The 60,948-nt window shown below is 36.8% G+C and overlaps 2 protein-coding genes and 1 long non-coding RNA gene across 3 annotated transcripts; 1 reads left to right on the top strand and 2 right to left on the bottom strand.

Moving 5' to 3' along the window:
- Positions 1-13,992: 13,992 nt before the first annotated feature.
- Positions 13,993-24,359, bottom strand: LOC147761559 (uncharacterized). The gene is made up of 7 exons (XM_087013504.1): positions 23,448-24,359; positions 22,799-23,027; positions 22,468-22,662; positions 21,911-22,186; positions 21,576-21,677; positions 20,617-21,145; positions 13,993-15,939 (listed from the first exon to the last, which is right to left on the bottom strand). Exons 1-6 carry the CDS (start codon positions 24,096-24,098, stop codon positions 20,976-20,978), a joined length of 1,623 nt encoding a protein of 540 aa, XP_086869630.1. The 5' UTR covers positions 24,099-24,359; the 3' UTR covers positions 13,993-15,939; positions 20,617-20,975.
- On the top strand, positions 15,935-19,573 carry LOC106180981 (uncharacterized). Its single transcript, XR_015334568.1, has 3 exons — positions 15,935-16,089; positions 18,458-18,527; positions 19,099-19,573. It is a non-coding gene; the product is annotated as an uncharacterized LOC106180981 (long non-coding RNA).
- Positions 24,360-39,323: 14,964 nt separating the features above from the next.
- On the bottom strand, positions 39,324-51,714 carry LOC106157368 (polycomb complex protein BMI-1-B-like). The gene is made up of 10 exons (XM_087013878.1): positions 51,595-51,714; positions 44,948-45,060; positions 44,104-44,200; positions 43,683-43,738; positions 42,838-42,885; positions 42,258-42,360; positions 41,148-41,295; positions 40,788-40,886; positions 40,290-40,370; positions 39,324-40,015 (listed from the first exon to the last, which is right to left on the bottom strand). Exons 2-10 carry the CDS (start codon positions 45,057-45,059, stop codon positions 39,500-39,502), a joined length of 1,260 nt encoding a protein of 419 aa, XP_086870004.1. The 5' UTR covers position 45,060; positions 51,595-51,714; the 3' UTR covers positions 39,324-39,499.
- Positions 51,715-60,948: the final 9,234 nt, after the last annotated feature.

Genomic DNA, 60,948 nt, shown 5'->3' with positions numbered 1-60,948 from the left:
CGGCAGATTAGCTATTTGCGAGAATCTGAATCTCAATTGTGACACAAAACCACACACACATACATACACACACACACACACACTTGAAATTTAAAACAAATTTAAAGGTAACAAATTCAACTGTAGATGGACTCAATATTAACAATTTGACCCCTTAAAGATATTATCTTAAGATTCCTCGCTGCTCAGTGTGTTTCTGTGGGATGCCATCCTCCCGCCTACAACTTTTACAAGCCAGCCAGCTTTGGCGTCGATTTGTGTTACGATATGGAGTATATCGGCTGTCCGTTGATCGTTGCCTTTAGTGCTCAATTCTTGTGCATCACACGAGGCGTCGTCTACAGGAGAAAAATAATTTATTTTTATATAAACTCGAAAAAAGTTTTATAATTTATAATAGCATATGACATTTTATATAAAACTCACCCATATTAAACGCACCCTTACATCATTTTTAAATCAAAGTGCACAGTTGTAAACCCCTTAAGAAACGGCGTTATGTGCTTGTTTTCCATTGGTAGTTCTCCATGCACTTATCAGTGCCTAAATTTTAAAAAAATGTGGATAACAGTAATCTTCCTTCCTTCTTGGCTGCCACTGGCTTACGCGTATATACGCGTGTCATCCCAGGCACATTAAGCACAACATACCATACAATCTAGCTCGAAGACTATGCACAATTGTCTCAAATGAAACCACATTAAAACAAAGGCTCAAAGAGCTGGAAGGATTCCTATTAAGGAGACAATACCCAAGACAACTGATACAAACTGGGATTAAAAAGGCAAAACAGATACTGAAGAACGACCTGAGGACCACCAAAGACAAAATTAAAATTAAAAAGGAAGCCATACCGTACATATCAACATATAATCCAAAAAATCCGGAAATACATAAGGTCATAACTGGAAACTTACCTTTGGTAAAACAAGATGACAAAATGAATGAGATACTAACCGAAATGCAGATTATAAAGAGTAAGAGACAAAGTCCATCACTAAAGCAAATTTTAACAAAAGCAAAATTTGAAAACAATTCCAGGACATATGTGGAAACCTCAACAATACGAGTACAGAAATGTGAGGTACCCAGGTGTGGCACCTGTCCACTAATTAAAGAGGGGAGCCATATAACATTTAAAAATGGACTTACATTCAGAATCAAACACCCATTCACCTGCACCAGCTCAAATTTAATCTATGTATTAACTTGCAGTGGATGCGGTGAGAACTATATAGGACAAACTGGAGACACTCTCCGACATAGAATGACCGTTCACAGACAACAAATAAGACAACCTAAATATCAGTGCACGTCTGTGAGTGGGCACATTAGGGAATGCTCTATGAACAAAAACAAGGATTTTACGGTATTCCCATTTTATAAATTCACCAGGGAAACAACCCAAACAGAAAGGGAAATAAAAGAAAATCTATTCATTAATAAGTATAAACCTACATTGAATAGATAAAAGCATTGGTAAAAGTAACAATTAAACACTCATTGTTAAAGACGTCACATTTAAGCCTTTATGACATCACCTAGTAACAAATAAACAAAACCCCCTGAAGAAAGAAAGAAACCGGTCGGGGCAAGAAAGTTGCTGTTCTTCTTTTTCTTTTATTATATATAATATTACTCGTACAGGAAAAACGTTTTCATTTTTAATATATATATATATTTTTATATATATATAAGTTATATATATATTATATATATATATATATATATATATATATATATATATATAACTTAAAGCACATGAGATATTAGACATGAGATACGAGACGAATATTGACGTACCGTCATCCGTCCCTTTGACACCAGTCTGCTCATTCTCGCTCCCTTTCTCAATGCTGCCTTGGACAAGAGGGTACTTTGACTCGGCTTCTAATTAGAGAATCTAATTCAGCACAGGAAGAAATTGCATTTTCCCTGTAGACAACACACATGACTACTTTTTCCACTATAAGTGGGGTTTCAGTGGCTGAGATAAAGATAAACAATTAGGGGATAAAGGGGAAATCATGAAGTAACAGATTTGTTAAAAGCCTGATTTCTAATGTTTTTCTTAACCCAGTAATATGTGACTTTGAGCAATGGCAGCTATTAAACACAAAGGTTCTTGTACTTACAGGAATGTGTTTAAGAAGAATAAGTTTTAAAAAGACCTGTCAGGTTAAGTAGGTACACTATACAAGTGCCGACCGTTTAAACATTTTGATACCATTTTTAGTGAAGCATAACTAATCGTTGGGCAAAAAGCCTGAAATGAAGAATTGTAATCCTCAAGAATAAATAATTAATTTTTACCTCTTCTTAATTTTTTAGCAATGTGCACCTGACCACTCTGTTCCAATGCATGCAAAAAGCCATCGAACGCCCTGCATCCTAAGTTCGGTAACATCTTTAGAAGCTTTTCAATCTTCCTAATGCGCCCCCGATCTTGTAGGATCATCTCAATCTGACAGCTAGTAAGAATTCTGTCTCCTCTAAGGTAAGGCAAGAGCAGTTCGACATCCATCATTTCTTCGTGTAGATATGGGCGTAGAGCTTGGAGAATCTCACGTTGCTGATCGGTCATGGGAGGACCTGTACATTATAATTGACAACTTGACAAATTATATTATTAAGTCCGGATACGATTGATATAAAGGCGGATTTTACACAAACAGAGATTTAAAATTATAAAGAAGGTGACATGCGTGACTGCGTGACTAAATAAAAAAATATATATACAGGGGTATGTGTAAGTATACCAACCCAAAATAGCTTCTTGGCCAATTTCCTTTACAGCTTTCAACAGACCCTCCTTCGTAGGATTTCCCATTTCAGCCCACTTCTCAAGAACTCCGAAGACGACTTCTGCACTCCCAAACTTTCCATAGCGTGCCATAAGTTCGTCAAGGCATCCAGTGCTCATTCCAAGGGCTCTGCCCAATTCACGCCAAGAATCGCCTGAAATATAAACCAAAAATTTTAACAGGAAAATTGGCAGTATGATTGGGTTGTAAACACAGACTGTATTACCAAATAAAGCTACAGTGTATGTGTCTTTTATTACATACCTAGACCTTTTGATAATGATAGGCAGATATTCCTTAAATGGGGATATTTTTTAAAGAGAGGTTTAATTTCTCTTCTTTGTGAATACGACGTATCACGATGTTCCCCGCGTGACTTGAGGCATTCGATGATATCATCACCCATGTTTTCGATGGCAGAAAGAATCTCATCTTTTTCTCTTTGCCAAATTTGGTCGACTGTTTCTAGTAATTGTCCTGTGTTCTGAAACAGAAAAGTGGAACAAAACAGAATGACATTTCCTTCTTGACCTTGACTGGACGCTCATTTGGCTTCAGGGTTGTGGCATAGGGAACTAGTACATGAACTAAGGCAAGCGCAAACACATGCGCACACAGATAATCACACGCACCACCTTATTTACTGTTCGCTTGTTGTGCACAAGCATGTCGTAAAAATTCAGTTTTCTTTTCCAGAAATCTCCCCGCTCCCTCTCCAACCAACAGATAAATAGATACTTATATACATACTTATGACATGTATCATTTACATCTTTTCCATCACGTATATTTTAAAATATTTAAAAATGTAAATATATACACCAAATTGCACCAAATGTAAAAATAAAAAGATAAACAAACCCCATAATACGATATACTTACCTCTTTATTTTCGTTCTTTAGTCTTGCTTCCATGTCCATCACCTGTTGATTCCAAGCGGCTATGGAAGCCAAAGCATTCTTATATTTGACTGAAAGTTCACGGCACTTTGATTGTTCTACCTCGAGGTCGTACTTGTTATCTTTGACGCGCTGTTTTTCAATTGTTAAATGCCAAATTTTATCTTGCAAGTCTTGTATTTTAAGTTGAAGTGCGTTAATTATTTGTGATTTTTTATCAGGTTTTAAGGTGTTCTCTTGCAATTTTTGGTCCTTCTCGGCCACTACTTTCTCCAGCTGTTCACTAACGTTAACTAACTGCAGTGTCTTCTTCTCTAGTTCTACGCTGGTAGCCTGTAATTTTTCTTGTAGGATGCAGATGGAATTTTCACTCTGGTTGTTTGTTTTCGTCAGTTCTTCGATTTTTTCATCCCTTTTCCTAGTTTCAATCTTCATCAGGCAAACTGCACATGTGCCACACATTTCATCTATTTTCGTCAACTTTTCCTTTGGTTCACTGACAAAGCTTCTTACAACTCGATTATCTGTTTTGAATTCTACTACAAGTTTATTCCACTCTTCCAAAATTTTCAAGAATTTGAAATGTTTTTCTTCGTTTTGATCATGTTCCGCTTTTGATCGGTTGAGACAGCAAGACTGCAGGACAGCATCAGTTTTTATACGAAGTGATAGTACTTTATAGTACGGAAGGGAAGCTAGGCGTGGACTAATCTTTGTGCTTCTGTTTACAAACCAACGTCCTAATGCCCAGTGTACGGAGTCATCAGTGCACGATTCTACTGCAGCATGCCCTTCGTCTTCAGTGCGTTGGCTGCAGTAATCGGAGACACCGACGGATATAGTAAAATCTGAACAAAGAAAATTTGTAATAAATTCTAAGAAAAAAACTGGCCCGCACACGGTGAGCATTTGGCGCGCGCCACTTGCGCTGCGCCGTTTTCTCATCGTGTGCGGGGGTATTTTGGTGAGATTTTTGCCTCACGGGCGGCTGAGCAAAATTTCTCACGTGTTTGATTTTTTTGGTCTCTTGAGGCAAACGTCTCAGCGTGTGCGGGGTGCAAGCGCCGATTGCTCACGCCATGCTAACAATGCGCGTGTGCCAGTAGCCGGAAACAAACAAAAATGGCAGCCCCCAGCGAAGTCAACAAAAATGTACACAGTTATAGTTAGTCTGATTGATTAACGTGGTCACCATTATCCATTACTATGAGAAAAACAACAATATGTAACGTTTCCTTAAACACATGATCCCACAGTTCACAGTGCGTCCGCTAGGGGCAGGCCGGGAGGCACCTTTGCTGAGCAAAGAGCTCAGCGTTTGCCGGGAGCTGAGGAGCGCGAGCATCTGGCGCAGCGCAAGTGGCGCGCGCCGAATGCTCACCATGCGCGGGCCCCTTAGATAGTTTTTAATGTTTTAAAGTTTCAACAAAATGTGTAATCAGGCCTGCATGTTACACAACATCAAGTTTCATGTACATACATACGTATGAGTGCATTTACCAGCATGTCAAAAACAGCTCAAATTAAGGAACTTGAAGAGAATAGAATGATTTATATAACCAATGTATGCTAAATAAGTATACTGTATGATGCATAAGTACCTGCCCTTTGGATCGCAGTGTGTAATACTTTCATCATTAAAGTGTTGCAATATACACCCAAACCCAATAGGTGCATTTCACAAGTTCAAGTCTCAAAAAATGAAATTGAATGAATTCGATGTATTATCCAATTTTTTAAAACTTACATGTGTATAGAACAAAAATCCACAAATGTCCCAGTTTTACGCCCACGCGTTTCTGTTTTGTAAGCAAATAAATTGATAGCCGTTTGTAGTGAAAAAAGCGTAAGAAAGAACATACGTTACCTCTGAATCGCCTGATACAAACACGATCATTAGTTGAACGCTGTGGAATTTTGTGCAAGCTAAACACTATCAGAACCCTATGAGTCATTAATAATGGAAAAGTGATGGGAAAATACATTTATATTGACCAGATCTAGGAAAATTACTTTCAAACTAAAGATCATTTTTCATGAAAATGTCCACGTTGATGACTCTTTCAATGGCAGTAATTGTCAATTGTATAGAGAATTGAAAACTTTTTTACCTAAAAGTTATCTACCACTGGTCATATTCGTCATCAATTTAAAACTCATTGACAGTTTCAAATTTCGGGTGTATTAGTTACAATACCAACTACGCCTCGCATCCTTCGCATACCGTAATGTAACGTATGTTCCACAGCCATAGAAAAGATATGGAGCACGAGTTTAATAAATATTGATAAGATATTTTTTCGCTTTTTTTCGTAGAATTTATTGAGGTAATTAAAAGTAACTCAGACATCAAAAGTGATAACCTATTACACAAACACGATCCGCGTATCAAACGTCTCAATCATTTGCATGTAAAAAAATACAGATCCCAGAAACATCTAACCTACCACCTCTTTAAACGAAGCCTTTTTCAACACACCTTTAGGTTTTCAAATACATCAGAGAATTCGTTCAAAATGAGCTTTACTATCCTCTCTGAAAGGTCTAAATTGTCTTGCGGATTTCGCCACGTTTGGGAATTAAAAAAATATGTATATATATATAATGTTTGTTCCATCTATAAAAAGTTAGTGGCTCACAAAATTACGTTTTTAAGTCTTTCCACTGAGTGGGTATAAGAAACAGGTATCACTTTAGAGTTCAAGGGTCTCTACGGTCCTCATCAGTCGCTATTTAAGACATTTTATAGGCTGCATGATTTCTTGTAAAAGTTTCCTTGAGATTTCTTAGATGTTCATACAGTGTTTTTACTGTGCCAACGTGATGGATGATTTTTTTTTTTTTTTTTTTTTTTTTGGTTACTGGCGCTCTTGGGCTCTACTATAGTCGTCTCGTTCAAAAAATGTATACAGCTTGCCTTTTTTTCCTGCTACTCCCATCCGTCGACTTTTCGAGCAGTTCATCCCCTTTTCGCGAGTTCTCGACCAACGATTCAGGCAAATGCCAGTAGCAGCGGAAAGAAATCTGAGACAACGGTACGTCTTCGCAATCTTCTCAGCCACTATATTATGCAAAATGTTCATTAACTTCTTGGTGTAACTCGTTAAACTTGACCCACTGTAGCTAAAAAAACATTTTCTATAAGTCATCATATTTTTAGGATGATGAGTCTTATTGAATATTATATGTATATATATAATATTATTTTTATCCAAGGATAAAGGCAACAATTTGCTACATTGTTATTATTGCTAAAATAATTAGGGTAGTGGGGTTATAAGATAAAAGCGGCCTTGTTTGACAAAATCGATATTCTTTGTTGCCTTCTTTTTGTTATAAATAAGACTATGAAAGTTTGTGGTACACTGGGATGGAGGAGACATAAAAGTAATTGCTTCTGCACAGTGTTAGCTTGGGTCTATAGCCTGCTGTATGATGCGTTCTGTCTTAATTTTGGGGCATGTGGGAAATTCAGGTGGTTCCGTATTTCGTCTTCTACAATGGCTAAATCGTTGCCGGATAGCATTCTCCCTCTTTCTTATGGAATTAACCTGTGATTGTAGTTCTTTAATTGTTCATTGTGACTGCCTTCAGTTTCTTCTCAATCGTTTCCACGTTGTGGCCACCTCGCACACACAACAAGTCTCTCAGGTGGTGATTGCTGTGGACTTGCCACGGCAACTTCTATAGCAGCTAGGAGCTCTTCTTTCCTTTGGTGAAGTCTACGTTTTCGCGATTTAGTCTTCGCATGCCTCTTTTGTCTTTCACGACATTTATAAGGAGGCGGAAGGTAGGCCTACATAGTATTTTTAACCCGTTTTCTTTCGCTTCCAAATAAGCGTCACCCTCATTTTTTTAAGAGATCGATATATTTTTTTTAAATCTCAGCTCTTGTTTTCGAATTTTTCTGAAATAATGATGTTCCGTTCGGTATCAATGTATTTTGCACTGTGCTCACTGCGCTCGTTGGCGATTATTTTTTCCTTCCATAGTCTTGTTTGACATTTATTTCCGTCTTTGACATTCATTTCTGTATTTGAATTAAATTTGTTATTACGACAAAATCATTCACTTCGCTTACATCGTTACTGAGGATTTTATGGATTTATTTACACATGTAACTAACCTCATCTAATCTTTAGCTCGAGCAGACGTCAGAAAGAACCACCTGACATCTCAAACAGAAGCTTATTTTTCTTTCGGAGCCAGTTTCGGGCACAAGTAGATTTTCACTGGTAACGTATGTTCCGGTAACGTATGTTCCGGGCCACCTAATTTTTCTTTTCATAACGTGTTCTTATATATTTTAAAGTGATTCGATCATGTTAAATTAAATATGACGTAAGGACGTTTTTTATAAACATTTAAACCGTAACTAATGGGGCCTGCGTCATAGCTAATACTAGGTAACGTATGTTCCCTAGGAAAATTGACAAAATGTTTCATTTTGTACAAGTACTTGGTGCAAGAGAAAACAATGTTTTCTTTTGCTGACAGAAAAATATATAGTGATTCCATGATAGGTTGACATTTCAGATATAATATTTGGAGCACGAGGGGAAAATTAATTTATTAAATGCTTATTTTACTGTCGGTAGGGTGTATTTTCCCCGTTTTTTTAATATTCAGTGACAGGCAAACTTAAGTCGCTAAAAAACAATTAACTGCTCTATACAAAAGCTTTTCATAATTTTTTACAACGTTATACTTGTAGGAGATAAATTAAAGAACAAAACCCGTGATGATTGAATTTTCAAAGTGATTAAAACGCTTCAACAGCTAGACGTTATGCATTTGTGACAGTAACGTATGTTCCTTTTTGGGGTTAGATGATGAATTATTTTGTATTATTCGTGGTTCGAGGAAAGTGAAACTTTAATACAAACTTCTTTATGTGGGACCCTAAAATAATCAAACATAGTTTGTAATCTGTGCACTACATATTTTTAGGAACATGCCTGTGACATCGTTTGCACCTCTATATTGGGTTTGGGTGTATACCACTATATCATAGTTTTTTCTTCGAATAGGATCATCTGTAACATGCATGGAAAATTCGACGGGAACACCGTACTTTTCTCTCCATCCATTAAATGATGCAATCAGATCAGTCTGGGTCATTTTGCCTGTGGCGTTAGTAAGACTTGGACTGACCAGAACTTTAACAGGGAATCTCTCATCAACCGACATTTTTCTCGTTTTTCACCGAAATACCGGTAAAATATCCAACGACTTTATTTTATGCTACGACTACAAAACTGAAAGTAAGTCGCAGTTACGGAAATTCCAAAACAGGTATATACTGTAAAGCGTAGGTACGTGAATAGTTACCGGAATTTCCCAACTAAGGTTTATGTAAACATCACGTGATATCCAACGAACTTTGGGTGAAAGGTCATTGTTTTTATAGCAGTGGTGAACAAATCAGTCCAATCGAATGATCTACTTTGGTATTTTAACTCTCATTTAAAATGATTGCAGATGTCCTCTCCTCCCTGGAAGGGGGGGTGGGTACAGCCCACCTGGCACATGAGGTGGTAAAAGACAACATACATATAAGAACAATATATTTCACTGCCAGACCCGGTATTTAATCCTTTATTCAGCCCCTAAAGCCTGGGTTATATTTGCCTATACGTGTTCACAGGGTGCACGCTTACTGTACATCTCTTCCATGAGGTGTCTACAATGTAGGCCTATATGTAGATATATCGGAGAAAAAGCACAGCACCCGTACGTACAGTGTTATGTAAACATACATAGTACATATACCGGTACTTGCCGTAGCCCGAGGTTACTAACGATGTCAAAAGAAATTCGTATGCGATTTCACCGTACTGTGTCCTTGCCAGATACTTTCTGAGCCTAAGGAAAGAGAGCCAAGTGCGGGTACAACAGGTACCGTTCATCAAGGATATAGTGAAGGCCATCTGAGTGATGAAAACAATGGTATACCAAAACCCTCGTTAGACATGTGTCATGGGTTTCCAAAGAAATGTCTGTGAATATCTAGGGAAAAAAGCAATCTGCGGCTCTCTAAGAGGGAACGTCAACAATGACTGGTATGTTCATGAACGGGTCAAACATATACATACATGTCCTGCCACTCACTTTGACCACAATGTCGTCTTTTTTCATTTCATGCCAGTGAATACGAGAACAAAACTAATATAATTGTCAATTAAAGGTGTTGAGATGAAACAACATGCAGTACTATGACGACATCCAAAAGTTCAATATGTTTATAAGACCAAGTTTAGTAAAAAGCCAATTAAGGTTTGAATGTCTTGTCAGGTTTGATAGTTCTCAATTTTGGCACAGTATATTTTGGTTCGACGCAGAGGATAATTTTTATAAATTAATTTCCTGTATATGTCCCAGGCAGCAGATGCTGTATTCTGTCGACCCTGTTGGTTATATTGTGAGGTAATCTTTTTGCTAGATCATCTCTCATCTGATTGAAGGTGTTACACCGTTCGACATTGTTAGTGCCCCAACATATTGTATGTCGGTTGTTTCTTTTTATATGGTCTTTTCTGGATTGATTCAGTCGTGTCACTTTGTTGTCTCGTTAGCCCCGGCGTGACAGAAATGGCAGTCCGCCATGAACTGAAGTCCAGTCCCCCATTAATTTGTACAGGTGACATTCGTCCAATATACCTGTACTAACCCCAACATTCCGACTATATACATGTATATCCCTAACCTGTAGTAATCATATGGGACCCCAGACTCCATTCCTGTCACAACGGGTGTCAAACTTATATAATTAACAGGCATAGCCTGGTGTAGATCTTATCACTGGTACGTAAAAGTCCCATAACAGACATCCCTGCGTTTTTAATTGCTGCCCTTTCACAATGTTTACCTTTTATATCGTAGTCGCGAACACTTTTTTTCTTTTTTTTCCTGGCTTATATAAAATTAAATTGCATCATGGAACATGTACAATATAGAAGCGCGTGGAACTAATGCAAAGTGATTCGGTGTACAATGAATTATTCAGCATTGTGAAGTTTACATGGGGGTAAAAAAAAGCTTGCGAAAGCTGCAGACTTTTCCCCTTTTGACACGAGCTGCAGAAATTATAAATTCAACTTAAGTGGTACCAGGAAAAATACCAAGCAAAGCTTTGTTAATTACATGTTTGTACATGTATATAAAATGATATTCATCTTGGAGCAGCTCGTACTTTGCTATTCCTGCAATTTTGGGTCAAATGTTTTAGTGCACAGCTAACAAAACTTGAACACTAATTTCCTTTTGTACATAAGCAATTCATATTACAATTACATATTCACTGTTTTCGTTTTACTTAAATGATCCACTATGCTACTAAACTGGATATATATCTATAAAATCCACTTAGTAGACAAACTGATAACTGCATAGAAGATGACAAGATGCCGCCCATTCTTTACATTTCAACAAGTTTTATTTACCAGCATTTAGTCCGCCTTGTTGGTCTGACGCATAGTCTTTATCTTGCAGTTTTGTGGTGTAAAGGATGAGTGCGAATAAGGGGTAAAAGTGCCCACTTTTGTACATGAAAAATAAATTGTGAATAAATGAAAAAAATTGATGCCAAATTAAAGTTGGGGTCTTACACTTTTATGATCCACATAAAAATTTTTTTATTGAATTTGAAATATAAAAAATTAATGGCAAAATGACCTTGTCAAATATTCTTGAAAATGTGTGTTTTAGGGGGGGGGGGCTGTATTGTAATGCTTTAGATAATATCTTTAGATATAGTGAGGTGACAACTGTGAAATTTTGTAATCGGGTACAGAAGGTGCCTGTGTAAAAAAGAAAGGCAATAAGTAGTCAATCACTGCTTGTGATCAATATATGGATTGCTTTATTTATACATGTGGTGCTGATTGAAAGAAGACTCTTACAGTGACTTGAGGATGAAAAATGTTCATTTTTTATATGAGCCCCTGCCTCAGACAAGCTACCTGTAAGTATTCACGGTTGAAAAGATATGAATATAAGGTGAGATATATGTGAAAATCAGCTTGTCTGAGGGTTGGGCTCGATATGTACTCAAACTAAATAGGGACATTTTCAGTCCATATGCTAGCAGGCGGCCATGTTTATTCCTGTCATGAGGTAGTTGCCACATGCTTACATAGGATGGCTAGGCAGATACAGTGAAACTTTTGTACAAAAAGAACAACCAAAAATAAAATGTACGTCTTTGAAAGAAAAATAGGGGTTAGAGTCAGTAAAATATTTTCAATTACAACCAAAAAAAGAAAAGTCATTTTCATGTAATGCATGCTAGCTATCCAAAAAATAAAGGGGGGGGGGGGGTATGGATAGGAAATAGAGTCCAAATACGGTAAGTATATCATACTTTGATTCTTATTTCTTAGGATCAAGAAAGATTAAATGTAAAATGTTCTTCAGATATTCAAAGTTATATTAATTATCTAAATAGCAGATGTACATTGTGATGGCTCCTACTTAATATAGAGACCCATGCTGTAATAGACCTCTACACATAAGGGTGGCTTGACTGAAGCCCCTCTAATGGGCATGAAAGTACATTTTGCACAACCAAAAGTGTTGAGTAAACGTCTCCCTTTATGACTATTTTGCATAAAAAGTAAAATAAAATGCTCTATCCCACCCACACTAGCTATATAGTTTTGTTACTTATGACCTAATCTTCCACACCAGCACTATTCATAATAGCTTGCAGAGCTTTTTTTTTTTTTTTTTTTTTTTTTTTTTTTTTTTTTTTTTTTTTTTTTTTTTTTTTATATTCACCAAAATGCTAAGAATAGCTTTATTTGTCAAGGAAATCTGTGAAAACCTAGTGATTTGGTAAATAGTCCAAACAAGAGACCACCAGCCTAAAATAATTACCAGAAGTTTACCAAATGAAAGAAGCTAGCCAATATACTGATGAGCATCTGCTAGATGGCCAGTTTGGTATCAGTGTATGCAAGGATGCACCTGATTTAATCAGAGCCAAAATAGTTAATTAAGGCACACATCTATTGCCACCAGTACACCTTATGGATTCAGACCTCCCATAGCAAAACTAGACCCATCAGTGTATGGTACTGACAGTGTAAAGCTGGTTCCAAGACAATTGGAAGTTGTGCACATATCACTTCAGTCATGTGGTATATGGGGTTTGCTATGAGGCTGGGATACAATCGAAAATTATGTTGTGGAGAAGGCTGTTTGGATACTTCACATTTACCAACATCAAGTGGTGACAGTATTAGTGAGACAAAAAGTGTTTTGGACAGCACATCTGATTAATTATCTTTTGTTTCTTTATATAGTATTTTTTATACTCATACAATGTATTTGTATATTTTGTATAAAAAAGCTCTTGCATTGCATTCTGTACAAGCTCTTTATCACATACATAATCATATATGAAGTACTTTTTAGGTGATTTAATTTCATTGTCAAACAGATTATTGGCTATAACTGTTATTATGTGTTATATATTTCAATTTAGTTTTTAGTTATACCTTATTATTATTTTGGTACAATTTAAACCTTGTTTATTTTATGGTTAATGTAAACATTCCAAATAGCTGTTAAGAGTGCTTTTACACATGATTTTTTTTTTTTTTTTTTTTTTTTTTTTTTGTTACTGTCACAGCCTTTTGCTTTAAGCATTTTTTACTATTCCTTATAGCCTTGTACAAAATGTGTATTAGTTAAAATACAATTATTTAGACCAATAAATGCTGGCCTGTGAGAAAAGTCATATACAATAATAAATACACTGAAACAAGTTTTTCTAGTTACAAGGCTTTTATACAGTTAAGTGAAATCAGAGATGGCTTAATTCTGTGAGAAAATACCGTAATATGCCACCCCTCCCTCTCTTCTCTAGGATTAAAAAAAAAAAAACATAATTACTTTCCCATTCACTTGTGCCACACCACATTCACTTTACATATAACTCTTTTACATCACAAGTTTCATTTGACAAAAAAATCATTTATGTAATATATATGCTGAAACAAGTTGCTCTGATTCATTAGACTGCATACAACAGGTAAATCTGGCTACCTCCCCCCCCCTCCCATATAACTCATTAAAAATACTAAGTTACGATGCCTCAAACCAAATACCATTTTATCACACAACCAATATATGTATAAACTTTATAATAGCACATTTAAAAAAAATTTGACGATGGGCACTTTGCCAATGGTTATTCGCACTCATCATTGTTTTAAAACGATGTAAATCAACATTCTAGCCCACTTCTGGATTGGGACGATAAACATCAGGCCGATGTAACTGACCGGAAAACGTGGATTAGTGAAAACTCAATGTAAGCATCTTGATTTGACGAAAGCAATTTTAGCCGTTGGTTTAAATTAATTCATCTTGAACTATTTAAATAGGAGTTGGTAAAATATATAATTAAAATTAGCTATTTAGAGGATTTTCATTAAAACTGTTCTTAGGTACTACATGTAGTCCAAGTTACAAATAAGCTATACTAGGATAAGGGAAAAGACAGAACATTAATTCTATTAGTATCGTGCAATAGATGGGGATAATAAAACATGAAGCTTGACAAAAAGTTTTATTTTAAGAGTTACAGAGTACATACACGTTGAAATATTGCTAATAGATTGCACAACAGCAAATAAAAATGTAAGTAATTTACAAATCAATCATTTCAATACCGTACAAACTGCTGTTACGTCTGTCTGGATTGTCTCGTTTCTTTCTCTCTATCTTTTAATTTGATTTTTCTCTTGATAAGTCTGTTTTACCTTGGGTTGTTGTATACAAGATATATTTTGCCTGAATATTCCAGTATATATTTAAAATAGGCAGACATAATTGCGGCTTACACACTATAGGCCTATAGGCGTCTAATGACAATAAATGTATTTAAAGTGATAAATATTGTTCATCCCAAAATAATATAATTCAACAGAATAATAATGTATAACACTTAATCTAAAAGATCTATGATATATATTACTTTTCCTTAATTTGACTTTCTCGCGAGAATTCTGCTTGACCTTGGGTTGTTGGACACCATACATATCTTGAGTGAATATTCCAATGTATATTTAAAAAGTTCCCCCACGACTATACATATTACATGTATACATGTATGACTACCGATTGCTCAGCTCGTTGTGTTCTCTTAATTTCATTCTTGAATACCTACGTCTACTACTATACATGTATATGTATCACGGCGGGGTTTGGGGATCAGATCCACCGCGACATTGTCCAAGAATAAACAAGCAAGACTTAGAATATATTTCCAAAAAGTCCGATTGCTCAGCTCGTTGTGTTCTCTTAATTTCATTCTTGAATACCTACGTCTACTACTATACATGTATATGTATCACGGCGGGGTTTGGGGATCAGATCCATCGCGACATTGTCCAAGAATAAACAAGCAAGACTTAGAATATATTTCCAAAAAGTCCGGTTTATTCCTGGTTGAGAGCTGGGACCTCCAGTCAGCTTGTTCAGCTGTCTGGTATAGCCAAGTCCAGTCTTCTCCTTTCAGAGAATTACTAGTTATATAGCCTATCTGAACAAAGGACAATAAACAATGAACTTAATTACAGGTAGGACGATGACTTATGATTAAATTATAATTTATGAGTGTGGTCGGAGACGTCTGGCTAGCTTACAGAGAGGCCCTTGACTGGCCATCTCCTTTGAAGTTAAATGATATATCTGACCCATTAAATGTATATGACCCATTAATTTTTATAATAATAACAGTTGTGATATATGTACGTTTCCCTATCCACACACACATCTAAGCACTAAAGTTTTTATCAACATACAGATCTAACATATGATAGATAGATATCTATCTATCTATCTATCTAACATATGATAGATAGATAGATAGACAGATAGATAGATAGATAGATAGATAGATTGATAGAAAGAAATGCGGCTTGCACACTATATTGGTACCTGGTGACAATAAAGGTATTTAAAGTGATAAATATTGTTCATTCCATAATAATAAAATACTATAGAATAATTATATATGACACTAAATCTAAAAGGTCTATGGTGTAAAATAAGTAATGATCAAATTTTTCTTTCTTGTTTTAAAAGTTAGTTCTATCTAATTTACTTCATATTCTACACACACGATGGCACTCCTTGTAAAATGTCGTTATAGGGCTGTCCTTACGAGACCTAATTTTGATGTCCAACGTGACACGGAATTATTCCAGCATTCACTGTGTTGGACCTAAGATCTAATAAACAGAAAGATTGGACACTCGGCGATTCTTCAAAGGGTAATCCGATTAACTGTGGAAAGACGTTCGTACGGCGGAAGTAGTCAGTCGCGTTGTGATCGTGCGCAGGTAGAGCTCTGTTGCATGTGGGCGATTTCAAGGTAGGTAAATTACCTCTTTTAGTCTTGTAGTTTCTCTGAGAATGTATGAGCAGAAGGGAAAACTAACAGGGTTCACTTGTGTGTAAAATATGCAATATTTTGGAGCAGATATTATCGTGAAAATTTGCCTTCAATCCGTTGTTGCATTCAAATTAGCAATATGGCGACAGACAAGCGAGTTTGAATGCTTTGTTACCTAATAGACTTGTGAAGATTCTTTTGTCTATAGCTATTTATATTAGTTTGATCTTACCATCCAATATTTCATCTGCTTGCAGTCAGATTTCATCAGGGAATGAGGTTGTGACAGGTATGACAACCTGTCACCCCCTCTGGTGTGCTATTTGGTCAGATCCCCCCCCCCCTTGCCTGCCCCTCCCTTAGGAGTGGTAGGTAGAGGTTGGGTAGCTCAGTCCCATCATTCCGATTCAACTTGGCCCCATGTAAGGAGCTTTTCCGACATATCAATGCACAACATGACAGCATTAAGTTCACAATAGAAAGGGAAGATGACAACCAGACATTACCCATGCTGGACTTACAGCTTATTAGGAAGAATGATAACATCACAACAGACATTTATAGAAAACCTACGCATACAGACCACTACCTTCAGTGGACATCCCACCACCCTGTCCAACAGAAGATAGGAATCATCAAGACGCTGATGCATAGGGCAGACACACTGATAAAAGAGAAACCCAAGGTAGAGATAGAGAAGGAAAAAATCAGAGTGGCTTTTAGAAATTGTGGTTACCCAAAATGGGCTATAAAAGAAGGGGAAAAGAAAGGAAGAGAAAAACAACAAAGGCCCGAGAACATGACTGAAAAAGAAAAACCCAAAGGATATGCAGTACTACCTTACATGAAAGGGGTTAGTGAAAAGCTAAAAAGAGCATTCAGAAAAAGGAATGTAGTATTACACCATAAGGCAGGACAGACACTAAGAGGCATCCTAGTATCCCCAAAGGACAAATTAGACCCAGGAGAACAGTGTGGAGTTGTATACCAGTGTGAGTGTCAGGTGTGTGGAGAGAAATACATCGGAGAGACAGGACGTTCCTTAACTGAAAGAATCGCTGAACATCAAAAATCGATCAAAAAACATGATAAAAAATCTGCCCTCAGCCAACACCAGGAACAGACAGGGCATTGTATAACATCAACAACCATAGAAGACATAATAATCTTGGAAAGAGAGCCACGAGATCTACACCGGAAAGTTCTTGAAGCAATTAACATCCGCTTACATGGGGCCAAGTTGAATCGGAATGATGGGACTGAGCTACCCAACCTCTACCTACCACTCCTAAGGGAGGGGCAGGCAAGGGGGGGGGATCTGACCAAATAGCACACCAGAGGGGGTGACAGGTTGTCATACCTGTCACAACCTCATTCCCTGATGAAATCTGACTGCAAGCAGATGAAATATTGGATGGTAAGATCAAACTAATATAAATAGCTATAGACAAAAGAATCTTCACAAGTCTATTATAATAACATAGCTAATGAAACTGTTCTTTGTTACCTAAGGTCTAACACGGGGAGTTTAACTTTATGTACGTTGGTTTTTATATTACTGATGACTGAATAACACTGTCGTTTTATTGGTTGATAATTTAATTTATAGTAGCTTCGTTTTCTATGAAAATTTAAACAATACTTCGGGCAATAAAGCAAAATGGCGGTGCTGATCATAATCGCCGGGGTTAAAATGCACAGCCGAACACGAAAGTGGATCTATACAATGTGTTGGCAGTTTAACTTTGTCCATCTAAAAAAGTAGTGGAAGGTCGTAGGGTCAAACTTAGCTAAAATTTAGTTTTTTTTTCTTAGGAATATTTAACGGTAAAAATGACAATAACACAAGATGGCGGCGACTTTTGTTATCGATGGGCTTCAAATGCACAGCCGAACACGAAATTAGATCTGTACTATGCATTGGCAGTTAAACTGTGTTCATCTAAAAAAGTAGTAGAAGGTCGTAGGGTCAAACTTAGCTAAACTTAAGCTTTTTTCCTTAGGAATATTTAACGGTAAAGATGACAATAAAACAAGATGGCGGCGACTTTTGTTATCGATGGGCTTCAAATGCACAGCCGAACACGAAATTAGATCTGTACTATGCATTGGCAGTTAACCTGTGTTCATCTAAAAAAGTAGTGGAAGGTCGTAGGGTCAAACTTAGCTCAAATTTAGTTTTTTTTCTTAGAAATATTTATCGGTAAAGATGACAATAAAACAAGATGGCGGGGACTACAACTGGTGATATTTTTATCCAGGATTTATACCTAAGTAATGAGAAGATTGCGTGAAAATGTGCCTCACATCCTTATTATTATTTTTTTTTGTTTTGTTTTGTTTTCAGATGCCATTAAAATGGGTCAAGGCCCGCAGGAGAAAAAATAAAGAGCAAAATCTGGCAGCAAAATCAAAAGGTAAGCTTTCTGGTCTATAACTAGAACTTTTTAGTTTATGGAGTTGAAAGTAAAATGTCTTACATACATGGGCACTATCAATCTGTCCCTTGTGTGTCATGCTCAGTAAGATATTTCCACTGTACCGACAACATTATTACAAGTATCGGATTTCCACTGTACCAACAACATTATTACCAGTATCGGATACAAAAAGGCAGGTGCAATCACCACAGTGGATTGAGTGGAATTATACAAATGACAAATAATAAGAGACTAGCACATGTCAGAACCTTTTTAACAGTAAAATATTATTTTATTATTTCGGGTGAATGTCATAATGCAAGTGTTGCAGATGATTTAGATGCACCACTGTCAAGTTTGCAAAGTGATTGTAAACAATCAAAAAGACACACAGATGTATTAAATAAGCAAAATGGTAAGCTGCCCGAAATTAAATATTTAATTTTTGCTCGATAGTTTTACAAGTGCACGAAAAGCTAGGTCAGTGTTGTCCGTACCGTGGATTTTAACATAACATGAGCAATTAACACGTCAGCATCTTTTTAACTGTGTCATAATATTTTTTCAGATATATGTTGCAATGGAAGTGATTCTGATGACGACGTACCTCTGTCAAGTTAACTCGGTGCTACTCAAGAACCTGACAGGCACATTGATATTTCAGCAAATGGACCACCTTGAAACTAGCCATATGTTGTTCTTCATGAAAAACAAATATATCACTATAAATTGTCTCCCTTCTGTAAACTCTGAAGTTTAGTTTCTGTCAAGTCTAGGTTGGAATTAGTCAGTAGTGCTCTTATCAATAGATAAATATTATCATCACGTGCATAATTTTATTGAATGAGATATTAATGTTGAAACAAGTCAAAATAGGGGGAAAATGCTATAATTCTTTGTCATGTGAAACTAGTACTCCTAAATAAATTACCTATCTGTTGTGATTGTGTAACAGTCAGTGGTATCTAAAGGTGTTAACATTTTTATTTGCATTTCAATATCTGTGCCTTATTAAATCTATAATAAAATGCTTATGAACAGAATATGACTTGTATTATGTTACTATATCAGCCAGAAATGAATGATCAGTTTTAAATGCTAAATCTGATGAAATATTGATAATTTTTAGCAATCATCTTTTATTTAGTCATTTTTAGTGAGATGGCAAACAAAATTGTTACACATATTATTCTTCCAATACATTCTGTGGAAGATGTTCAAAAGACATATGTTTCAAAACAGATTTTGCAGAGTTTAAAAATATGTGCATGATTATGAAGTCGCAAGGAAACTATATTGCATGTGTTCTTTATAAATATGAAAAAACGAGTTTACTTTTATTTGATTGTCAGTATAAAGATATGTCTTACCTTTCACTATCATTGTGAAGTAGGTACCCAAATTAGTGTTTGTGAAAGTGAAATTAAAAACTACTTTTTCTTAAAGGATTTTTTTTCAGTCCTTTTTGTTTCACTGATTTGCTACGAATATTCTGGTGAATTTGAATTGATTATGCTCTAAAAGAATGACCGCTAATAGTGACAAAGTTTTACAAACATGCATAATAGATCAAGTTTCTGTTTTGGTGTAGCTTCACCATTCAGTTTCTCCCAGTGATTAGCATGACCTTATTGTCCAAAACGGCATCGAATATCACTATCTGTTACGTTGATGATCTCGTCACGTTTCCGGCTATATCTCCACGTTGAGTCAATTTCTATAAAATGGCAGCTTTTGTTACAGGGAGTGCGCTATTGGGTATTGCCTCCTCTGAATATAAAGTATTAAGACAACTACGAAATGTAAACAAACTGTACATCTTTAGAACTTTTTAATAAAAAAAACTCGTGTGCCATTGCTTATCCAATATGGCGGATCTACTTGACGACGATGTGGCGTCCGCGAGAATGCACGAGAAATCACGCTATTCGCTAAACACGGGTTAGGTACAATGGGGATTAAAATTAAGCCCGGCTATCAAAACAACTTAAGGGGAACAATAGAGCAATGTTTACCCGTACGAACGTCTGGTCAAAGGGAAAATGTCGCTGTCCAATCTTTCTGTTTATTAAATCTTAGGTTGGACGTAACTGCATGTACCCACATGTATAAGACTCATCATCCTCACTCTCTCTCTCTCTCTCTCTCTCTCCCCCTCTCTCGTATTATGTACAGTATATAAACTGGAAATGCGTTTACCACTGACTTTGTGCTGTACTTTCAACCCCTCTGGGCCTCGTTATTAATCGGTTATTTTATCATTTACACTCTAGGAACATATCTATGACGTAATGTGTATTCATATAACTGCAAATATCAATGCATTATATCAAAATCAAATCACAGCCGGATCATTCAATGGGATAAGTTAGAAATCTTAATATAATTATTTTTTCTATCTTCTTAGTAACATTCCAATTTGTATCTCTTGTTAGTGTATAATGATTAAGATTCCTCGCTGGTCGATGTTTGTCTGACAGTTGTGTTTTTCTCGTCTATATATCCTTCAATCCGGCCGGTTTTGGCGTCGATTTGTTTTACAAAACGCTCAAGAAGGGATAATTTTTGCATAATAACTTTGGTGTTATGTACTTGCAGATCACAGGAGGTGCTGCCTATAGGAGAAAATTTAATTTTTAAAATTTGGTCATGCATGTAACGAGTTAAAAACTTTGATAACAGAATTACACATTGTCATCCCATGGAGACGTGTGCACGTCCAACGTTTAAAAAGGACGTGGATAAGTGTGACACCCTCATTTCCCAACAATAGGAAAGCAACACAAAGGTTTTTTTTTTCTTTTTTTCTTTTTCTTTCTTTTTTTTTTTTTTTTTTTTTTGGGGGGGGGGTGGGGACTATTGAATACAACACTTTCAATTATGCACTTTATCTTTAAAAGTTTATCAAACAAAACAATGCACTGTGATCATATATACATGTTTTATAGAACGTTCCTGTCTGTCACTGGGCTACACATTGGACAGATATAATGATGATATACATGTATTATTACTTTAAGATACTTCTTAAGACAATTGACATACCTTCCACCACTTTGACACCAGTCTCTTCTGAGGATACTTTGGGTACAGTTTCGCCCCCTGTCTCAACACTTTCAACGACACAGGGCTCCTTGGACTCAACTTCTAAAGAATAGATAGACGGAGGTTTTTATTCAGTAAAGGGGATATTTATTATCTGTTCAATTTAAACTTTTTCAAACTGCCACTGGACTTAAAAAGGCATTATGATCGAGAAAAACTGGGACGATTATAAAGAAGCGTTACACTTTTAAATACAATATAATACGTCGTTAGAATTTTAAAAGAAAATTGAAAGAACAATGAGAATTTTTTTGAAGGATGAGTTTATTTTTCACCTCTTAATTTTTCAGCAATGTGCATCTGACCACTTTGTTTCAAAGCATGCACAAAACCATCAAATGCCCTGCATCCCAAGTTAGGTAACATCTTGAGAAGCTTTTCAATCTTCCCAAATCGTCCTCGACCTTGTTGGATCACCTCTATCTGAGAGCTGGTAAGGATTCTATCTCCTCTAAGGTAAGGCATGAGCAGTTCCACATCCATCATTTCTTTGTGTAGGTATGGATAGAGGGTTTGGAGCATGTCACGATGGTCATCAGTCATGGGCGGCCCTATACAACATAAAACCATTACTTATACATTATTGTATTATTGGACACTTTCAGATTACATCTTGATATCAATTGGGTTGACCAAAAATAGTCCTTGACACATACGATGTTAGAAAACTTGTGAGAATAATTATATTTAGTAGCGCAGGGAGAACATTTTTAGCGAAAAGGGGAATATCTATTCGCTTGGGATGATTTCTTAGAAAAGTTACACCAAAATACCGCACGTAACGGTAGGGTAATGGATAATAGAGAGTGTATTTATACACTATAGTACTAACCCAAAATAGCTTCCTGTCCAATGTTTTCAACAGCTTGTAACAGACCCTCTTTCGTAGGATTTCCCCGTTCAGCCCACTTCTCAAGGACAGCCCACACAAGTTCTGCTCCTCCGACCTGTCCATACCGTGCGCTAATGGCGTCAAGGCAGCGCGTGTCTATCTTAAGCTCTCTGCCCAGTTCACGCCACGAGTCACCTGAAATACACATTATATATTCCATTTAAAATGCAGGAGTATTACATTGTTTGATTCATTATGACGGTATAATAAAACAAGATTGTGAACACTGACATTTTAGTATCGCCGTGCCCCCCTATTAAGGGTTACTTACCTAGGCATTTTGATAGTAAACAGCAGACATTTCTTAACTCGGCATCCCCTTCCAAAGGAGATTCATATCCGCTTTCTTGCCGTGAATATAACTCCTCAGATCCCTGAGTTTTGTCGTGTGATGCAAGACAGCCTATCACGCGATCCCCCATTTTTTCAATGGAAGAAAGAACCTCCTCTTTTTGTCCATGCCAAATTTGGTCGACCGTTTCTAACAATTGTCCTGTGTTCTGAAAAAGTGATGTAATGAAACATAACTGCACATTCTGCACCTTAATTTGGAGAGAGAGATGGAGAAACTATTAATACACACAGTTGTATTCATGAAGAATATATATCATTACACAAATTACACAGTTTAAACGCAAATACATCATCATCATCATCGCCATCATCCTTCGCCCTTGGGCTGAATGGGCGGAGCAGCAGCAGCAGCAGCAGCAGAATGCTTATCACATAGTTGTTCCTCTCTCATTACAGAAAGGATCTCACTAGTTTACCAACCAGCATCATTCATGATGGTCTAGGAGTAAGTTATATTTGGTCAGCCTCTGTTAACCTCTCCCCCCAGTTGTGTCCAAAATTAAGAGTTCGTAAATACACACTGAGTGTAAATACAATAGCATGCCATGTATATAGAATGTGCTTACCTCATCGTTGTCTTTCTTTAGCCTGGTTTCCATGTCCTTCAATTGTTGATTCCATGCAGCTAGGGAGACTAAAGCAGCCTGATAACTGTCGGATAGCTCCTGACACTGTGCAAGTTTGGCCTCTAGATCGTACTTGTCTTTCATGACACGCTCTATTTCTTTTTCTAACTGATAGATTTTTTCTTGCATATCTTGTGTCTTCTCTTGAAGACTGTCAATTCTTTGTGATTTTTGATGTAGTGTGTTGGTCATACCTTGTATTTCTTTGTTTCTCTCCGCCATCTTCTTCTCCATTCCTGATAACTGTTCATGAATTTCTGACTCATACGCTTCCTTCTTTTGTAGTTCTGCACTGCTGATTTGCACTTGTTCTTGTAGCTGGCTGATAAGTTTTTTCATTTGATGGTTTGCTTCTGTAATTTCTTCGATTCTCTCCTCTTTCTTCTCAATCTCTTTCTTCATCTCTGAGAAGATTAAACGCATTTTATCTATTTCTTCCACCTTTTCCTTTAGTTCGGCGGCATGTGTCTTTTCAAGCTCTTTACTAGTTTGTAATTGCTCTTGTAGACGACAGATACTTTCCTTAATTTTCTCCCCCTTTCCCTCAATCTCGTTCTTCATCAATGAGATAGTACCTTGCATGTCAACCATTTTGACATCCTTTTCCCTTACAGCACATTCATACCGCCTTATAACCTTTTCCAGACATTTGACGATGTCTAAAGTTGTTGAATCAGTTGGATTTGCTTTCTCCCTGCACGCCTGAATACTTCTATAAGCTTCTCTTTCAAGCAATAGCCTTTCATATTGAGGAAGGGTAGCTAAACGAGAGCTTATCTCCGTTTGCTTGTTTACAAACCAATGATCCAGCGCCCAGTGCAGATCGTCATCAGTGCGTGATCTTATCGTGACCAATCTCCTACTTTCACTGAAGTCAAACCTATGAATACCCCATCTTATAGTAAAATCTGAGAATGTGAAAGTGAAAGAGAATGATTAAAAGGCTTGATGATATTTCTAATGGTTTAATACAAAAGCGCACTGATAAAATTCTAAAGAATTAATCTTAATTTATAGATCAACATAACCCAGTAAGATATATTAACCCATTCGTGAGGTAGCTGTATAATAAACAGTCCATAGATCTATGCTCCCAGATCTGCTAGTCGTTCAATTCATATCTAACGACATGTATCATATATGTACAGTGAATGAGCACTATTAAAATGATGCTGCATAAAATAAAGATAAGGGGAGTATAGTAACCAAAATCTATGCAGTATATTACGTAAATGTTGAAGGACCTCACCTAACAGTTAGGCCATTGCGTAAAAGTAAAGTTAATGGTATTGTAATCCTTTATTATCACCCAGTTACTGAAAATGAGGTTTTTCATGCATGTACAAAGGCACAGACTTGACATTTAATATAGAATATTTCAGTTTCAAAGGTATGCCTAGGTAAAAACGGGTTCTTTTTTAAATCAGATCTCATATGAGATATGAAAAAGAAGTGTGACGTAAAGTCTGTGGCTACCAATTAAATGACTACCATGTCTGTTGCACGGCTGCATTGTGCAAATATATGCATTGTTTTTATTGTGTAGTGCTTCTTTGGTCTGGTCAAAGCTTGGCTTTGATGAAGCATGGTTTTGTTAAAAAAAGTATCCATATGACGGCAACTGCTGCATAGAAGAATTTGACATTTTGCATGCAAGCGGCCGGTTTTTCAGGGCGTTAAGTGCCTTAAGCAGTATTTTTACAAAATTGCTAATCTGTGCCAGAATGGCGCGAAAAAGACGCACATTACCAAACAGATTATTGCGGAAAGGTCTGCTCAGTTTTATAGAGCTATGCCTAAACTGATGCACCTGCACAGAGATCACAACTAATGTATTAAAATCCTACCACCAGGGTACAGGACCCACTATCCTTCCGGATATGCTTAACAAAAAGCAAGGCCCTTAGCGAACACCAAACTGGATTTAGCAGGTTAGAATACCAGAAGACCTCTGAGGAAGCCACTGTAAACAACAAAACATCGGCGTCTGTATGCTGACTTGGGGACTGGGTAGAACACTGAAACTGCTTGGCTTTCTCTATTGAGGTCAGATTTCACCTGTACCCCTCAAATTGACAAAACATAGTTTTCTAACATTCGAAGAGGCCTACGCCGAAGCGTGTGCTGCGTCTTAAGTGACTAAGGTTACTGACAGCGTCAGTATCTAGAGTGGATACCACATTGGTGCCAAAACACCAATGGTAACCATCGATGAAAACCTGAACCATATCAAATAAAAGAAAAAAATGGGAACCAATTGACTATCATTTGATAGGGGGCATTTAAGGAACAATTTTAGATTGCACGATCAGATTGCCAATTCACACAGGGCACTTTTTTACGTTTTTACCGATGCCTGATATGTTATTCAGATTAAACTCTAAAAACCTATCCCAAAGAATGCCTTGCCGCTTGAGAGCCCTGGTAGCAACCAGATGAGGTCAGGCGTAACAGCGACTGTTGCTGTGATTAGACACTGATATGAGTGTATTTTGTGGGGTGTATAACTCTTTCACAGATGATAATTTGAAAAACTCTAGGACCCCATTTTCAGAGATTAGATCGATCTACTTTAGATCGACCTAACTCCCTGGGGGTTCATGCTAAATATCTGTCAGCCGAGCGGACACGAAAGTTAATTAGTCCCTTACAGCTTGTAGTAGGCGGGACGGACAATAAAGCCGGATTATCTGACAGTAAACTAGTGAGACTCCCCGCGGGGATAGATCGATCTAAAAGCTCTGGGAATGCGCCCTAGGTTTTTAGAGTTCAATTGGGAATATTATTCCAGGCATCGGTCCAAAATTGTCCAATTTGGTACATTTTGATGTAGGGCATGTAGGCAGTTGATTCGGCGAGTAATCCTCGGAGTAATCCTCCGTACTGTGAGATGGTAGCTGAGTATTTGAGACAAGTCGTCTTATACCCCGTTCACACTACAATTTGAAATATCCGAATTTGTGCAATGGGAATTACGAGTGAAATTCCAATTTGGTTTTCTGGCCGCACACAGCAAATGGAAACCGAATCGTGCACTGAAAAATCCAGGTGGAGGTTCCGGTTTGAAGAATCGTGCATGCGCAGAATTCACGAAAACAAAAATATGTCCCCAATCATTGCTCTTCTGGCACTCTGGTTTTTTTTCTCGCGTGTTTGTTTTTGGAACATCAAATTTAACCCAAAGTCGTCGAAGGAAGATTCAAGTAAGAAGAGGAAGAATTTGACGGATAGAAGAAGGAGACTAGCCGGGTTTCGAAGGAGAGTTAGGGTGTTGCTTTTCTTTCCCGCGCGGTATTTAGGTAGCTTCATTTTCTGAACGGTTTTGGATAAGACGTACCTTGGCCATTATGGGAAAACTGGTGAGGTTTCCAAAAAGATTCATTTTCTTGCTAAATTAAGGGCTTAACCCACTGAGACAGCTTTAATTATTTTTGTTCTTGAGTCATGAGCCCTTAATTACAGATTTTGGGCTTCGTTCACATGGAAAATCTATTTTCTAAAAATCTATTTTCTATTCGCGGTATATCTTGTGATCACGGTCTGTGCCCTGAATATCCCGCGGCGTAATTTCTGGCAGCGCGAGCCAGTTACTTCCAAAGCTGTAATTAATTCTCGGCTGTGCTCGGAGGAGATTCTGATACCTTGACGCATGCGCAGTTGGGAGTTAAATAGTTAATGGCGGTCGCGGTTGCTTTGAAAAATGTGTTTGTCGATTTTGTGCAACAACAAGACGAAGAAGATGAAGAAGCTATACAGACGACATATACGAGTGCAACCGTCATGATCCGACGGCAAGCGATGCGGCAACGGAGGATGAGATTTTATAGAATGCGAGCACAGCCGAGAATTAATTACAGCTTTGTATAAGTAACTGGCTCGTGCTGCCAGTAAAAGATTAGGCGGTTTTTCTTTCATGTACGCCCGCTATATTTAGTTCTCCATATTTGTAAAGCCTGGCTCAACTCGTTGTGAATGCGATCTAAGTAATATGTTTAACCAAGGAGTTATAACAGAAGGAGATTAAGCGCGTGGGGGCGGAGCCCGTTTTACGGTCTCTCATTGGTCGGAATGAATAGAACCCAGAGAACAATGGGTGCCTATCTCTGTTACCCTCTCATTTAAATCTCGTTTGTCAGAATAGGTGCCTTCGTCTAGCATTTCGAGAGGACACAAACAGAAACGTACTCAAAAGTTTGTTAAAATGAGAGAAGTACAGAGTGCAGAGGATATAACGTTGGATAAGGTTATCAAAAAACAGGTAAGTGCTTTTAAATGCATAACTACTCGAAATATGAATATAAATTGCAACTTTTATGACGTAGGGTCTCACTGTGTAAGTATCCAGCTCCACGTCGATCTTGCGAGGTGGTGTGTGGAGAATAAATATTGCACGAAAAATATTTCCCACTCATAACAAGTGCTTATAAATATAGTATCAGATGAAGAAATTTTGGTCTTTATACAGTTGCAATTGTTAAGTAATTTGTGGCAACAGCATAGAATAAAACTTTCAGTGCACTTTCAGTAGCCGAATAACAAGCAGATGCATAAGCCGCCATCTTGTTTATGTTTCGAAAAAAAATCACTCCAAAAGACATTTTCCTCCTACTTTTTGATACTTGTGTCACATGACAGTCATAAAATTTAAGTTATTGGTGTGTGTGTGTGCAATACATTTTCTTGATGAGTATTGTTGTTTTTTTTCGATTTTATATGTATTCTAGCTTGAATACGACAAGGGCCAATTTTCACGAGTCCAGATCAAAAACTTACACTTGTTACGGCCAAAAGCCCGAACGTTTTTGCACTTTTCAAATGCGTGATTGGTGTGTTTAGATTCTTGAACATCTTGGTTCTGGCTTGGTATATATCGCATGGGTATTGCTCCAATATTTCTTGAAAAAAAAACCCGTTTTGTTCAGAATACCAATTTTTACTTTAGTGTTATGGGTAAATGTACCATTTTTGCCTGTACCTTTTCGTGTTTAAAACTAAAAAAACTTATCATGACAGTTGGTCATCATTTTTCTTCTCACCAAGGTGGGTGGCTTTGGAGTGGTAACTTTGTTGTTAGATTAAGGTGCTCAGTTATTTTGACCGGAAAAATTTTGGCTCCACCCAGCATTTTCCATCATGGCGGTCTAACAGGAAGTTTGACTTCACAGTGTCTTTGATATAGTTATTTTAAACATATTTAGTCTTCTTTTTACATATATATGTTTAAATTCATATTAAACATTTGAAAAAAGAACACACATGAATCCTGGTGCTTCTTAATTTGAAGTCTTAAGGTTTTAAGTTCACCTAGGCTCCACCAATTACTTTACCTGTTATCTCACTACACATCTCCCTTTGAGTCAAGGTGTGTAAGACACACCTTATTGTGTAAGACACCTCTATATTTAAGGGGTACTTGCTTCTCTACTTTAACTATACTTCACTACTTTGGCATGTTAGGTGGTAAGCTTGGATGTTTCAGTTCATTTTAAGAAAGAAGCTTTGCCTTGGTGGTTACAAAAGAATAGAACTCTATTAAGGTTTATTCATTGAAAGTAAATATTTCATCTTGCAGTGCTGAAACAGAAATTCTCTCAAAATAGATAATGAAGCTGACATGCATATCTTAACACTACCCATTTTTTTCTTCTATTATAGATATGGAAGAAGGCTGCATTGAATATACCTTGTATGAATTATGGTCAGGCTGGAAAAAAATTAAAAAATGTCATTGAAAAAAGGAGGTCAGTGTGTCCGGAGTAAGTTACTTTTGTCATAATGCCTACGATGCATTAAACATTCACTAACAACAGTACCCTTTTTAATTTTTTTTTCAAAATACAACAATCTTGGGCATTTTCCTTTTAGCAACCAGCCTCTCTGAAATCCCCTTTTTGTCCTATCAGAAGAGTAGGAACTAGGGCGGATTTAAATAATTTCTTGTAATAAGTACAATTTCTTTCAATTTCTTGGGGTAATTAGCTTGTGATCATGAATCTTGATGTTCTATATAAATTTAGTTGTAAATTGTTCATTTATGTGGTGAACATTATTTCAGTCAAGTCATAACATGACACATTAAACTTCACTGCGTAATTCCATAATGTCTACATGGATACTACTAGTTCATAATGCTATTATTATGTTTTTTTTCTAACCTACAGGTTTCTCTCTTTTCTGAGTGGCATGGCATTGGCAAGGCAGAAGAAAAGGCCCTGAAGAAATTCTCACTTGAGTTGTCCTTTTTGGAGAAGAAACTGGATAAGACTGGCCAACAGAGATTACATTAAATTAATAGTGATCCTTCATGACATTTTAAAATATTTTTAGTCACCTGACTCTATACATTTCAAAAGTGGACATAAATTTTATGTTACTGTCACATGGAAAAAAATCAAAACCTATATATAATTTGTTAAGTGCCATGGTATAACAGTCTACCTGATTGCCAGTAAAATTTGGACTGTTTCAGTGAAATTTCTTTAAAGCAGTCATTTACTGGCCCAGTTAATTTTTTCAGCTATAACATGTACTCCAGTTCATTTTATAAATGTTCTTACTAAGTGTTGTCTTGATCTATAACCTTTTGAAAATCCCATGTTTTTTATCCTATTTGCAGGAATTAGCCATTTTATCTTCTAGGATTTTTTTCAATGGCCCATTAGATTCTCAGACCTTGCTGGCCTGTGAGTGGAATAGTATCTGGCACAGACTGGTATCAGCAAGTCAGATAAAAAAGAATATAATTATTTCTATTTGCACGGTTGAAAAAAATGCCAACATAGACTGCATAAAACTGGAAAACTGTAGCAACTTAATCATTCTTATGACTTCATTATGACGGCTTATGTGTAAAATTTTGTTTTTGTTCTTCTATTGATATAATAAAATGGTTTTACTCACAGATGCTACTATCATGATGCTTGAGTATAGAGTTGACATATAAGATATTTTAAGTAAATATAGTAAATAATAGTTTGAAATTCAAAATTCTCATCTTTATTTGTTTCACTTTAAAGAGCTCAGTTAAAACTAAAATTTCTGATATATTTTGTACATAAATATATTTATGAATGAATAAAAATTATTCTTAATGTTTAGCACTGTGCACTTGTTTACCGACAAATATGAACAGTGTAAGTATGTGTCAAAATAATCCTGAAAAAAGGGAGATTTCCAAGATAAAGAAATTTATAACGAGTATTCAGTAAACTGACATATCGTGGCATTGCCTCAACCTTTGATTAAAATTTCACTTTAATGCATTATGATATTAAAATTATACCGAGTGAGAGAAAAAATACTTAAAGAAATTTAAAACCAGTCACAACGCTTAGGCATTGTCACAATGTATATGTTTATGGGACCCAAGGGCAGGAGGGTCCAAACGTTTATGTATTCATATAATGTCTTTTGGCAGTGAGGACAGACGTTCACTTGAATGTCATTTTCACAAACCACAGTTGGGACGTTTTCTTTTGACTTCTCCTTGGTGATTTTTCACTGGGTTGTGCAAAAAAAAAAGCCATCTATCACCGACTCAAAAAAACTCATGGTGACCATCCTCAGTCACCACCTTATAATCGCTTTCTATGATATCGTTCCCTTCCAGCACATCGTCCAAATAATTATTTGTGAAAAAAATCGTCAGCATACAGCGCCGCTCTGACACTACTGATCTCGAATTCTAACGCGAAATAACGCATATGAAATTAATCTCTAAGCTGAGGAGAGCGACGCAGACGAAACCTTGAGACAGGAGGCCCCCCGTAGCTAGCTCCGCCCACCGTAACAGACATCGGACAAAAGAGAGGCTTGCGTGTAATCTCCTTCTGTTATAACTCCTTGGTTTAACATATAAAGATATAGTAGAGTAATTAAAGATGCATACAAAGTCAACTTTTGTCACAAAAACCAACCAAATGCCACCATATAGTTTCAAGTACATGTAGTATAACTAAGAGAATTTCCAAAAGGCATTGTTTAATTTTACCCGAAAATGATGTATGAACGGATTTTTCTTCTGGCATTCTAATCTGTATGTCAATGGGGCAGGAAAGTAGGTCACGAAAGTAGGTTAAATTTACAACCGAAATTTAAAGAAAGGAGCAGTCTTAAGGTATTTTATGGCTGATCTAGTGATCTAATCAGTTTATCCCTTGGCACGTCGAATTTATTTGGGTCATATAAGAATCTAGAGAAGTGGTTTACATGTGTTACTGCGAATCCACGCTCCACCAATGCTCGGTTCGTATGTACCTTTAAAGAAACTGACGGAGCGCTGATAAAAATTCAGCGCGCACATGTAGGCCTAACCTGTACGTTTTGATAGTAGGACTACATGTCATTTGCTTTGTCAATTTATACAAGTGTTTTAGTACTGGGCAATGTGTAGGCCGGGTCAGACACATACTAGTAGAGAGAAAGTGTGTTACGTGCACCTAGTGATATATTAATAGGGTGTGTTTTTTATGCGTAGATGCCACGTTATTATAGTTTGCAAAGTCAAAGTCAAGTTGATATCAAGACAGGGCAAGATTATTCACAACGGCGTGTAAGTTAACACTTCATATATAGTTTGTTGAAACTATTAGGTTTATAAATTATGTAAGTTAATTTAAGGATGTTTTAAGAAATGTAATACCCAGTAAGTTTACGTCTTATGCCAGTACATGACAAAGCAATCATTGGGTACCTGTAGACAGTAATGATCGAACTTATTTTATAATACCTTTATTACGGATACAGTGTTTATATCATTTATCTATTTTTTTATTAATTATTTCCGACGTGCTTCTTATGAATAATGAATTCAATTTAAGAATAAAAAATCGTTTGGTTTATCGGACTGGACTGCACGAAAAATGTACCATGATCAATATACAATTTTAACTGAAATAAGGAAAAAGGTTCATGTAGACCTACCTGCACTGTATTTACTAGTACCCTGAACAACGAATAAATCCCAATCCTCTTTTACAAGTATATCAAAGTGCTCTGGTGGTACTGGATCATCCGTATTGCTCCATTTCATGTTAAATTCGACAGGAACATCATGCTTCTCTCTCCATCTATTAAATGAGGCTAGCATATCTTCCCGCCTTTCTCTTTTAGTTCCAAAAACACGTCCGAAGACCACCGACGTTAATGTTCTAGCTTTAGAAACATTACTGACCACCAGAACATTAACAGGTAGTCTATCATTATCTGACATCTTGGCGTATTTCAAAAATAAAATATCCACCGACTTTGGTCTATGTTCTAACTGCACAAAATGGAAAGACGACGCGCACTTCTGGAAATTCCCAGCGTCATTTACGCGCATGCGCAGAGAAGAAGTTTATAATGAGCCTCCATGGGTTAACCAAGGTGAATATCGCTCGACACTGATTGAACATTTGATGACGGTCGAATTTCAATAGTACACTAAGGACTCACAATGAGTCCTATCGACTGATCTATTTTGATATCGACTGAAGCTTTTTAGAAGTTTATATATTTGAAAGAGTCATTCTTTTAACCTCATTTGGTGCCTCTGATATACATGTAACCTTTAAAATCAAAAAATCAGTTTTGTGAAAAATCATCGGTCCGTGGCCTGAATACCCCGCGGCATAACTACTGGCAGCCCGAGCCAGTTACTCCCTGCGCTGCCAGTAATTACGCCGCGGGATATTCAGGGCACAGACCGTGATCACAAGATACCGCGAATAGAAAATACATTTTTAGAAAATAGACTTTCCATGTGAACGGTCCCTTATGGAGATCGTGCTTTTATAATCTACGCCCCAAAAGTGGAATGCCCTACCAAATTTTATTAGAAAAACAGAAGACTTTGACCAATTCAAATCTCTTTTAAAGACCCACATTTTTAATTCTGTCTATATCTCTTAGATTATATATATATATATATATATATATATATATATATATATATATATATATATCTTTTTTTTTTAAATAAGATTGATTTTTAGTAGTGTAAATTTGAAATGGTTTCCAATGAGAGTTTATGATTAAAATATTGTAATGATTTTAGTATGTGAGCCATTATTGAAAGGCGCCTTGAGATAGAATGTACCTGTAAGGCGCCATATAAGAATCTTATTATAATTATTATTATTATTATTATTATTATTATTATTGTATCGGCCACGAAGACCATAGGGGCGTTAGTATATCTATATACCCACAATTCATACAGTATCTGTATTTAAAATCATTATTTGATGCAGATGGACGTATCGAAATAGATAACCAGATCGAATACATTTATCAAACATATATGGGGTGCAGTATTGGTTACAAAAACTGCTGCGTCCTACATTAATTATATTGTCCACTCCACGCAACATTAATTCCTTAGACCCCATTTCCAGAGATTAGATCGATCTACTTTAGATCGACCTAACTCCCCGGGGGTTCACGCTAAATAGCTGTCAGCCGAGCGGCCATGAAAGTTAATTACCCCCTTACAGCTTGTAGTAGGCGGGACGGACATTTAAGCCGGGTTTTCTGACAGTAATCAAGTGAGACTCCCCGCGGGGATAGATCGATCTAAAAGCTCTGGGAATACAGCCTTAAATTCCCGTGGTGTAAATGACTGGGATTATGAAATTTTGTTAAAAGGTGCACTTCATAGTTATGACTTTTATATAAATCTCGTTCCGTTAATTGCCCTTGACATATTTAAATGATATTAAATTTGCTGTTGTAGGATATAATAAACTTTGCTATTTTCTTCGTGGTCCCTTATATAACTCTTTTCTCGGGCTTTACACAAAATGGATTTGTTTGAAGGTACGTGTTGTTATTACAACTTGAAAAATGCCCTAATAACACGACGGACTAAAAAGACCTTCCCCAAGAGTTCAGATGTACACAACAAGTAACAACACCCTTCAAAAACAACTCTCTTTTAACAATGTACAACGCTCTTAATTGCCAGATTTGATCTTTGAAATTTGATCAGGGAAATTTGGCAGCGGAGAGAGGAATGATAGAGGAGACTTACTGATTGAATGGGCGACAGCAAATAACTTGAAGATCATGAATACCGTCTACAAGAAGAAGATGTCAAGAAGATGGACATGGCAAAGCCCAGATGGATGTACAAGAAACGAAATTGATTACATCATGACAAACAGACCGAACATCTTCACGGATATGAAAGTGCTAAACAGACTGGATGCGGGCAGTGACCACAGAGCAGTTATGGGAGTGATTAGGATCAATGTCAGGTAGGACAGACAGAAATGCCTGTCAAATCCATCAAAGAGACCTAGTATCGAGCAACTGGTCATAAAGAAAGACGAGTTCCAAATCCTCCTAACGAACAGATTCAGTGCACTAGAGCTAGAAGGTGAAGATGGAGTGATGAAATGAACGATAGAATAACGACCACCATCCTAGAATGTGCATCAGAAGTCGCACCGGCCAGTAAAATGAAGGACTCAAAGCTCTCAACAGAAACGAGGATTCTCATGAAGAAAAGACGGATGATGAAGAAAACGGAGGTAAACAACAACAGGGACATCGGAAACAACATCGAATATGCAGAACTGGATAAGACCATCAAGAAGAAGGCAAGGGAAGACATCAGGAATCAGAACATGAAGAAGATAGCAGAGACCATCGAAAATGGAAAGAGCATGAAAAGAACAAAGAGATCCTTTCAACTAGGGCAGGATAGAATGCTGACTCTTCTAGACAAAGATGAAAATGAGCTCACCACACAAGACCAGATATTAGAACGAGTAGAAGAATTCTATGGAGAGTTGTATGACAGCAACAAGGGAATAGAAATCTCAACAAAGGCATGCGATCTACCAGACATAACAGCTTGGGAAGTAGAGTCAGCAGTCCAGAAAATGAAGAACGGAAAGGCAGCAGGGAATGACAACATCAAAGCAGAAATGGTAAAAGCAGGAGGAGATATCCTATCTCAGGAATTAGCCAGGCTCTTCACAAAGTGCTTACATCTGAAGGAAATTCCTGTAGCATGGAAGAACGCCAACATGATCATAATGTTCAAAAAGGGCAATAGGAAAGACATCAAGAATTACAGACCCATCTGCCTACTTTCTAATTTGTACAAGATTTACACCAAAATATTGACCTAAAGGCTAACATGACAACTAGATGAAGCGCAGCCAAAGGAACAAGCATGTTTCAGAGGCCAGTACACCACTACTGATCATATGCACACTGTCAACCAGCTCAAAGAGAAATGTCTCGAGTATAACATTCCACTATGTGTAGCATTCGTTGATTATGAAAAAGCCTTCGACTCAGTAGAAACCCAGTATATACTGGCATCCCTGCAAGATCTAGGGATCGAAGATGGATACGTAGACGTCCTCAGAGACATATACACCGATAGCTCTGTAACAGTCAAACTACACGAGACCACCAATAAGATCAGGATCAAGAAAGGTGTACGCCAAGGAGATACAATCTCTCCTAAACTGTTCACAGCAGCATTGGAACGTATATTCAGGGATCTAGACTGGCAGGACAAGGGCATAAACATAGACGGTACCAGGCTCAATCACCTTAGGTTTGCAGACGACATCATAATAGTAGCAGATGATGCAAAAGACCTCGAAGAAATGCTACAGGCGTTAGCAGATGAAAGCGCAAAAAGTGTGCTAAAGATGAACACCAGCAAGACAAAGGTGATGTTTGGACCACTAACCACCCCTTGCACAGTGAAAGTCAACACCAAAGAGATAGAAGCAGTGGAAGAGTATATATACCTTGGGCAACGGTTCAGCCTTATTGCTCGAACACTGGAGAAAGAAATCCAACGAAGGATAAAAGCAGGATGGGCAGCATATGGGAAACACAATGACATCTTCAAGAGCAACCGTCCTACCTGCCTGAAAAAGAAAGTGTTCAATGCTTGTGTGCTGCCGGCAATCACCTATGGTTCAGAGACCTTGGCACTGAATGCCTCCATGGAACACAAGCTACAAGTAGCTCAGAGAAAGATGGAAAGAATTATGTTGAACATCAATCCAAGAGAGCGGAAAACGAATGTATGGTTACGTGAACAGACCAAAGTTAAGGACGTACTGCTCACAGTTAAAGAAATGAAATGGAGGTGGGCAGGACATGTCAAAAGAATGAAGGACAATAGGTGGACAATCAGGCTTACAGAATGGACCCCAAGGTATGGACAAAGAAAAAGAGGAAGGCCGGTCAAACGATGGAGGGATGAATAAGATGACTACTGGAAGTCTTGGAAGAAGAAACATTGGCCAAACTGGAAATCTGAGGCTCAGGATAGGAAACAATGGAAAAAGCATGCTGAGGCCTTTGTCCAACAGTGGAACACTACAGGCTCTAAATGATGATGATGATGATGATCTTTGAAACGTTTTATTCATGCGACATTTTATCCATATTATAACGCTAAACTTTGAACATCATAAGATTTCTATATGCGACATGATGGAAAAAGACAGTAGATATGTTGCTTTTTTATACACTTATGCAGAGTGTGTTTGTGTGTGTGTTAATCCTTTGGAGAATTCCCTAATGTCAATTTTGAAGAATCCTCCTTGGTACAGGTGACTCCTTTTAATACGTCCATTTCACTTTCTTTACTTCCATTTACACTGGGCTCATTTGACGGCGTATCAGCATTTGAAGCCGACGCTAAGTTTTGAGACGTGACATTAGTAGCACCACTGCTCTTAGCATTACTTGCAACCACGCTCGAGTCTTTTAAATCTCTGTTATTATTCAAGCCACCATTCGTGCCGTTCTCCTTAAGATCCGTTGGTTTGTTTTCCTTGCAAATCGAAGCATTTTGAGAGTAAGATTCACCCTCAGTACTGGGCGAGCTTTTAAACTGGAATCATTTTTAAGTTCTTTTTATTTGGCTCCGAGTCCTTATTTTGCTTCTCGCTGAGGTCTGATGTAACACCCTGCTCCAACACGTGGAGGTCTTTCTCTTCTATGTGCTCAGACGATCGCTTTGGAAAGAGTATATGGTGTAGTACAACCGCAAAGGGCCTCGCTGTAATTTAATAATTTTTAAAATAATAATCTTTTTATTATTTTGTGATAAAGTAGCCTACATTATCACTGTTATCACATAATTTCTCACCCGAGGGTGAAACGATTCGATTTTCAAATTGAAATATACATCAATTACGTCTTCAAAGCAATTTTTATCTGTGAATAATATCCATAAACTCTTTTCACTATGATTGTATTTCTTTTGTCAAAAAAAAAAACCACTAATAGTATTAGCCATAGACCATCGGTAGAGGTACTTCTCAATTTAATTTAATTTAATATCACGGCTGTGCGACAACAATGAAAAATGTTTACCTTAAAGAAAACTCAGCTTTGCATTGTTACTGTGCACTGGAAGGAGCTGTATTCTAGAAAAGACTAAAATCGGACCCTGAACTCTTGTTGATTAAAAAAATATTACCATCACCAACAACAAAAAACAGGTAATAGCTTTCAGAACATAATAAAAACAAAACTCTTTTTGAGCAGAGGATGATCAGCTAGAGAGAGTAAAAGCATGGACATAATGAGAGACCTTCTCTCATTATGTCCATGGTGAAAGAGAGAAAGAGGGAGGAGTGTTGTGTTAGAGAGAGAGAGAGAGAGAGAGAGAGAGGGGGTGGCGGGTTGGAAGCAGGGGTGGGGTGGCGTACCTTAATATCGTTCAACTTCTTGTGATTACCTCTATAATGCCCACTCTGCACGTATCAGTTAAATTTGTATTGGGCACGCCAGTTCAGGAGATCTTTAACGTTGTAGGTAAAAAAGAAAAATAAATATGTTAACACATATTTCATAAAATATACAATTGTAAACCCTGACGAAAGCGATCTTTCATCTTTGCACAGAAAAGTCCTCTAAAAACTACTCGTTGCGCCATTTATTAACAAATGACCTGTGGTGCCTGTCGCCTGTGGTGCCGTTTCCGCCGTTTTCTGACTTGTCCTGCCGTTTCTCCTGAAGCAAGGCAGTATTATATGGAAATTCCCAAGGTAAATGGAAATTCCCAGGGTAAATGGAAATTCCCAGATTAGCGCATGCGCAGAGAAAAAATCCCCCACTTAGGGTCAGGTCACCGAAGGTAAATATCACGTGACACTGATTGAACATTTGATGCCAATCGGATTTCAATAGTGCAGCAAGGGCTTTCCAATGGGTCTTACTGACAAACCTTTTTGATGTCGATTGAAGCTTTGTATTGTCTTTAAAGTTTGTCTTAGAAAGTGGACTCGATTAGGACTGGGCCTGTAACATATATAAAAAAATCAACATTTGATGTTCATGTAGTTGGACATATCGAAATAGAGAGCCAAATACATTTATTAAACATACACGGGGTACAGTACTGGTTACAAAAACTGCTGCTGGTTACAAAAACTGCTGATATTTTCCATTTCATATGACATTAATGTCTTTAATTCTCGTGGTTCACAGACAAATATTATAAAATTTTAAGAAAAGATGCACTTCAAAGTTGACATCTGTATTATTCCCGTTCCCGTTAATTGGCCATGGCATATTTAAATGATAGTTAATTTGATGTAATATGAAAATTTTTGCGTTACACTTCATTATCTCACATACATGTACATCTCTTTTGTTGGCCTTTACAAAAAATGGATTTGTTTGATGATAGCCATTGTTATTACAAATTGATGATATGCCCTAATTACAGGACGAGCTACCGGTAAAAGGATCTTCCCCCAGAGTTCAGATATACAGTTCACAAAGTACCAACACCCATCAACAACAACTCTCTTTTAACATTGCACAACGCTCTAAATTGCCAGATTTGATCTTTGAAACGTTTTATTCATGCGACATTGTATCCATATTATAACGTTTAACTTTGAATATCGTAAGATTTCTATATGCGACATGATGGAAAAAGACAGTAGATATGTTGCTGTTTTTTATACTTGGGCAGATGTCTCTCTTTTTAAACAGTGTGTGTTTGTGTGTGTGTGTTAATCCTTTGGAGAATTTCCTAATGTCAATTTTGAAGAATCCTCCTTGGTATAGGTGACTCCTTTTAATACGTCCATTTCACTTTCTTTACTTCCATTTACACTGGGCTCATTTGACGGCGTTCCAGCATTTGAAACCGACGCTAAGTTTTGAGACGTGACATTAGTAGCACCACTGCTCTTAGCATTACTTGCAACCACGCTCGAGTCTTTTAAATCTCTGTTATTATTCAAGCCACCATTCGTGCCGTTCTCCTTAAGATCCGTTGATTTGTTTTCCGTGCAAACCGAAGCATTTTGAGAGTAAGATTCACCCTCAGTACTAGGCGAGCTTTTTAAACTGGAATCATTTTTAAAGTTCTTTTTATTTGGCTCCGAGTCCTTATTTTGCTTCTCGCTGAGGTCTGATGTAACACCCTGCTCCAACACGTGGAGGTCTTTTTCTTCTATGTGCTCAGACGACCGCTTTGGAAAAAGTGCTTCGTATATGGTGTAGTACAACCGCAAAGGGCCTCGCTGGAATTTAATAAGTCAATATTAAATTATTTTGTGATAACGTAGTCTGCAAGTGTACTTGTGCGCCACTGTTATCACATAATTTTTCATCTAAGTGTGAAACGGTTCGATTTTCAAATTACATCTACAATCAATTACATCTACAAAGCAATTTTATCTATGAATAATATCCATAAACTCATTTTACTTATGACTGTACTTCTTTTGTCAAAAAGACATTTGCCAGTGTGTCATTTGCAACACTCGTTTGAGTACCCCCTGTCTGCGTACTTACCCGCCTCCAGGCGTGGATATAGGCCACGTCCATCAGGGTGTAGTCATTACTCAGTGGCTCATCGGAATGGAAGATTTGGATCTGAGAAAGAGAAGTAGAGGAACGTTCACTCTAACTTATGATAAAAAGCTAAAGCAAGACACTGAAGGATTCAAAATATTATACTATAGCTGTAGGAACCATAGTCGCTTTTAACACCTACTTCCCCTCCCACCCACCCCCCCTCCCCCCACGAAAATCAATAAATAAATGATGATATGGTACATAATAAGATGATTTTAGAATTCGCTGTGTATCGTTTCTCCTGTTTTGGGGATTATATGTTACATTTTGCTTTGAAAACAGGGGTCCTCCCCCGCCCACCCCATGGATCAAACTTTGCAGCACAGGGCAGTGGTTGCATGTTTCAAAGGAACTGCTCAAAATTTAAAAAATAAAATATATCATCACCACCCAAGATTGAGTTACTGACTTCACAATTCTAAGTCTTTACATTACCTGGAATTTTAGTGGCAGGTCGTACTTCATCTGTATGAATTTTTTCAGGTGAGATACAGTAAAACCAGCCGGACATAGAAGATATCTTCTTTCGTGTTTCTACAAAAAACAAAAGCAACAGCCATGTGTGATTAGAAGAAGCCCAAAATCGTATAATTGTTCAGACCCTCACAGATTTAATGTGAGGGCCAACCTTCTTACTAATATAATAATACACCTTACTATCCTATGTGTAATTGAAAAGTATTTTCAACATTCACATTTCACATCTACAAAATCGGATTGTACAATCATACAATTTTTACAATGTGAAAATTGTTATGAAGCTAAGTACATTTTCTTATCATCTTCATATCATACCTCTAACTTTCCCTTTTTCTCCGAGGAATCATTTTCATTGTTTCCGTTGAAGTCTGGGGTAAGGCTCTCTCTGCTGGCGTTATCATCGCTCACATCAGCCCTCGGCTGGCGTTTGCTTTTCACTTGAGTCGCTCTGTTTGGTCTCCCGCTGTTGGAGTAAGCGAAGCATAACATTCAAAGTAGAGATACCATGAAGTGATCAGAAAAAAAGCCTTATGGTAACTAATTGAACATCAAATGTAATATTTACATTGCCAGAATATCAGAAATATAATAAGTGTCATATCTGTAATTATCAAAGGGTAAATAAATTTAAATAAAATCTATTTAAAAAAAAACAAATGAAATAATAAAACAAGCCTTCGCATTTCGGATCCCTTACTGTATATTCTATGTAACAAATTGAATAAGATTACTGAGTCTTAGACCCCATTCCAACAAATTTTAGATCGATCTATCCCTGTGGGGAGTCTCACTAGATTACTGTCAGCTTAGTCGGCTTAAGCGTCTGTCCCGCCTACTAAAAGCTGTAAGGGGGTAATTAACTACCGTGCGCACTCGGCTGACTGCAATTTAGCGTGAACCCCCAGGGAGTTAGGTCGATCCGAATGGATCGATCTAAATCTCTGGGAATGCACTTTTAGGGACCATTCCCAAAGGAATTTGGATCGATCTATCTCCCTGGGGAGCCTCACTAAATTGCTATCAAACTGACCGGTTTAAACGTCTGTCTCGCCTAGTAAAACTGTTAGGTGGTAATCATCTTTACCCCTAGCTGATTCGGTAGGCGAGACAGACATTTAAGCCTCTTGAGCTGATAGCAATTTAGCGTGAAACCCCAGTAAGTAAGGTCGATCCAGATGGATCGATCCAAGTGTGGGAACCCTGTGTGAGATGCTACCATTGTTTATTAAGCCGATATCTAACAGGCAAATGTGACCCACCCATCATTTCCACCTTTGTACAAGATATCTGCATAAACACCCCCATGCGTGCATATAAATGTCACTATGTGGGCATAAATATCACAAAGCGTGAATAAATCTCTATAGAAGACCACGTTTTCAAGAAAAGATATTATGTTGCTGTTGTTGTTTCATGGCTACTTACTTGGCACTATATTCCAGAGACAAACTTATCTTATCATCGTCTGTATAGATCAGTCGATCTTCGGGTGCCACCTCTCCTCTGGCTTCCAATGAAGAGTCGAAAACTTGGGGGAAAAATCACAATAAATTGGTAAACAAAATAATTTTACAAGCAGAAGTGGCAGGGACGTTTTTCATCGAAATACCATAATTATCAATGCCATCTTGATGCTTTTAGATGACCCTGGAAATCTGATATTTTGAACAAAATGCTGATTATTACTAAAATTTTGTAACATATTTGTTTATATTACTATGAATATCCCATTTGTTTCAGTAAAAATTTGAAAACAGTAGCAGCAAATCAGAAGCTACTAGAAGACTGTCCTGTCCCTTTTTAAAAGATTGTCAATACGATTTCACGTAATTAAACATTTCGCCTAGTAACCTGAATTATCGCAGAAAGCCTTTATTATCACAAAGACCTATTGATATATATATATATATATATATATATATATATATATATATGCAAATATATATATATATATATATATATATATATATGCAATGGCAGGAGATGCGGATCATGCGCCACTTACCTAAGTCAGGATTTGCAGAATAAAATTCTCGGCGCCTCTTCATTTCATCTACAGAAAAAACAATCAAAAGATATAACACACATGTGACTTGTTACCACAGTAATTTCTTAAATCACCGATTGAAACCAGAGCTGTTCCACTCTAGGGCCCTCTTCACATGTAGCGGCACAGTTTTCTGTATCGTTCCAGTTTGACTGGTCCCAACATGTCATTCAGTTCCGGGGTTTTACTATATTTCACGTGCCCTACTGTTACACTCTACCAGGGCCACAGGTTGATTTTTCACTACGTGTTCACAGGTATGTCTCTGGTTAAATTGACCGTTATTTCTGCACTGTTCGCGTCAAAGAAAATGCACACATAATATAAACTGCGGCCCTGGTAGAGGATCCACCAATGTACTAATCAAAATAAATCTGATTTACTGGTCTTGTGGAGCACGGAAGCTCTGTGTAGTAGGTGATTCTATGACGCATAAGCCTGAGTATGCCGATCTTTCAAACTGGTGCGATACTGAAAACTGTAACGCTCAATGTAAAAATATTCTGGTGTCTGTCTAGAAAAAATTTGACTCGAAGTTGACAAAAAAACATAATATAGAGCGCAGTAACTGTGACTCAAGTTTTTATAGATAGGAATAATTACCATGTTATAAGTAAGTAAATAAAAAACCAACGAAGGTATTAACTAAAACCATAAACACAACAAAGGAAATATTTTACACGTACACCAGGAATTAAAGGACATTAATAAACATTTACTTATTATTTTCTTAAATTATAAACAGTCAGTGAATAGAGTAGTGCTGTTGGCTTTTAAAGAAGGATACGCTAAAAATTACTCACTTTTAAAGAGTCCTGGGACCAACTTGTAGACCAGATCTTGTAGCGTTTTGTCCAGCCTATACATAAAACACAGGTTATTTTTTTACATGGTCACAAGACACGTTTTCATTTATAAAATTAAGATTTTGGTATCGTGCCTTTGGTATCGTGCCTAATAATTACGTCTTGCGTCTGTTTTGAAACGTTCTCGAAAGTTTCTACGCAAATGCAATGTCAATCATCTATTACGTAGTACAGGTAAAGTCCTTGGCGAAAGTTAACGCTCTCTGGATGCTTTTCAAGATAAAAAAGACAATAAAAAGGCAACACAGATTAGGAAAACAGGTGGTCGAAGAGGGGGGAAAAAGACAGGAAGTGCAAAAAGAAGAGGAAGAACCTTAACGACAAGGAGAAACACATGACAACAAAGTTTGATACATACCTGACATTCGTGAGCGGCTTCGTCTTATGCACCATGACGTCACATATGGGACAAAATTTACTGGTTTCCATGTATCGAACAATACAGGTCTTGCAAACTGAAAGAAAACCTCTTTACTTCATGATTTATGAAAATTAAATTATAGTTTGACAAAAACAACCATTCTTCCTCGATCATATTATCTTTTGTTACATAATATAAAAATACAAACACCGCTAAAAAGTGTCTTCAGTGTTCCACGCTGTCTATAGTAAACCATGAGATATTAAATAGACCGGGGCTGTTTCACAATGAAATTTAGCGAGAAAATCGGTCCTTAAGTTATTAGTTTTGTAATTCAGTCCAAGATTAATCCACAGTATTCCAAATAAATATAAAATAAATTGAAACATCGCCCATGTCTTCCTAGTCATAAAAGCCAAAGTAATATTTTCTTCACTTGGCTTACTACGGATCCATCCTGGATGAAAGCAGACCACAATTACGATCTAAAAATTTGGGCCAATTTTCTGGCTTAAAGTTATTTTGTGCAACAGTTGCCCCTGGTGAACAAAGAAGCGAGAATCTCACTGAACTTCACTAACCCAGAATCCGCTCTTGACCTTTCCTTTCCCCCTCTTATCCATATTTCAAAATATTAATTATAACTTGGACTATGAAACTTTTTTTTCTTTCTTACGCCCAAGATTAAATCGTCAATTACTACGTTTGAAAGGGTATTTCTATACTGTTTAAAAACGGCTTGGAAAGCAACGACTGTCGCTCCTCTCCCCTCTCCAAAACCGCTCCTCTCCACGGTGTTAAAGGTATACTACTATGTAAATCGCAAATTTCCAATACTCACAAGAATGGAGACACTCGACGACGGTGGCGGCATCTGTGAGATACCCCCCGCAGAGTGCACACATCAGATGCGGGTTCAACTCAGTGATCTTCAGGCGCGTGGTCCGGTGCATGCTACAATATACAACAGTTTGAATTAAATACTTGTAAGACAACCATATTATAGACCCCTCAATGTCAAAAAGAATACACTGCATAAAATGGTATGAACTATGAATCGACAGAGTTCAACAGGTCAAGGAAATATGGCCTTAAATAAAGATACCCCGAGGTAACGAAGTAACAAACTCAGCAGAGGTAATGAAGGAATTAACGCAAAGAGCGACATTAGTGTTAAGAATGAGTTTTGAATGACCGATATAAAGAATTCATAAGATCACTTTAACTATTCATTTAACATAATGACAACATTAAGCCTATTATAATATGTCATCACATATTTATAAATGTAAATATATATTAAAAATAATCTCACAATGAATATAAAAACCCTTACACTAACGACCACCCCAACCTTTCTAACACAAAAAGCCAGCAGCCGCCACTTTAAAAGTGCTCTTTTTAACCGCGCGCTGCCGACCTTTTCTGTTGACACAAAAACCGCAAGCTTCACAACTACTTGATACTGCGGTTCACCACAATCATAACATTGGGCAACCTGGCTTGGTTTTTACCACAGCGTGACAGGGGTTATTAGACAGCCATGTAGTACACGGCGAGGGCATGTAGGCCTAACATTTTTGTCCGCATTAGCCTGGAGCCTCCATAACGAGGGCTTGTGTCACGAAAGGGGTACAGCCCGTAACCTGGTTTTAACTTTTAGACTTATTTCAGTCCACGTTGATACAAGATTAATCCGTAGTAGTCCAATAAAATGGAGTATTGCGTTTGTTTTATAACGAGAATGGCATAGCCCATGTTTCAGACCTATAGCTACTTTTTAAAAAATTGACTACAGTAAAGTATGCTAATTTTTGGGGGTCTAAAAGTGAAGTCCAACTTTGGTGCTATAGCCGTTTTGTGAAACAGACCACATTTTCTACCTATAGGTAGCACTAAGCCTAGCACGCAGTTATATTCAGCAGTGTGGCGTCCTCATTTCTCTGGAGAAAAGATTTTTTTTTTTTGCATACTGTTCTCTGATAGGTTTGGTTTATTAAAATTTAAATGTAAAAATAAAGCATGCAGCTTTTTATATATCATATTAACTATCATATTAACTGTCACGATTTTAAATTAGCCAACACTATGACGCTCAGATATAACAACATAAGTATATACGTTATATATGGTTTTATAATCTTTTCTATCTTGATAAGTTAAGAGACATTTTACGAAACTGAGAGAAGACTCCAGCTGATAATAGTCTGGCCCAGGCTGTAAACAACGTGTTAACGCTGACCTTGTGCCGACATCAGTCAGTGCAAACCCTGGTCACATGACCATTACCTCACTTCGTGTTTACACCGAAACAAATGACGCCGGTGTCATGCAAGAAAGAGAGAGAGACACCTGTGAAACAGCCGTGGGCAGATTCCCATTGATTTGTCTTATCCATCGTAGATTACGATCCAGTTACGTCACGCTAACTTTAACCCATATATATGAATCTAACACAGGACGGACTTTCTGTTTTTCAAACCTTCTTTTTTTTACACCGGTAATATGGCTAGTCACGACAGCACAACGTATTACAATTTCTAAATCACTCGAAATACTTGCGGACAAGAACTCCGCATATTCATATTAACGTTACTACTGATTTCTTCACAAATTTACTCAGCCCATTATTATTAAAATAGCTGCTTATTATATGCAATGCTTTCTCTATCCCCTAGGATACATAAACAAATGGAAAAAATATCAGATTACGTATCAACGAGTTGCTCGGCTTACGTCACTGATTTGAATTAGAGCTACTATTACCCTCTACCAGGGCCGCAGGGAAATTTGGCTAAATATTCACAGATAATTCTCTGCTAATTCTAAGCACATTTCTGTCCAGCGAGAATTTATGAGCAAAAATGACGTCATCATTCAGCTGAAGCCTGATAGAGAGAAGAATTGAGCTAGGAATATTTGTAGAAGTGGAATTTAACAAAGAAAGCATCTCAGATTTGACAATCAATGCAATTATGTAGAAGATGCTACTTTACAGCACATACATTTCGTACAAGCAACATGTGTCTGTATTTGCATATGCATCAAAAAAGTCGCACAATCCCAGTAAGTAGATGATGCGGAAAACATATCGTAACTACAAATCTTTTTACGTCAAGACGCCTATCTGCCAAATGACATACCGTAAAATAGGCCTACAGTTAAAAGCCAACAGTTGAAATAGCTACTGTAAAATGACCCTCAGTAATATCAGTGAAGCCATTTTATTTATTTATTTATTTATTTATTTATTTATTTATTTATTTTTCATTTGTAAAACAAGGAAAGACGCCGTTTTGATGCAATGAGCCACAAGACACAGTAAAGAAAACAGAGAGAGAAATTAAGTCTTTACTAGCTTTTTTTAAATGAGATAAAACATTAGTTTAAAGGGCTTTTAAACATTCTGAATCTTGCTACCGGAATTTTTCCATGAAACTTTTGTGGCGTAAGAGTTCCCGGTGGTTTAGGGGTTTTACACTATCACACAATCGGGGCTAAAAGTATTGCCCTTGGGATTAATATAGTATAGATGACGTGTTCTTGGCAAATGTCCATTGACATATTGCAAACATCGATGATGTCCTAATATATAGCTGGCTACCGCGGTTGTATCTGAAAGAAGCGTAGACTTGAGCAGCTGAGTTTAATTTCTCTCATTTCGGACAGAAATGCCTCAATGAATTGAAATGCGGTATTTGATTGACATTTATGACGTATTTATGATGAGAGATCTATCACAAAATCGTAATTATTTTGATTTATGACGTATTTATGATGAGAGATCTATCACAAAATCGTAATTATTTTGATTCATCATTTATGAGCCTTCGACATAAAATAACAAAACATTGTGGGTATTTAGATTATTACAAGACAGCTGTTTTTACACTTAGTAATAAAGACGTAGTTCGCCATTACTGACATGGCCTTATCTCACGTACACTACATAGCCATCTCAAAAACATTATTTTCATCCTCAAACTATCGACGTAAAGTTGCCTTTAAGGGTCAGTTCATTTTTGTGTACCGACCAGCAAGAGCAAGAAGTCCAGTGGCCGCATTAATCGCTGCACTCTCATTTTACATATTATTTTAAATTGTTTAAAAAAGGGTTGGCTACTTTAAAAATCCCGTCACGGTTCAAGACGACTTTTTCAAAGGTCACTGCAAGCTCACATCTATGAGCAGCAGGCCTCTGTCGTTACCACGATACTCGGGTACTTAACACGGCGAGTATAACCCAATTTTAACAAATTCGTGTACTTCAAATTAAGCATGTCTTATTACCTGGATAAAACAGAAAATATCCGCCCGAACTACCGCACCATGCCTAATGATCTGTTTTCTATTACCTGGCCATTGTGTGCATACCCGGTTTGATCAGGAAACGGTTGGGCAAATAAAATATGTAGATATTAGACCAAAATCTGTAATGCCCTCTGCGACCCCAGCATAAATCAGTAATAGTAATCTAAAACGAAATATTGGGCTTGTTTTTAACACAAAATGAGTGGGTGATATTTGAGTTCAATAGTTTGTAGTTGTAGTTGGATTTTAACCAATTTATTCTGATCTGAAAATGACCATTTTTAGTTCATGTGCTACTCAGGTGTAAAATTACGGTGTAAAACTGATCCCATCTATTTGGCAATTAAGGCAGCACTACGAGTAATATATATATATATATATATATATATATTTTTTTTTTTTTGTACTGTAAAAATTAAACTGATGGAAGGCAAAGCAGCTTAAAAACACGTGTGACAGCTGGTGAGAATTAGGCGTTGTGACGTAAGCAAGGTCCTCCACGTAAGTTCGAGGGTCTATACCGCAAACTAACACACATAGCTTCCAATTATCTGAGCGATATTGTCTATGGATGTTTGTTTAAGAAATAACAGTAACTTCAATAAATATTCATGCACATTTACACAGACGACACATGACTTTGAACATGATACTTATTTAAACCGTTTAACTTCCTCAAATATATCTGTCTACATTAATGCCCTATAGGCCCTCTGTCATAAAAACAGCCAGAATATTTAATTCGAATATTACACAAAACCTTTAAAACATGAAAATCAAGCTAAAACTTATTAAGATTCATTCTGGACTCGCCACATTCTTCTGCATTTTTTTCTCTTTTTTGTTCCAGATTTTTGAAAAGCCTAGATCGCAAAAAAAAGCTACATAAAATAGTAAAAATATATATATATAAATAAATAATAAAAACAATCAAAATATCTACATTATTTAAAGAAATACCAAGTGCTTTTTAATATATTGTTTGGAGTTCAAATATTGCGCCTATCGATGTTTACGTAGGATTTTACAGTAAAATATTTCGATTTTCTGGGCAAAGTCGAAATCCCCGCAGCAGTAGTAGTAAAACAACTTCTTAATTCTGATATTTTTTCCTCGACTTCGGTTTCGTGTCAGGTGAATCATAACTCACTATAAGCATGAATTCCAACCGTAAAATACTTGAATTTCCTGCTTTCCTGACAAACTTTCAGTTTAATATTTATGAAGACAGATATTTTCTGACAAAAATACAAAGCCAACATGAAAAAAAGGAATACAATAAGGTCCTAAATAAGTATTAAATTGATCCAAGTTAAATAACGCTTTCAAAATTCAGACTAAAACAGATGATATACTTTAACAATTAAAAACAAAATATATCAAGATAAGTATTCAAGAAAATTAAAGCAAATTCTTTAATCGAAGACAAGTCGCACAACTTAAAATTTGATATACTGATATATTTTGAAATGGCTGATTTACTAGGGGATAAAACTTTATACCAATATCATTTATAAGGATTAGACGTCCCTGAAATCGGGAATGCTAGTAACGAGCTAGTTCTTTTAGTATTTATTCCCAAAATCCACGCCAAATAAGTAGTAAACCATGTCTACTCATACATGTAGCAATGTTTACGTATCAGTTTAACAATCAGATTCACTTGCAAAATCAGATTTACTTTCATTAACAGATTCCATTTCACAATCACTTTCAATTCTAACAGTTAGATTCACTAAATGATTTTTTTTTCTTCGAAGTATTTCATTTGTATGTTATAGTATGATATCAATACACGCCTGATAACCCATCATATTTCTTCAGGAATATGTATCACTTCGGTCGTGAATAGATCATGAAACTCATTCGTCATAAATAATGCGCATTCAGATATTTAACTTGAGAAAGCTGGGAAATAAATATTACTTCAGGTCAATCATCATACAGAATACGACAAAAATGTTAAAGTAAAAAAGAGTCATGTAAAATAGTACCGATTTTTTTCTTCTTCAGCAAAATACTATGTATACAAGATTTAGAATGCAGATTTAAACTGATCAGCACTGATCGGATCAAATGCAATTGACACTGAAACGTGAAGGGTTACCTAATGTGCCAGAAGTGGCTGAATTAAAATTAATTCTGTGAAATAAAAGTAAATTGGCAACTGAAACAGTAGAGCTTAATACGCTAAAATTGCGTATGTGGTTAAAAACAGCGAGTATCTTAACCACTTAGTAGGCCTATAAGCCTACGCACTTTCGCGAATTGGATTTTCAAATTAATTACCATCCCAAAGGAGCTACAAATAGGTATAAAATATTATGTGGAAATTTAACGATGTACTGCCAATTTATGATAAAGCCTACAAAGACACGAACAGGCCTACTGATTTCAAGAAAATTAATTTAAAATCGATACAGCGTCTTTCTGATTAAAATGGTAAGCCTAGCTCATGATCAAAATAGGTCTAAAACGGCCCTCCTCACGCTGTTTTTCATAAGACAATGCCCTTGTAGGTTAACAAACAAAAACTTTAATACCGAAATATTCCAAAGTCGATGCAACACTCTCCAGACCCTATTCGCGACTGACATATGATGTAGATACGTCGAGGTCTGCGCCTGCCCTAATTAATTGAATTCTACCCCAGCATCAATGTGATATCTTTTTGAGTTTTACTGTATTAAAATGAGCATGACAGGTCCATCTTTAAATTCCAAAAGAGAAATGGGATAAGTATCTCTTCTACGTGTGCTGTCGCGCCCGTAAAAGAACTCGACAAGCGAACAACCCAAGTGTGCACCTATTAAAGCCGACAAGCTCGTCCGACCTTCTACTCGCTGACCTCCAGCCCTTTAAAATTACTGCACAGAATTCGACTCATCAGCGTCTTTCTGATTTAGAGAGCGTTCTGAGATTTAATACACAGCTAGTTAAGCTATCAATTTATCTAATCACTACTGCAGCGTTCTATTGCAATGCGCGAAATTCGGCTAATTAATCAATGTTTCTGCGCAACCTGAACTGGCGTATAACGCAAGTCCGCCATTTTGGTAATGCAAAAGATGTCACGAAAGCACCGAGGTATTTTTGCCTGATTTCGACATTTCTACGTTAACTACGTACGAGCCATTACGAAATTTAAGTGTTGAATTAGTGTACTACCGAACCCACCTGGTGGCAAACGGCGATATATCCCGGCGAAGTTATAATCGGCGAAATCTGTAGCCTAATTCTCGGTTTTCTCTCGCTCCCCGCATGTGCAACCTCACAATGAGTCACGTGATTGCTGAGTTATTTATAACGTCTGCGGGGTTATTGTAGTGGGCATTTAATAAGAAGAACAGCTTTAGTTTCAAAACGCAAAAAGACTCGTGCAATATTAGCCTTTAAAGAAAGGGACATTTACATTAACTTTGCACCTTTCAGTCGCACATTTTGCATATGTTGTCTTCGCTACAATGTAGCAAATTGTGCAGCATCCATCGATGCATGGGTAGCCTTGATGTTGGCAAACCTATTCCAAAGAACCACAAAGTCCAAAATTAAGTCAATATTCTGTACAGTAGGCGTGACAAAAATAAAGAATGGGAATAACGAAAGTCTGCAAACGAAATATTCCACTTCAGCAATACAGAAATGTCTGCTTTTAGGCCTATAGGCAGACTACCAGTACCCATAAATGAAACCGTTAATGCTCGATAACTCGCGGCATCTACTGATATTTACTGTCGTACTTCATGTAAACAGGGACTCGGTTTAATTGTTTATTTTTTAATGAACATTCCATGAGCTGACATGTACAGCTCCAGGTCCCCCCTGTTCTAGTGTCTGGCAGCGCAGGCTAGTGGGTAAATAAAGAGGTCAATATTCACTCCATAAGTAAACGAGGTCGTATCTCATTATTTATTGTTTGCGTAAAATGCGACCTAATTTCCTCACATAATGTATTTGAACCGCTGATAATACTTTAGGCACTGAAGCGAACAGCAGAACTCATTCACATCATCTGGTCTTGTTGTGTATTTTAACTGGCTTTTAAAAATGGTATGGCACCAAAATTAACAGAAGTAGGGGCCCACATTCCTGAAAGTAGGCCTACTAGAAGTTTCTGTAAAAATCGTTTTTTAGTGTCTACAGGCTTTGATATTCATTTTGGTTTTTCTTTTTCACATGAAAAATTAATAAAGCAAAATACCGTCTACTTTCTAGTAACTACTGTAGACTCCTAATAATTTAGTTTCCTTAATTGAGTCTCAATGCTTTTCTGTAAATAACTATACATGAACAGCTTTTCTTCTTGGTAGCAGCCAGTCTATCACTAAAAGAAAAAAATACAACATGGATCAAAGTGTTGGGAGTGCATATGATCAAAAGTTTTAACAAATTGAGACTTTTTTCGGAATTATTTCAAGAAGGAATTAGTTTCTAGTTTTTTCATGGCTTTCAAGAGTTTTATGCCCACCAAGAAACCATGCGCGTTCGAATTCTGTACTCCTCTGAAAATTAAATTATTTGGATCCACAAACTGAAAACTGTATTGAAGTGAAACAATAAATACCCAGGAATTCATGCGTTAGGTATTTGAGAACTGCAGAGATTCGCGTCTCCAGAAGCGGTAAAAAGAAAAGGTCAAGTACATAGCATAGTTACCAGTACTGCTTCCTCCATTGTGAGAAATTTCCACATGGATATCTTCTTGAGAGATCCTTCCTCAAACAAATATGATGGTATCGCATACAAATAAAAGCAGCGGGTGGCCTGCACTTGAAAACGTGTACGTTACTGAGGATTTAGTATAGAAAATGACAGAAGTGTTTATTTGTGTCCGTTTCAGGACCAGCGAGTAAGTTTAGCCGCAGTCCATGCACAATAGATTAGAAATATGTGATCAAGAGCAAATGACTCCAAAATTTACCCCAGGGCTAAAAAAATATACACTGAGAGAGACTATAAGTTTCACCTTATAAAAAGGTCTTAGAAATTTTATTTGTTTGATTTTTTAAAAATTCTGACTGACTTTTAGGACCTAAGATGTGATTTATCAACGCAGTCGCCAGCAATACATAAGAAAATTGTGCATTGTCTTCTACTAAATTTTATTTACAACATCTCTTTTTTATTTAAAGGCAGTGGTAAGTATAAACAGATCAGAATACGAGAAGAGTGCATACAACATAAGTTCTGAATTTTTATTGCAAAAACGTTTTCATGAACAATGTACTATATGTAGCAGATAAGCGAGTTAAACATAAGCTTATACTGAATAATAAAGTTCGAGAAATTAGCCTTTTTAAAAGAAAAAGCTTTAAATCGGCCTAAAATAAACATAATTTTAGAAGAGAAATACCTCCTTTTATTCACTGTTGTCATCAAAATAACTATTTTGAAATTTTCTTTCATCTCATACAGCACAGCCAAACTGTAACATCCTTTTATGGTTATATTTTGGGTATTTTAAATAGTTGAATCAATGTTGGGGCAAATTGGAGTAAATATATTTAATTTTCTTTTTTTTTCCTATTGTTATGGTCATGTCATCTCAGACCTCTCACCTTCCCTTTCTCTCTCTCTCTCTCTCTCTCTCTCTTTTTTTTTTTTGAGAGGGGTAATCTCATTTTTGCTGCAGCATCTGTCTTCGTAATAATCTAATAAAACACCAAGATCCTCACAAGTTTTCACAGTGTTAAAGAAAAGAAAGAAAAATAAAAATTATACATAGTGCCCGGTTCAAATAGAGGGAGTGCAAATGGAACTTCTGACAATGGAATAGAAAAATTAAGACGCTTGAAACTAACTAAATTTTATTCCGTCTAATTTATACATCTAATTAGATTTTTCTACTTAATCTAATTTCATGTAATTTGCTGAATTACTTTTTTTCCCATTCATCTCGACAACAATGACATTCTATAGTGATTTAGAAAAAGAGCCTTTTCTGCTATCATATGTAAGTAATGGTAAATAAGATATAAAGATATATTTGTCTACAGTCTTGTTCAGGGGCGGATTTGGGCCGTCTTCTGGGTCTTCCAGAAGACGGTCAGATTTTCAGGTTTACATAGATAGGTATGTAATTTTTTCTGTTGGAAGACGGTCAAAATTGGAGGATTGATCAACAAAGATAATTTGGAAGACTGTCAGAAAATAGCTCTGGATCCCCCCCTGTTGTTAACCTCAGTAATTTGGTATGTCGGCTAATAACTTCATGAAAATGAAATAGATTTTTATATCTATATTGAATAAGTATTTTTTTTTTTTCTTAATTGATAGAAAATACTCTTTAAACAATGAGTCTAATTATTAATTACTTTTGTTAGGTGTTTACATCAAATGCATTGCAAAGACTGAAAATGTGAAATGAAAACATAATGTGTTGGCTGCTCGTACACGTGTTAAAGGTTGAAAAAAGACCCATCAAAGAGAGGGGAGGAAACTAATAAGGACGCTACGTGTGCAGTGACGAAATAATTATGATGAGAGGCGTAAGCGATTGCTACAAAACAAAGAGTTTTAAAAACAGTTCAGTGATCGAATGGGATGATATTTTCGCGTCTCCTATATAAAAGAGCACCTATATCACAATAGGTCACTGGAAAGATTTTTTAATGGACCCTTGCACCAAGGCTTTGTTTTTGAAATAAAAAAAGAAAACAAACAAAATGCTTTTTTCGATGTCTTTCAAGGATGTGAGGGAAACCAGGAAGTGCACACGACCTTTGTTTCTTGTTCTGTGATTTTTTTAAATATGGCGCGCTCTATACCCACTGCTATTAAATGTTGTTTGATTCCTATATTTACGGCATTGGTAATGGCATACCAGCGAATTTTGAAAGAAAGCTATCATATCGAAACCCAAACGTCCATACTGCCTGGATTCACAAATGCTTCTATTTTAGGTTATATTTTCAAGCGCTGCACTATTGTTTAATTTTGTTGGTATAGAACAGCGCATACATGTATTAAGAACCTCACGTCAATATAACAACCTGCTGAGTACTTGGTAAAAAAAATACACCATTGAATTCTCGACACCCCCTTCCTCCCCCCCCCCCCAAAAAAAAAAAAAAAAAAAAAAAAAAAAAAAAAAAAAAAAAAAAAAAAAAAAAGACATCAGCCGAAGGGATATGTATCAGGAAGATAGTCATTTTTTAAACTCTCCACCCCGCCCCCACCCCAAACCAGCCCCCTGGTTGCTTTCCTTATCTATTTCGTTAGAAGTGACCGACGCGTTAATTAACTGCACTGAGGCTGTTGAGTACACCTCCCTCCCCCAGCTACCATCTGTCCGTTTTATAGCGTTTTGTGAATTGTTTAAGACTAGACTTGAATGATGGTGATTATTATGAAAATGATAAAACAGATGTACAAACATGTTTTGATGAATATTTCAGTTGTGGGACAATGATATCGACATCATCTAGCGATTCAAAGGAATCAGGGCATGAACGAGCTGGTATCGCTAATGTCGAAGTTAAACAAATATTTGAACAAGTTTGTAATACATTTTTAATTTTTTTTTTCTTTCTATGGAATTGATCCGTAAATTCGCCGTAGAGTCGCTGATAAAAAGTTTGTTGATTATGTTTTGTTGGTGTCATTGTTGTAGTTTTTTTATTATCATTATTATTTGTGTATGTGTATGTGTGTGTATGTATGTGTTTGTGTGTGCGTGTGTCCGTGAGAGAGAGAGAGAGAGATTACTATTGCAACATTTCTACGTCTTAAGTACAAATTTAAACATGCACGAACGTGCAATACAAATTATATGCCCTTCTTTCCCGGTTCATGCCTACAGAGGGATCCGAAAAAAAAAAGACTTACAGCATAATCAAAATCACTCCCCTCTCTCCCTTAAAATTGAATGCACAAAGCCGCTTTGTGGAGGTCTTAAGGTCGTGCCATGTAAACTTTAAGGGTTGAAGTAAGAGCGACCTCAAAATAGATTAAAGCTGCGATATTCCAAATTTCCACTGATTACTCCAGGCGGGGATACAGAAAACTAACACGCACTGCAGCTAACAGGGCAATGGAAAAGTGAACTGAACACATCACCAGGTGAAATACTGGGGTGATTTTTTTTTTCAGGTTGGAAATTTTATAGAAACTGGGTCATGGTTTGTTTGGTTTTTTAGTTTAAGACATCATAACGCTATAAAAAATTTAACAATCATTTGTATACTTTGATTTTTCAACCGATTAAATTTTAAGACAAATAAGGAATATTTAGACGATATAGCCTAAAGAAAATTATACTAATTGTATGTCAAGGCGGATAACATGGTTTTATTTAATTCCAGGCTCATACAGATTCAATTCAAGATTTTTATGAAATAAATAAATGGCATTTGGTAATAGTGTACACAAACACACAGATCGTGGTCGCTTTACAGACTGCAGTGCATCTACACATGCACATTACTCGGGCCCCCTGAGTTTCCGTGTCTATTGTAATTTCGTCTCTATACCTAGTTCAGCTATTTATGCCTTGTAAAATATAGAGACGACCAGGTAAAGCACTATGATACTCAGGGTGCTGGGGAGTGTATGCTGGATAGAGGATAGAGATGGATAGTTTTGTCTTAGGGTGGTTTCGCAATGAAACCATCATACTAAGTTGTTCGAACTTACATTTCCTTTGCAGGGACTCTCGCTGAATGCAATCAGATCAACAGGTTCTCACGCCTTCTCTTGTTTTATACGTACTCATATAATCACCAGCTTTTCTGTATTCTAATCAACAAGAAGGAAGCATGTTTATTTTTTAGTCCGATTGCATTTAGCAAGAGTCCCCGCGGAATTAGTTCGAACTATCTAGTACGATAGTTTCATTGCGAACACACCCTTAAACTCAGTTTGTCGGGGAGGATATTAGGTGGAGGAATTCTCACTATGAGGAATTCAGCAGTATGAACCTCAGGGTGACTTCGAGGGCATGTGGACTCAATTTCAGCCTTTTTAACCAGTCGTAACATGAGGCATCGTTTATTTAGACTCAGCCACCAAAGCGGTCGGGTTCTCCGTAGTGCTTAATGTTGTAAACTTTGAAGCACTGAAAGACGCACTGACGAAAGGTGCATACAGACTGGAGGAGAGTGGCGGAGGAAAGAGAGGGGGGGAGGCGAAGAAGTATTATTTTACGTGCGGGCAAGGCGCATTTATGTTTTTCTGATTATTGTTTTTTCTTGTGGTGCTCTATTATATGATTTGATAGTCTCTCTCCCACTCCATTCTAACATGCTTTATAGTCATGAAAACAACAAATCATTGTGGAGCATGAACATTTACTCAAGACTTGTAATGTGTTTAATTTTTCAACATATTCACCTGCGGTAGACAATACTTCCTCCCATTATTAATGTCCAGATAAAGGAGTGTGCCTCTGTCCTCTCCAGCCCGCAACATCCCCAATCATCTCAGATTCTTTGTAAATTTACATGCAAGTATATCTAGCCCAAAATAAATTTTGTTGTTACCTTTTTCACCAACTCGTTTTGTGTTTTGAGACATCCCCTGCTAAATCGTCTGTAAGAGCTGCCTTCCTGTGCTGCACCCTGGCGGAGGATCAGAGCAGTTAGTTATGAGGGCAGGTTCCTACGGTGTGCTTGCTTAAACCTAAATGTATGTGGGGAATCTGCTTAAAAATATCCCTCGCAAATTGTACTTTGGTTTTGTAATCACCATTTGGTATGTGTGTGTGTGTGAGAGAGAGAGAGAGAGAGAGAGAGAGAGAGAGAGAGAGAGAGAGAGAGAGAGATTCTTGTCGCTGGGTTAGTTCAGGGAAGAACGGATAGTCCATACATTTGAAAAAGAAAAATACAGTAAGTTCGGTGAACAAATACGGCAACAGTACAGGGCATTTTGTCAAAGGACTGAAAACATCATTCTTATAGACATGTACATGTACATATATGAACGTGCAAATAGACTGGCATTAAGGTTGTACTAGCAGAGGTGGGGTGAGGTTATTTGGTCCTACGTCGTCAAAGATTGTTAAGCTAGTCAACATAAGACATTTGTGGCGACTAACTATGCAGAGTGAAAAAATATGTTAAAACAATTCCAAATTTAGAGTAACACGCACGGATAGTCTCCTGCCCTTTATCTCAAAGAACAAAGAGCTTGATTTAATTTCTCCTCCTGGCTCTGTGCGTACCTTGCAACACTATTCACACATTTTGTAAGACGACCGTAGTGATATTTTTCATGTTCTCCAGCACAATACCTCGAGTGATGCCCTTTCTTCTTAGGCTCTCGCCCGTGATACGAAATGAATCAAATTTAAACTGTCGAAAAATACGATCCCATCTACGCATGCGCGTCTTGATATCCATTCTTTGTGAAACGCGACACTGCATATTAAATTGTATTTTTTCCTTTTAAGTATGCCCCTGAACCGGAAGGAGGGATAATTGATGGCATGCAATAGTGTAGGCTCCCAGTGCGTAGTTTGGTATTCATTATGTCTTCTTTGTGCCTTGATACGAGGTAATAAGTGCGTTTAATAACAATTTATTTGAATACTACAGGTAAATGCTGTGCGTTTACGGGATGCCTATTCGACTGGACCGAGAAGAAAAGAACAAAGATTGCTGCCCCCCTGTCAACCTCCTTGCAGGCCCAGGCCATGCTGAGTATTTTGTGTGGTTTTCAGTCTGAAAGACTCAGGCATATGCTGTAGACGGAAATACGTGGAAACTAAGCCTGTGAGGTACTACAGTAGAAATCCCATGTACCAATAGTTTGTCCCCCCCCCCCCCAATACACACACACACACACACACACACACACACACACACACACACACACACATATCTAGTTCCGTTGGAAAACCACGTCATCTATATGCCATACTTTATATTTGGTACATTATTCATTACAATACTGGTATTAGAGATAAATGGAGAAAGGTAAGAGCAGGTGGAATTTTTGTTCTAAAATCGAAAACAAAAACTTACTGCAATATATAATAAAAAGTGTTACAAGGATTGGACCGTAAATAAATGTAATAAATCAATAAATAAATAAATGAACAATCACCCTTCAAGTTATAGCATACGACAAAAAAGACAAAAAGTGTACGAAATTAAGCCTGAAATGCATACTTGGAAAAGAGCAATTTCAATGAAATCGTTGGGATTTCTTTAAATTTATAATTCGTAATTTCATTAATATTTTACGCATATTTTATGCATGAGAAGTGTTCAAGATGTGTTTATGATGCACGGAAACACACCACAACCGAGCGGACAGCACATTGTTCAGATTTTCAAAGTTAAAACCTTCAAGCATCGATCTGAAAATAAATAATTTTACAAGGCTGTGTCTTTGAGACAAGTTTAAATACATATGGAAAAATTCCATTGTTTGAGGAAAATATAAGCCAACAAGCTCTAACTGCACATTCAGGTGGTGATTTTTTTAAAGTAAAAGAAATCAGTTCCTGTTTCTGTGTGTATAGTCATATTTACTGATATACCTACTGATAACTACTACACACCCGAAGAAACTATATTCACCCCGTAAGAAATAGGTGATAAAGAATATAAAACCCTCCATATCAACTTTTTATGATAATTCTAAAGTTTGGGTTCTACTGTTGATTCTTCTACATTTTATGGAAGAACGCGTATAGTACGCGTCCTTGATTTTTTCTGGATCAGAGAATCTTGACTTTTTGCCATTAAAATAATTCCAATATTTTATCGTATTTTAAATCTTGATTATAAAATAAACACACTGCCGATGGACACAAGACTTCCTTTTTCCATAGCTTTTACATAGAAACTGCAATTTTTTCATTATATTCAAAAGAAATATAAGGAGGAATTTTTCCGAGGCACAGTTCGAGTTTTCTTGTATTTCATTATTATAATTTTTTAATTATTAAGAAATACGACCATCATTGTTATTTGAATATAAATTGGCAAACGAAGATAAATGTGTTTTGGAGACAAAAATCCAATTCCATATGTGCTACTAAGACAAACGACCACTTGGTGTGGGCGTCTGACCGCCTCAGATTCCAATTTTCTTCTTATGTTTATCACTGTGAAGAAACCTGCGAGACAAATAATTTACTTCTTATATATGAGACATTGTTGAGTCAGTGGCAACATGGATGTATTGAGAGAGAGAGAGAGAGAGAGAGAGAGAGAGAGAGAGAGAGAGAGTCGATTTTATGTAAACTAAAGTTAGTTTGGTCCGGAGATCTGCTTTGAAAGAAACAGACATTAAAATTTTGCTTTTGTAACTCCACCTTATAAACATTGGTTCTATTATATGTCAACTCTTCATCAATAATTCATTGTCTAATCTATTGAATAATCAATTTATTTATATAATCCTTTATTGATCCAATGTTAATTTATCTAATCATGTTTTACATATTGTTATACGTACCTAACTCATTGATTTTACCCCTAATGATCAAGACAATCCAGTATGCAATAAACCTCTAAATTTGACGTCAGTATCCAACAGACAGCTTTCACTAATTTACGTTCCTATGAGAAATCGATTCCCCGA

Source organism: Lingula anatina, chromosome 5 (assembly GCF_051362555.1).
Source record: "Lingula anatina isolate TDL-2025a chromosome 5, LinAna3.0, whole genome shotgun sequence".
In the NCBI taxonomy this organism is placed as follows: domain Eukaryota; kingdom Metazoa; phylum Brachiopoda; class Lingulata; order Lingulida; family Lingulidae; genus Lingula; species Lingula anatina.
This window is presented reverse-complemented; position numbering and strand designations above follow the sequence as displayed.

What these genes read in the sequence shown, in the direction of transcription:
- LOC147761559 (XM_087013504.1), bottom strand. Translation starts at nt 24,098, where the DNA reads ATGGTTGACATGCAAGGTACTATCTCATTGATGAAGAACGAGATTGAG. An exon ending in TAAAGAAAGACAACGATGAG is followed by an intron (nt 23,028 to 23,447) that starts GTAAGCACATTC and finishes TCACTTTTTCAG; the next exon opens with AACACAGGACAATTGTTAGA. An exon ending in TTTACTATCAAAATGCCTAG is followed by an intron (nt 22,663 to 22,798) that starts GTAAGTAACCCT and finishes TGTGTATTTCAG; the next exon opens with GTGACTCGTGGCGTGAACTG.
- LOC106157368 (XM_087013878.1), bottom strand. Translation starts at nt 45,059, where the DNA reads ATGCACCGGACCACGCGCCTGAAGATCACTGAGTTGAACCCGCATCTG. An exon ending in AAGCCGCTCACGAATGTCAG is followed by an intron (nt 43,739 to 44,103) that starts GTATGTATCAAA and finishes TTTTATGTATAG; the next exon opens with GCTGGACAAAACGCTACAAG. An exon ending in AGAAAAAGGGAAAGTTAGAG is followed by an intron (nt 40,887 to 41,147) that starts GTATGATATGAA and finishes TGTTTTTTGTAG; the next exon opens with AAACACGAAAGAAGATATCT.